The 71,346-nt window shown below is 44.9% G+C and overlaps 5 protein-coding genes and 1 pseudogene across 7 annotated transcripts; 3 read left to right on the forward strand and 3 right to left on the reverse strand.

Moving 5' to 3' along the window:
* The first annotated feature begins 6,107 nt into the window (after positions 1–6,107).
* LOC136536498 (secreted RxLR effector protein 161-like) lies at positions 6,108–6,931 on the forward strand. Its single transcript, XM_066528770.1, has 2 exons — positions 6,108–6,783; positions 6,900–6,931. Exons 1-2 carry the CDS (start codon positions 6,108–6,110, stop codon positions 6,929–6,931), a joined length of 708 nt encoding a protein of 235 aa, XP_066384867.1.
* A 4,942-nt stretch (positions 6,932–11,873) lies between these two features.
* On the reverse strand, positions 11,874–12,936 carry LOC136536499 (TATA-box-binding protein 1-like). The gene is made up of 6 exons (XM_066528771.1): positions 12,910–12,936; positions 12,576–12,626; positions 12,446–12,490; positions 12,272–12,364; positions 12,070–12,171; positions 11,874–11,891 (listed from the first exon to the last, which is right to left on the reverse strand). Exons 1-6 carry the CDS (start codon positions 12,934–12,936, stop codon positions 11,874–11,876), a joined length of 336 nt encoding a protein of 111 aa, XP_066384868.1.
* Positions 12,937–16,292: 3,356 nt separating this feature from the next.
* Positions 16,293–24,908, reverse strand: LOC136538714 (probable protein phosphatase 2C 33). 3 transcript variants are annotated; one of them, XM_066530677.1, is made up of 6 exons: positions 24,405–24,908; positions 24,131–24,299; positions 23,828–24,045; positions 23,093–23,180; positions 21,858–21,997; positions 16,293–16,303 (listed from the first exon to the last, which is right to left on the reverse strand). In XM_066530677.1, the coding sequence occupies exons 1-5, from the start codon at positions 24,612–24,614 to the stop codon at positions 21,873–21,875; spliced, it is 810 nt and encodes a 269-aa protein (XP_066386774.1). In that variant the 5' UTR covers positions 24,615–24,908; the 3' UTR covers positions 16,293–16,303; positions 21,858–21,872. The 3 variants fall into 3 exon arrangements, with proteins under 3 accessions (XP_066386774.1, XP_066386773.1, XP_066386775.1); XM_066530676.1 differs by lacking the exon at positions 16,293–16,303 and having other exon boundaries at positions 21,034–21,997; XM_066530678.1 differs by lacking the exons at positions 16,293–16,303; positions 21,858–21,997 and adding an exon at positions 23,307–23,395 and having other exon boundaries at positions 23,041–23,180; positions 24,405–24,907.
* Positions 24,909–25,051: 143 nt separating this feature from the next.
* Positions 25,052–30,145, forward strand: LOC136523452 (probable dolichyl-diphosphooligosaccharide--protein glycosyltransferase subunit 3). The gene is made up of 2 exons (XM_066517135.1): positions 25,052–26,186; positions 29,787–30,145. The coding sequence occupies exon 1, from the start codon at positions 25,120–25,122 to the stop codon at positions 26,137–26,139; it is 1,020 nt and encodes a 339-aa protein (XP_066373232.1). The 5' UTR covers positions 25,052–25,119; the 3' UTR covers positions 26,140–26,186; positions 29,787–30,145.
* A 12,433-nt stretch (positions 30,146–42,578) lies between these two features.
* On the forward strand, positions 42,579–44,087 carry LOC136536500 (uncharacterized; the record flags this gene model as incomplete). Its single annotated transcript, XM_066528772.1, has 3 exons — positions 42,579–43,052; positions 43,132–43,617; positions 43,697–44,087. Coding segments are annotated over 2 exons (561 nt in total), but the record flags the coding sequence as incomplete, so codon positions are not given.
* A 1,273-nt stretch (positions 44,088–45,360) lies between these two features.
* On the reverse strand, positions 45,361–47,764 carry LOC136536502 (protein FAR1-RELATED SEQUENCE 5-like; annotated as a pseudogene).
* Between the last annotated feature and the right edge of the window lie 23,582 nt (positions 47,765–71,346).

Here is a 71,346-nt window from a genome sequence, read left to right on the forward strand (position 1 = left end):
ATGCTCTGTTCTCCCTTCTTCTTCTAGCTCTAGCCATAGTGCGTGGGGGCAGACAACGCTTGTTCGTGGTCGGCACGGCTAGTGGGTGCTCGACAACACTAGCGGGTGCTCGATAAGACCGGTGAGTGGTTCATTCACCTGAGCCGGTGATCCTGTGGGCCAACAAGTGGTATCGGAACCGTACAAGCGCCGTCGCCAGACTAACCGCTAGCGATGACGGGCGGTTCGGAGATGGAAGACAGCAGCGGCACTGCTGTGGCTGCCCAGCCACGACCGGAGGTCGTTATTCACACGGTGCTGGAGGTCAGCGACACCAATTCGCCGACGCTGACTCGCACCAAACTATGGAGAGTGGTCGGTGACCATAAAGGTCAAGCTCAGAGCCCGATGGCTCTAGAATGCTGTTGACAAGGGCATCGACAATGAGGAAGATGACATGTCAGCGTTGGAGGCTATCCTTGCTGCTGTACCGGCGGAGTACAGGGAGTCGTTGGGGACGAAGAGCTCGGCTAAGGAGGCGTGGGAGGCTATTGCGGCGATGCGCGTCGGTTCCTACCGCGCAAAGAAGGCGACGGCTCAGCTTCTGAAGCAGAAGTACACCAACCTTAAGCTCAAGGATGGTGAAACGGTGGAGGACTGCTCCCTCCGCCTGCAGACGCTAGTACCTCCACTCCGTGCCAGCAAAGTACATCCAGATCGCTCTCTCCATAAAGACGATGCTAGACTTGTCTACCCTCACCATTGAGGATGTGACAGGCCGTCTGCGGGCGGTGGACGAGCGCCTGGAGTAGGCAACAACAACGAAGGACAACGGAAAACTCCTGCTGACGGAAGAGGAGTGGGCTGCTTGGAGGAACTCCGGGAAGGCAGCTTTCTCCAGCCGCGGTGGCGATGGCAAGCGCCTCGGTAGGGCTTCTTTGAAGAAGAAGAAGCAGGTCGACCCTAATGCATGTCAGCGTTGCAGGAAGATGGGCCATTGGGCACGGGAGTGCCCAAATCGCAAGCAGGAGAAGAAGGCTCAGGCTCACCTAGCGCAAGCCGACGATGAGGATGAGGTCACTATCCTGATGGCGATATTCTGTGCACTGCACGACATCGAGGCCGAGGAGAGGGAAGAGGCGACGACGGTGGAAGGACCTAGGAAGGCTCTGAAGACTGTCAACCTCAACGAACCACGCGCCTAAGTCCACCTCGGACGCGTGGGCGCCGACCAGGAGCAGCGGTGGTATCTGGACTCTAGTGCTAGTAACCACATGACAGGCTCCAAGGTATCCTTCTCCGAGCTCGACGATGATGTTACCGGTACGGTGAAGTTTGGTGACGGCTCAAGGGTGGCTATCCAAGGGCGTGGCACCATCATCTTCAGGTGTCAGAACGGGGAGCACCACGCGCTAATGGATGTATACTACATCCTGCAGCTGCATTCCAGCATCATCAACATTGGTCAGCTGGATGAGCACGGTAGCGAGGTACTGATCAAGGATGGAGTCCTTAGGATCAGGGATCGGGAGCAGCGACTTCTCGCCAAGGTGAAGAGGTCCCTGAACTAGTTGTACCTGCTCGACCTAAAGGTAGAGCGGTTGGTGTGCCTAGCGGCAAGGCACTCCGAGGAACCATGGATGTGGCATGCCCGGTTCGGACATCTCAGCTTCAACGCGCTTGGTCGGCTGGAGAAGATGGTCCAAGGACCACCCCACATCAAGCACGGAGGCGAGCTGTGTGATAGCTGCCTTGCCGGGAAGCATAGGAGGCTACCATTCCTAATGGTGGCCAAGTTTCACGTGAAGGACGCTCTCGAGCTCGTCCACGGCAACCTCTACGGGCTGATCACGCCTACTACAAACGGTGGTCGGCGGTACTTCCTCCTGCTCGTGGATGATTGCAGTCGCTACATGTGGCTACAACTCCTGACAAGCAAGGACGAAGTGGCGGCGATGATCAAGAAGTTCAAGATACGCGCGGAAGCTAAGAGCGGCAAGAAGCTCCGCGTGCTGAGGACTGATCGTGGCGACGAATTCACTTCGGTGGAGTTCACTGCGTACTACGTGGATCAGGGTGTGGGGCAACACCACACCGCGTCGTACTCGCCACAACAGAATGGCGTGGTGGAGAGGCAGAACTAGACGGTGGTCGGCATGGCCCGATCCATGATGAAGGCCAAAGGCATACCGGTAAGGTTCTGGGGAGAGGCGATGACCACAGCGGTGTTCATCCTCAACCGCTCTCCGACCAAGGCCCTAACGGGCAAGACGCCATTCGAAGCTTGGTATGGGCACAAGCCGAGCGTGTCCTTCCTCCAGACATTCGGCCGCATCGGCCACGTGAAAGCTCTAGTTTGGTTTTGGTGAATTGATAAAACTCTAAGTGCTAACCTAGTTTATCAAGTGATCATGATATAGGTAGCACACTCTAAGTGGTCAAGCAAATGAAGATCATAACATGATGATGGTGATGCCATGGTGATGATCAAGTGCTCGGACTTGGAAAGAAGAAAGAGAAAAACAAAAGGCTCAAGGCAAAGGTATAAATTGTAGGAGCCATTTTGTTTTGGTGATCAAGACACTTAGTGAGTGTGATCACGTTTAGGATCGATAGTCGTACTATTAAGAGGGGTGAAACTTATATTGGAATGCGGTTATCAAAGTGCCACTAGACGCTCTAACTCATTGCATATGCATTTAGGATCTAGTGGAGTGCTAACACCCTTGAAAATATTTGTGAAAATACGCTAACACGTGTGTACAAGGTGATACACTTGGTGGTTGTCACATTTGATCAAGGGTGGTGAAGTTTAGGTGCAAGGGTAAGTAACTCCATCGGCGCCCTAGACAGAAAAGATGGAGGTCATTGGGAGTGACCGGACGCTGGCCACGGTTGGACCGGCGCGTCTGGTCAGATGTATCAGCGAAGACGCTGGCGTCGGTCAAACAACCGAACGCTGGGTCGCTCTGCGACCGGACGCTGGCAGGGTGCGTCCGGTCAGTGCTGATGTACGCTAACGTGAGGCGCACAGAGGAGACGTTGAATGACCGGACGCTAGGTGAGTCCGTTCGGGCATGACCGGACACGTCCGATCGTGAAAATTCGTGTTTGGAACCTTACTAGAAACAATCGGACACTGAGGTCCAGCGTCTGGTCACTTTCTAACTGACGCGTCTGGTCAACTGATGACCGTTGAAATCTGACGAACAATATTTGAAGCAGGGGACACGTGGCGTGAATCACGTGACCGGACGCTGAGGGCCAGCGTTCGGTCGATCGGACCGGAGCATCCGGTCACCCCGTGTTATGCCCAGTGAAGGAGTATAACGGCTCTATTTCATGGGGCTTCTATTTAAGCCCCATGGCCAGTTGAAGCTCACACCTTTGGCCATTTTCATTGACATAGCAACTTTGTGAGCTTAGCCAAAGCCCTCCCACTCATCTCCATCATTGATTCATCATCTTTGTGAGATTGGGAGAGAATCCAAGTGCATTGCTTGAGTGATTACATCTAGAGGCACTTGGTGTTCGTGTTTCGCTGTGGGATTTGATTGTTACTCTTGGTGGTTGCCGCCACCTAGATGGCTTGGAGCAGCGAGGATTGTCGAGCGGAGGTTGGTGATTGTCTCCGACTCCGATCGTGGTGATTGTGAGGGGTTCTTGACCTTTCCCCGGCGGAGAGCCAAAAAGTACTCTAGTGGAGTGCTCGTGGCTTGTGTGATCCTCATCTTGTGTTGGTTGTGCGGCACCCTATTGAGGGTTTGGCGTGTGAAGCCAATTAGCGCGTGAACCTCCAAGTGAGTGAATCACCACAACTAGGGATGAAAACGGTCAAAAACGGTCGGAAACGGTATTATAATATAGAAAACGAAAGCGGTCGGTTCGGAATATTTCTATATTTTAGCAATTAAAGAGTACAAAAAATGGTTGAAAATGGTTGCGAAGCCAATTGAAAATGACAAATTTTTATGTTTGATAAAATTCGAAAATGATATCATAATATAGAAAATGATATCATAATATAGAAAACGAAAACGGTCGGTTTGAAATATTTCTGTACCGTTTTCATCCCTAACCACAATGAGGACTAGCTTGCCGGCAAGCAAGTGAACCTCGGTAAAAATCATTGTGTTCATCATTGATTCCGAGGTGATTGGTCTTCATTGTTATTCATCCTTGTGATTGATTGGTTCCTTCATCTACACGGCGGTATAACCTTCTTGCTCGCTCTCTTTATATTACCGCAAACTAGTTGTCAAGCTCTTTAGTGTAGCTAGTTGTGAGAGCTTGTTAGTTTGGTTAGTGTGTCTCTTTAGTTAGCCTTTGAGAGCGCACTAACTTAGTGTAGTGACATAGCTATTGTGTGGATAGAAACTATATAAACTAGAATTGTGATAGGTGGCTTGCATTTTTAGTAGGATAGCGCAACACTTGCTTCGCCTCATAATTGTCTAATCGGTTTGCTAAGTGTTGTTGTAGAAAATTTTATTAGGCTATTCACCCCCCCTCTAGCCATTAGGACCTTTCACCACGTCAGGAAGATGAAGCCGAACCTCACCAAGCTAGAGGACAGGAGCACACCGATGGTGTTTCTAGGCTACGTGAAGGGTACCAAGGCGTACCGGCTCTACGACCCATGCGGAGACAAGGTGCTTGTCTCGCGCGACGTTGTGTTCGATGAGGAGGCGACTTGGGACTAGAGCAGTCTAAGCACAGGAGAAGCTGGCGGCCTCACCAGCACCTTTGTCGTCGAACACTTGGTCATCCACGGTGGTGGAGATGCTGGGGAAGAGGCACCGAGCACTCCGGGAGGAGCACCGAGCACTCTAGCGGTAGAGCCGAGCACACCTGGGGCAGTGCCGAGCACTTTGGGAGGGATGTCGAGCATGCCAGGAGTGGTGCTGGGAGGTTCTACAGTGGTGGCGACCACTCCAGGACGAGTGCCGAGCACTCTCGTGGCGGAGCCAAGACGTCTTGTAGTGGTGCCGACCACTCCAAGACTGAGGCTAGGCACTCCTACAGTGTGGCCGAACACTGTAGGTGTTATGACGAGCTATTCAGAAGTAGTGCCGAGCAATGCAACTAGGGTGCCGAGCACTCAAGGTGCTATGTCAAGCACTCTGGCGGAATAGGGAACTCCATCAACACCGATCGAGTTCGCCTAACCTCCAAGTGACATCACTGAGTTCGTTGATGCCTTCCACGAAGGTGAGGAAGTGCGGTTCCATAGGCTAGACAACATCGTCGGCGGCACAGGACCCTCAGGACTGGCTGGTCGGCTGCTCAATGATGCAGAGCTGTTGCTTGTCAGTGTAGAGGAACCACCCATGTTCGTGCTAGCCGAGTGGGACAAAAACTAGCGACGAGCGATGCTGGAGGAGATGAAGGTGATCGAGGAAAACGAGACTTGACAGCTCATCGATCCACCTCTAGGATGTCGTTCGATCAGCCTGAAGTGGGTGTACAAGGTCAAGCAGGACGAGCTCGGCGCTATTGTCAAGCACAAGGCGCGTCTTGTCGCCCGAGGCTTTGTTCAGCGCGAGGGCATAGACTTCGAGGAGGTCTTTGCACCAGTAGCGTGCATGGAGTTGGTTCGTTTGCTACTAGCCTTGGTAGCAGCAAAGGACTGGCGCGTCCATCACTTGGATGTTAAATTGGCCTTCCTCAACGGCGAGCTAGCGGAGACGGTCTTCGTCAGGCAACCTCCAGGTTTTGCCGTCAAGGGAGAGGAGCACAGGGTGCTCCGACTACGCACGACGCTCTATGGGCTGCGGCAGGCCCCTCGAGCATGGAACGCCAAGCTTGACACCACGCTAGGCGAGCTTGGGTTTCAACGGTGCGCAATCGAGCACGTGCTCTACACGTGGTGACGGGGGAAGGAGGAGCTCATCGTCGGCGTGTATGTGGATGACTTAATCATCATCGGCGCGCGCACGGAGGACATCAATAGCTTTAAGCGTGAGATGGCAGCTTGTTTTCGAATGAGCGATCTCGGCGCACTCTCCTACTACCTCGGCATCGAGGTGAGACAAGGGAAGGAGGAACTCACGCTCGGTCAGAGCGCGTATGCCTCCAAGCTGTTGGAGAGGAGCGGCATGGCTGAGTGCTAGCCATGTGTGACTCCGATGAAGGAGCGACTGAATCTGACGAAGGCCAGTACCGCGGTGAAGGTGGATGCGACACTCTACCGGAGCATCGTCGGCGGTCTACGCTACCTAGTCCACACGAGGCCGGACATTGCCTTCGTCGTGGGCTACATCAGTCGCTTCATGGAGGATCCCAGAGAGGATCACTGGGCTGCGGTGAAGCGGCTACTGCGTTACGTCAAGGGGACGGTGGATCAGGGGATCATCTTTCCCAAGATCAGCGGGAGTAGGCTACAACTCACTGTGTTTAGCGATGCAGACATGGCAGGGGACATCGACGGACGACGGAGCACCTCTGGTGTGCTCGTCTTCCTCGGGTCGGCCCCAATTTCATGTCTATCGCTAAAACAAAAGGTGGTGGCGCTATCTATGTACGAGACAGAGTATGTAGCGGCGGCCACAGCGGCGTGCCAAGTTGTGTGGCTACACCGGCTGCTGGGCGAGCTGACCGGCGTGGAAGCTCACCCATCAGCACTGATGGTGGACAACCAGCCCGTCATCGCTCTCGCGAAGAATCCGGTTCTACACGACCAGAGCAAACACATCGACGTGAAGTTCCACTTCCTCAGAGACTGTGTTGATGGAGGACAGATCATCATCGAGTTCGTCGAAACTGGTCGGCAACTCGTGGACGTCCTCACCAAGCCGCTCGGACGTCTTCGACTCACGAAGCTAAAGGAGATGATCGGCATGGAGGGGGTACAAGGGTTAGTAGTAGAATTAGGAGAAGATTGTTAGATAATCTACTGCTACCTTGTGTTAACACAGCAGGGAAGGCGGCATTGAAAGGCCCCCTGTTGTGATATTGTAGCCGCTGCAGGTGCAGGCGCCACACGGCTCACCTGCAGCACTGTAGACACATGCAGAGGCCGGCGTAGAGTCGGCCCTGTATGTTATCTAGTCACTGTTGCAGCAGGATAACTGTACTGGGACTAGATGGATAGAGTTGTATAAATAGACTACCACGGCGACTCAGTAAAGAGAGTTCAGATTTGCCATCTCCCAGACAGGGCTTCGGCCAACGCTGATGTCTTGTACTGTGTGTATACTCTGTTCTCCCTTCTTCTTCTAGCTCTAGCCATAGTGCGTGGGACGGACAACGCTTGTTCGTGGTCGGCACAGCTAGTGGGTGCTCGACAACACTAGCGAGTGCTCGGCAAGACCGGTGAATGATTCATTCACCTGAGCCGGTGATCCTGTGGGCCAACATCATAATGGTAGCTTGCTACTTTAACTCTGGTAACCATGTTTTATATTTAAATGACTTTAATGTGAAAATGTTTGATCTCAAATATTAGAGGTGGGGAGCTGACTCTCTTTACTAGACGTTAATCATTGTTTGAAAATACATTAATTAATTCTAAAAAAAATACATTAATTAATGTATGCCGTCTTCGACTCAGCGGCTCCAGCTCCTCAACGCTTGCAGTGTTTATGGCAATGTTTGTCATAAGTCTTTTTTTTTCTTCTCTAAATACACTGGGGTGGTAAATCCATTTTTTTCTTTCGGAAAGGCTAGCGTCAAGATGCCCCTGTGCACGCCTGCTTCACATGGGTCCCGCGCCGCTCCGTGTCCCGCACTCACACCATGGTCCGCGCCTGCCGCTCGCGCGCCCTCCACACCCATGTCCTTTGATGCGTCGAGGGACGGGGCCCAGCAGCTACAGCAGGCGGATGCTGCAGATGGGGTCCACTGCAACATGTGGAACACCCGATCTATTTTTGTAACATATAGAAGACACATTTGCAACATACATCCGAAACAGTTGAAATACTTGCAACATACGTCTGAAACACATATCGAAAACATATGCAACATCCGGATGAAACACTTGCAATGTAAGTGTAAAACAATATAAGTGTGAAACATATGCAACGCCCAGATAAAACATGTGCAACATCCGTATGAAACAGCTAGCCATTGCAACATATGCAATATCCACATAAAACACTTGCAACATACATATAAAACACTTGAAACATACGCTTGCAACATCAAGGAAGGAAGGGAGTGCGAGGTACCGTCGGAGAAGCTCGCTCCGGATCTTGTGATGTCGCGAGGTGAGGTTGAGCATCGTGGCGGTGCCGAAAGCCCCTACCTGGCGCGTTATCGAGGTCCGTCGAGTTCTCGATCGCGAAGTCGCTGAAAGCCCCTACCTAGCGCGCCAGCTGTTGGTGTTTGATGACCAACAACTTGTCACGGGGTTACCTGGGACAATGTTCGAAGGGCTTTGGCGTACGCAGAACTCGACAATAAACGCAAAGAGACGAACGATTTATACTGATTCGGGCTCTCTTGTTGTGTAATAGCCTTTATGTTCAGTCGGCGTGTAGCCTTTTGCGTTGGATTGATGAGTATGATTATGTGTCATGGCCTATCGATCTAGGGACCCATGCCCTCCTTTATGTAGCCTAGGAGGTAAGTCTCCTAATCGGTTATAATGCAAGAGTCCTAATAGGATTATATGATAGCAATATTACTAGAATTATATGTGGGAAATTTCTAGTCGGACTAGATTCAGAGTGGCCGTCGGGGCTTGGATTGAAACGGCTTGCTTGTAGAAACCATTGCACAGTAGCATCCTGCTAGCTTGCAAGGCTTCTTAGCATATACGTGCTTACTTCTTGATTGCTACTGGCTTGCAGTTCGGATGGCTTGCTGCTCCGCTCGCTCAGGGCAGAGACGGCTCGCCTCCAGCTCGGACAGCTTGCCGGCGGCTTGCTTAACGGCTCGTCTTCGCTGCCGGCCAGAGTACTAGTCGCCGTCGTTTCTTCGCCGAGTTGCTTCGTTCGTGTATGTCTTGTAGGTGCAAGCCGACTAGCTTGCACGTCTCCACGACCGGTGCATGCTCTTTTGATTTGCTTACTTGTGAGCAACAGAAGCACACATAAGCATGTACGTGCATGCTCATATTGGTAATCATCTCGCTGATTGTAATAATAGATCTTTGTCTCCGTGTCACATGCTGGCCTGTAGCTGATGTGCGGAGCGCCGATCGTCGTGTCTCGTCCGCGTGCTGCCTGACTTAGGACGAGTCGAATTTTGGTGACCACGTCCTAATTTATTTAGGACGAGTCGATTATAAGCGTGTTATTGAACGCTCGAGGGGTGGACGTAGTTGACCAGGCGTCTCAACCGACTTCAGAGTCGTGAAGGACGAGTCTGTCTGAGTGCGTGTATCAGCACTGTAGGTCAAGGGACTTGATGACTGCTTTTATGTTGGCGTCCATGAGAGGGGCATTGAAAAGATAGTTCCCACTTTTGCTTATCAGTTAAGCCTGTCGTATGCTAGCATGTAGCCTGTAGACAATATAAGACCGTGTTGAATCGTGAATAGATTATGCTAGTCTGTTAGTAAGCCGAGTGCCCCCGAGGGTTGGCTTGTAATATAACCTTTGTTTAAAAGGTAGACGGTTAGTCTTGATGAAGACTATAGCCTGTACATATCGGATGTGTACTCTATCATCTTGTTAGGCCTAGTAGGCGCATAAGAAAGTGTTATCCGAGTAAAAGTAGTTGACGTAGTCACTATAGTTGCTAGAAACTACGTTGGATCCTTCCATCGATGTTAAGTGTGCAACGTCACTTGTTCAAGGGGCCTTTGTAGCAATTGTTTACTGTTAAGATCCCATCCGTAGTGAACGAATCAGGTACCTTGCTTCCGAGAATCACCCTATCCAGGACGACATGCGATAGCGTTAACTAAATATCGGTTAGTGGCATACACCAGCCGCAGAGATGTGAGCCGACTGAGTAGTCGGCGTATCTCGCAAAGAGGCAACACGGCCAAATATCCAGCGTATGCAGCTAAGACTGCGTGCCGGGTGGCGTCATTATAGTCAGAGAGATGTGTGGCAGCGTGGATAGCCTGCCTATCTCATAGTTAGAAAGTAGCGGCATGGCTACTTGTTGAAGCTGTGAACAACGCTAGGCTGTATATCTTGTAAAATAGATGCAACATTAGTCGTAGAGATGTGAGCCGTCAACGGCATATCTCTGTAGCGGGCGTAAGGTAGCGGCGTGGCCACCCGTCCGTGTAGTGAGAAGGAACGACCAGGGTCGTTGCATGCTGATGGTGACAACCTTTTGTGTAGGCTGACAACGATGGACGGAGCCATTGACGACGAGGGCTGAGGCAGCGGCAGCGGCGAGTTGTTGACGAGAGCCGACGAGAGCCGAGGCGATCAGTAGCGGCGAGTTATCGACGCGAGCCGCGGTGGTGAGAGCGTCGATGAGGGCCAACGAGAGCCGTGGCGGTGAGTTGTCAACGAGGGCCGACGAGAGCCATGGCGGCGAGTTGTCGATGAGAGCCGACTAAAGCCATGGCGGTGAGTTGTCGATGAGAGGCAGTCCACAGAGGCACGTACCTCAACCAATGAAGTAGTGGCCCGATAAGGTAGCCGGGGAAGGCGCGTACCTCACCTAGATTTGGTTCCCGATAAGATAAATATACAGAATTTTGTAGTTATTGATATTCAGGATATCAAGTCGGAAGCAGGCCCCATGCATGTAAAATAATAGGTCGGGAGCGGATCCTAGTATTATGAGATGCTTGTAATTTTTTTGCATCTTGCTCTTGCTAGGCTGTGTAAATTCTCTGAGTAGTTGACCCTGTATTTGTAAGCACTTGTATCTCCGGTGTATGGTAGTGAGGTTCATGACCATAACCATGTGAGCCGTGCGAGTAAATAGTGTGTCACAAATTTGAGTTCGTAGGACTCTAGTATTTGTAGAACCGTTAAGAGTAGATTAGAACAGTCGGCGTTGCACGAAAAAAGATAATGCGTACGGAGCATATGTTATATACCGTTAGGTGTAGTTCCGACTATAAGTTCGGAGCTGTATGAGTAGTTGGAATGTAACTATGGTATGACCGCGGAGGCGCATATATAATATCCAGAGATATATAAAAATTAAAGAATATGTAAAAAAAATAAAGCTTGACTTGATACATGACCGAGTAGAGAAATCGACGTGTCGATGACGCAAACGCGGCGTGCTATCGGGGTGCCACCGTGGGATGACGACGGACAACAAGTGCCGTGGCGGGTATCGTCCGGGTGCCATCGTGGGACGACGACGGTTCGAAACCCACGACATGCATGGGCATTGAGTCGTAGTTGGCCCTAATGTACACTACGTCAGATATGATTTCCAGGGGCGGCTACAGTACATTTGTAGGGGCGGTTCGGCCAGCCGCCCCTACCATACCGTCTCTACAAATCATGTATTTGTAGGGGCGGTTCCTAGACCGCCCCTACAAATCGATTTATAGAGGCGGCTGGTGTTATCAGCCGCCCCTACAAATCAATTTGTAGGGGCGGCTACAGTACCAACCGCCCCTACAGTACATTTTTCCACAAAAAAAAATTCAAATTTACAATTCAAATTCGACCAGAACATATATTTTTCATGCACAACTCCATCGTGACTTATCTTCTGCGATTGTACCGAAACTCAATGAGAGAGGAACATGCTGCTACAACCTAAGAGTTTATATACAGGACATTGCTCTAACCTCAGTGCCCACTTGTACAAAACCTGAGAGGCGAACATGCTGCTACAGGTTGGGATCTAGGAGGCCGGGGGAGATTCTAGGAGGTGGTACATTGTGATCTCTTGCTGCTTGAAGTACCTCCGATCTTCCTCGTCCACAAGGACCAGATTCAGGTAATACTTGACGCTGAACTTGTTGTTTATGTTGCGGTAAGTCGGGGTCAACTCATAAGGTGTCAGGAACAGCCTCACTGGAATAGATTCACCTGCAAAGGAATTTGATTAGGTATGTAGCAAACCGACACCAACATCATTGAAACATGTTAGGATCTAGTTTGGGCAGGCTACAGGCTAGAATTAGACCAAATCCTGGTTCCATCAATGTGTAATTCAAGGACAGATCATAATTTAGTCCAATACTAGCTCAACCAAATGGCTGCTAACCTTAGCTCCAGTCAGAACAATCTTGCCTGAAGCAAAAATCAGCAGCACAATCTTTGGCTGCTTCATTCGATAGATCAAGCCAGGGAAGAGCTCTAGTTCGTATTGGAGAGTGAAAGCCAAGCAAAATATTAGGACACTGGCAGGAAAATTCAAGAAGATAGCTGAGAGAATTATGGCTAACAAGACAAGGAATGCAACTTACACTTGAGAAAGCACCATGAGAGTATGCAAGACCGTCAAGCCTGATCGGGAATTTGACATCACAAGACCCAACAATGTTCTGAATCTTGAAGTCCTGATAACACAGAAATAAGAGAAGTTCAATGACATTTATCCAAGAATTAAAGCACACAAGTTTGAAGAATGGAATACATACCTTGAATTTTGCTGGAAAACCAAGCTTCTGGATGATGCGAGCATACTGCAAATAGCAAAACAGTTATTTGTTCAGACAACCCTTAGCAGACTAAGAATATTTAGATGACAAGAAAAGAACACAAAATTACCTTTCTAGCTGCAAGTTCAGATTGTTGTTCACTTTTTGCTCTAGTACAGACCTGATAATTCACAGCAGGTTAGTGCACAATTAGGGAAATGATGAATTCTCAGACAGAAGCTCATTAGGAATACAATCAAGCAAAAGGATAACTGAGAAGTAACCCTTAAGTGCCTATGAGGTGTTCACACTAATTTTCAACAGCTATAACAACTAAACCATAAATAGCTACCAATAATCTCATCTTCTTATGGTACAAGGTCAGAACCATACCTAATATAAAGTATGAAAATGAAGTTGCATGATGTCAGAACTGAACGTGGCAATAAGATAAAACCCAGTACTTGATTTTCACTATATATGCTAGACATAGTTCGCAGAATAATATGCATATGTATATCAAAACATAGCATATTAGCTACACACATATGAATTATTAAACATATTCGTATAAATTGTAGGAACAAACGGAATTCTTATTTATCATAAGTTCACAAGGCGATAAGCATGATTTTGACGATATAAATCATCGTATAATTAAAACAAGGATCAACAACTATCATATGTGAAATTATATGGTTTTTAGTCCAGACTATTCATCATCCACAGACATGAACCATGAATACAGCATAAGCATAAAGGAAAAGAAAAGCTTTAAATCAATGGTATTATCCAGAGTACATGCTAATCGGACCACACTGGAAATACAGCACTATGATCCATTCATTTATCGAAAATAAAAAACAGACAAGCAAACATGTACAAAATAGTTCTGGAGAAGTAGCACCAACGATTGCTACATACAGACAGAACCTTGGAAGAATAGATATCACTACGTGCAGAATAAAAAATGAAAACAAAAAAAATACATTGAAACAACAATACAGCCTATCACTACTACAAAATGTTACTGTAGGGGCGGCTCTAGAGCCTCTGTAGGGGCGGCTGCGCTAGCCGCCCTTTCCAGGGTATTCCTACAGAGGATGCCTCTATAGGGGCGGTTTCCTGACCGCCCCTGCAGTGCCCTCTGTAAGGGCGGCTGGTGTTTTCAGCCGCCCCTACAATGCCCTCTGTAGGGGCGGCTGGTAATATTAACCGCCCCTATAGTGGACTTCTGTAAGGGCGGCTGTATCACCAGCCGCTCCTGCTGTGTGTATTTGTAAGGGCGGTTCAATCAAGAACCGCCCCTACAGTGGATTTTCCAGCAAAAAAAATAATTCAAATTCAAATCTGACCACATTATTCAGAACATTGACAATATCATTATTCAGGTGTATAGAACAATATCCACCATTAGTTTGAAGAGGAAAAAAATACATTCAGCATAGAAGCCTAGGTATAGTCATTCATGTATTAGTGTATTAGCGAGCCCACTGGTGTCACATTTTATCTAACTACAAATTGGCTAGCCCACAGCCATTTAGTTTGACTATCACAACAACTAAGTTTGAACTTAAAAATTTCATCTCTAGGGAGTCTAAAATAACTAAACATTTGTATCCACGAGCACTTCAATTGGCTTCCAATCCATAAGATGTGCTACCTGGAAATCAAAATGAATATAAGATAAGTTAGTTTTCAGCAAAAACTCTAAAAAGAAATGTCATCTAAGTAGCATTTAGCATTTGGTGTCAAATGAAGCTAAGTTCATATTCATCATAGCAAGAGTAGATTAGATGTTACTAGGAAGCAATAATTCAGTTTCACACCAACTCTCAAATTCTCATTAAACTTCACATAGTGAAGCACAAGCAGTAATAATCCAGTAATGCTCACATGACTGAATGTTCACAAAAATACATGTAAGAATGTTCACGGTTCCAAGAAAATGGAGATATGTACCTGTAGCTTGCCAGCTAAGATTGCAATCAGCGTTAGTAGCTTGTCATGATCTGCACATTTAAACCAAATTCAGAAATCAGGGTTTTGTGGGATTTTGATATGCATATTTAATTTAGTGACTATGAAAATGGATGAACTGGATGAAACATCACAAGTCAATACTACATCAGACTCATTATGAGTAAGCTTAAAAAAAGAATTGTCAAAGATTCAAAAAAAATGTCATCTATTTATCAGTAAGCTTTGAAACTAATTAAATAGTTCAAACAGACTGTGCAATGAAGCAAATAGAAAGATGACTGCATATCTCCATTCAGCTATTCTACAAATCCAACAAGATCTCAATGAAAATATGTAAAGAGCTTACTATCCTCAATAGAAAGATGACTGCATATCTCCATTCAGCTATCACAAAAATAGGAGTATGTATAGTATCTCACCTTCTTCTAAGATTTTTGCTGCCTTTAGGAACCTTCTCACGTGACAATAGAGTCAGCACTGACATTGAAATTGAGTGTTTGCATCAAAGTCAAGACCAACATGTTCAGGCTGGGTCAGAGCACTATCCTCCTCTCCTGCAGAAATTTAAATAGGCGTGAAATTTCAATGTTGCAATGACATTACAAATGCTAACAGATATCTAGACGAGTGTTCTTATAGGCATTTAATCAAACAATTCAGGTATAAATTTCAAAACAATAGTATTCCTGCATTGATTACAATACGTGGCTCAAGCAAGCAAGCGAAAAACTTCAGCATAGTTCTGTTCCATGATTAGTAGCATGCACTGACCTCAATCGACAGGTGCAGAGGTTCAGCATCTGGTCGTCCTTGCTCGACACCAGCATCTGCAGGAGCCTAAGGATCTCGACGCACCCTGTAGGAGAGACGAGATGATGTGGGGAGCCGAGGACCTACACAGCACGAGCGGACAGAGAAGGTGTACCTGATTATGATCGTCGTCCTCGTTGCCCTCGCATCTGGCCATCCTTTCTCGACACCGCCTAGCACGGGGGCTGCGTGCTGTCGCCGGATCTGCCGTGGGAGGCACCTCCTCCATGGTCGGATCCCCCATAGCCTTCGTGCCGCCTGTTACCACCTCCTCCACGGCCAGGTGTGCCAGATCTGCCGCGCGCGAGGAGCCGACGAGGCGCCAGCCACCGGCCGCCGCCGCCCAGTAGATCCGGTAGACGCAAGGAGCCCTAGGCCAGCAGCAGGCCCTGGGCACCCCGTGTTGCCACCGGCCACGTCCCCGGCACCCGTCCCAGCCGTTGCTCGCCGGGAGTGGAGCGCCCCCTGCCGCCGTCAGCACAGCACAGCCGGGGTCGGGGTCGGGGTCGGCCGTCGGGTGGGGCAGGGCGCGGCCGCACGTTGAGCTTGCCCGGCGGACGCGGAGGAGGGCCGTCGCGCGTCGAGCCTAGCGGTCACACGGGCGGCGCCGTGGCGCGGCTAGGGTTTCGGTTCCGCTCTGGGAGACTGGGACGGGGTCGACGCGAGAATGCGAGATGTGGACGCCTGGACGGAGTCACGGGGGTCCTCACTTGGTTGTGCTGGGCTGCGTAGAGTGGCTAGTGGGCTTTACGCGATTGAGATCAGTTAACAGTGGATCCGTGACGTCCAACCACAACGATATTTTAACTAGTCGTCGTACATTTAGCACTTATAAATAAATGGTCACAAATTACAGCATTCTACGATGATTTGTTAGAAGGTCACCTATGAACCGTCATGTATAAGGGTATTTCTCGTAGTGGACTTTGGTGCGAGACTTCCCTCCGGTGCGCGTCCAAACCAGAACCACTCGCACACGGGATCTGCGCGGCTTCGAGTGAGGAAGGCGATTCTGTACAACACTGCTAGAGCCGACGTCTCCGCCTTGGATCCCGTCATGAATATCTGCAACTTTTATTTTGGTCATTTCTTCATTTGACAAATTCTTATCACACATTATTCACTAATCTTACACATGTCTCATATAGTTTATAAAACCTTATGAAAGATGTGTCACATTTGTGAACAATGTCATTACCACTTTGTCATATAAAGAAATGACCAATACAAAAATTGTAGATCTTGATAAGTTATTCAACTTTGGTATTTATCACTTTTTCAGCTGAAATCATTTGGGGTACCAAAATCTTGTCTGAAGTTGAATTTTTTTGAAATTCAAAATTTAAATTGCTCAAACTTTTCATATGTATATATTGACAAAACCAACAAAATAAATTGATAGAGAATGATTTTAGAAAATTTTAGGAAAAAAAATCATCAGATTTGGAGTTAGTACGAGGAAGAAAAACTAGTTACAAAGTTGACCCACAGATTCAAAAAAGAAATCACACTGTTCACTATGATCATGTAAGGATCATCGAACAGTGTGATTTCTCTTTTCAATCTGTAGATAAACTTTGTAACTAGTTGTTCTCCCTCGTACTAACTCTAAATGTGATGGTTTTTTTCCTAAAAATTTCAAAAATCATGCTTCAGCATTTAAGTTTGATCAAACTTGGATGTGACAACGTTTTACACATTTTAAAATTTGAAATTTTATAAGTTCAAACCAAATTTTGAAACCCTAAATGATTTCAGATGTAAAAGTGATGAATACAAAAGTTGTTCAACTCATCAAGATCTATACAACTTTTATTTTGGTCATCTTGTCATTTGATAAAATTTGAACCTTTCAAATTTGAAATTTTAAAAAATAACAAGTTCGAACCAAAATTTGAGACCCAAAATGATTTCAACATAAAAAGTGATGAATACCAAAGTTGTTCAACTCATTAATATCTACAATTTTTATTTTAGTCATCTTATCATTTGACAAAATTTGAACCTTTCAAATTTGAAATTTTGAAAAACGACAAGTTCGAACCAAAATTTGAGACCCAAATTGATTTCAACATAAAAAGTGATGAATACCAAAGTTGTTCAACTCATGAATACCTGCAACTTTTATTTTGGTCATTTCTTCATTTAACAAATTCTTATCATACATTATTCACTAATTTTACACATGTCTCATATAGTTTATAAAACCTTATGAGAGATGTGTCACATTTGTGAACAATGTCATTACCACTTTATCATATGAAGAAATGACCAATACAAAAGTTGTAGATCTTGATAAGTTATTCAACTTTGGTATTTATCACTTTTTCAGCTGAAATCATTTGGGGTACCAAAATCTTGTCTAAAGTTGCATTTTTTTTTAAATTCAAATTTTAAATTGCTCAAACTTTTCATATGTATATATCGACAAAACCAACAAAATAAATTGATAGAGAATGATTTTAGAAAATTTTAGGAAAAAAATCATCAGATTTGAAGTTAGTACGAGGAAGAAAAACTAGTTATAAAGTTGACCCACAGATTAAAAAAAGAAATCACAGTGTTCACTATGATCATGTAAGGATCATCTAGAACAGTGTGATTTCTCTTTTTAATCTATGGGTAAACTTTGTAACTAGTTGTTCTCCCTCATACTAACTCCAAATGTGATGGTTTTTGTTCCTACAAATTTGTAAAATCATGCTTCAGCATTTAAGTTTGATCAAACTTGGATGTGATAATGTTTTACACATTTTAAAATTTGAAATTTAAAATTTGACAAGTTCAAACCAAATTTTCAAACCTTAAATGATTTCAGATGTAAAAGTGATGAATACAAAAGTTGTTCAACTCATCAAGATCTACAACTTTTATTTTGGTTATATTGTCATTTAAGTAAATTTGAACCTTTCAAATTTTAGCTGCTATTTATTCGTGCGCCATCAGTGGGGTGGCTGGTGATTCAGCCGCCCCTATAGTCGAACAGCAGGGGCGGCTGGTGGCAGCCGCCCTTACAAATGGGCACTGTAGGGGCGGTTGGTGATTGAGCCGCCCCTACAGATCAGCCCCAACTGTAGGGGCGGCTCAGGTTACCAGCCGCCCCTACAGTGCCATCTGTAGGGGCGGCTGGGCTGCTGGGGCCCGAGGACGCCCACTGTAGGGGCGCCCCCAATCCCAGCCGCCTCTACAGTAAAAACGCTCCCGTTCCTACTGTGCGAATCTAGCGTAGTGTATACAAGCAGTGGAGATAAAGAGTGCTTAAGGAAGTATTAAGCTAATTACTTCTTCATTTTCATATCAGCCTACCAGAGCCACGCAAATACAGGGAACTTAGCAAGCTTTCCGCTAACAACCTAGTATTCGGTATTTGATGATTTGTTATCATTTCCAAAGCTGGGTAGCAGCAGCACAAATTTAAACAAGGTTTAACATTCAGACATACACATCCACCCTCTCTTCTAGTAACACTGTAAGATTCAGGAGGTCCAGCATACTACAGTAGCATCAATCTCAAATTTGTAACATTAAATCGAGCTCGATATTTCAAATCTAAATCCAGCTCGATACTTCAAATTCATGTGGCTTTAATTATCATGGTTAAATCAATTTCTTTTGCAGGGAACTATGGCAGGTCAAAGCAATAACGTCATGACCTCATGAGCTTTTCACTGCACATGAGGATTGGTTCTTGTGACACCACCCTGGATCTAGCCCCAAATACCCCCAACAAGAGAACCAAACACTCCCCAAGCCCAGTGGATTACGACTAGCTGAACCACAATCAATCACTCGAAATCGCTCGAAAGCAGCCAGATCTCAGCTGGCGTTGTCCAAGCCTCGCATCCCCAACACAACCAGAAATCGAATATTTCAGGGGGAGGGCGCCCAATCCAGCAAGGTCCTCATAACTTACTGGAGCGTGGGGACGATGCTGGAGGGGTGCTTGGACAGATCCACCGGCTGGCTCCCCTCCAACGCCGGCTCCGCCATCCACGGCCCGAATCCCCCACACCACTAGAGGAAATTCCCAATCTCCCTACGACAGCGGGACGAAAAAAGCTCAATCCAAGGTCGATTCGCGCGGGAAAGGAGGGGCCGTTAGAGATCCTGCGGAAAGAATTTCGAAATCCGCGGTCTTTTTTAGAGATCGGGGAGAGGAGGCGGAGGGATCCGGGAGGCTCCGTCAATCCAAGGTCGATGTGTGGGTTAGGGTTTCTGCCTCCGTCGAGGAGAAGGAAGTGGGGAGGTCAGGGGAGGCGGGGGGTGGGTGGATGCGTGCGCGCATATATAGGCCGGAGAGAAGGCCACGGCGTTCGGAGGAGGCGACCTCGCCGGGGGGCGACGATAGTGGTCGGCGCTCCCGAGCGCAGCGGCCGGGGGCGCCGTCGCGCCACCAGCGCCTCTCACGGGGAGCCAGCGGGGGGGGGGGGGCTGGCCAGGACGACGTGAGGGGGGAGGAGGAAGAGGAGGGGGCGGCCGCAGCTGCAGCGCCGCGCGTGCCAGCGGCCATCGCCCTGTCGGCGTCAGGAGAGCGAGGGAGGGAGAAAACGAAGAGAACGGAGGGGTGAGAAGAAGCCTCTGGAACGAAAGCCGAGTATTTATTTGCTGGAGCATTTGTAGGGGCGGCTGGTTATTGAGCCGCCCCTATAAATCTCAACACCGGGGGCGGCTGGTGAGTGAGCCGCCCCTACAAATCCGATCCATTTATAGGGGCGGCTCGTATCACCAGCCACCCCTGCTGTTCCATTTGTAGGGGCGGCTGGTCTCGAGGCTCCCGAGTACGCGCACTGTAGAGGTGGCTCTATCACCAGCCGCTCCTACAAAAAAAATTTATCCCGTTGCTACAAACTGTTTTTCAGGTAGTGGTAGACGAACTCGGAGTATCTGAGTAGGAGTCGAACGTCGAGGTAGAATCAGCAGGAGCTGGTAGTCGGTCGTGGCATGCATGACGTGTTCGTGTATGTATATACACATATCCCTTGGCCTTGTCACGTTTAATCGAGGGTTGGCAGTACGACAACGGATTCCGACTAGCAGTGCAAGCACTCGTGACGTCGAACTCGTGTAGAAGTAGGACTCCCACAGCTCCCGTATTGAGTTGCGGCGTCGTCGAAGGCTTGGAACCGACGACACGCATCCAATTAGCGTGAGGTCGAGATGCACGAAGTGTAGCACGTCTGATACTCTGATTTGAACTTTCGCTTGCACCGTTAGATGGCCCATGTATGCACATCGTTCCGCCGGCTAGTACTCGTGCGGTACACGCGTCGCTAGAGAAGGCAGCAACACCCGACGTTGACAGCCCGTGTGTCGTATCCGGATACGACGTCAGGCTCTCTCGGATGAAATCGTCGCTTGCCGTCTCATGAGTCGTGACCGAGTTGATGTCGACTTATGTAATGGACGAGTTGAAACGACGGGGATCAGCACGGAGAAACCCAGCTGCCGTGGATGGCGTGGAAGATAATGTTGATCTCGTCGGAAAAATCATGTTATCGACGTCCGTTGAGTTCTCGATCGCGAAGTCATCGAAAGCCAGCTGTCGGTGTTTGATGACCGGCAATTTGTCACGGGTTACCTGGAACGATGTTCGAAGGGCTTCGGTGTACGCAGAACTCGACAGTAAACGCAAAGAGACGAATGATTTATACTGTTTCGATCCCTCTTGTCGAGTAATAGCCTTTACGTCCAGTCGGCGTGTAGCCTTTTACGTTGGATTGATAGGTATGATTGTATGTCATGGCCTATCGATCTAGGGAGCTCTGCCCTCCTTTATATAGCCCAGGAGGTAAGTTTCCTAGTCGGTTACAATGTAAGAGTCATAGTAGGATTACAGGGTAACAATGTTACTAGAATTACATGTGGGAAATTCCTAATCGAACTAGATCTTCTCCCTTCCTTGCGAGGTACCCGGGGAGTATATCCCACAGCAGCACATTGACGAGTCGAGGGACGGGGCACGACGTGTAGGGGCGGGGACCGAGCACGGCGCGACGAGGCGGAGTGGGCACGGCGGCAGATGTGGCATGGCTCGACGCGGGATTGGGGCGCTGCCGCGAGGCGGCTTGGGGCGGGCGGACGCACGGTGAGCCGCGACGAGCGAAGGGATGAGTTGGTGATTTCTGTTGGCTACTCTAGTGTAGATAGAGTAGATAGAGGAGAGAGCGTTGATAGCCTGTTGGGCTGGTCGCTGTGCCGGAGCAGAGCATCCGATTTTTTTTAAGATTCGAGACGTATGGTTCTAAGCATTACAATGTTTTCCTTCCTCGTTCTCCTTGGCTACTGTAGCATAGACGGAGTGGTCATGCTCGTCGGCTATTGTAGCAGAGAGCCGAAGTCACGAAGAGCAAGTCCAAACAGGTCCTAAAAATCACCCACATGATTCATGGCATCATGGCTCATTTAGCAGAGGCACACACTGTGAGCTACATATTTTTCTTCTTCTGGAGGCACACCTCATGGCCCATGGCCCACTTGCCAGATGCACGCGAGACTCGAAGTTTTTTTCTTCGTTCTGTTGGTGTACCTTTTTCTCTCTCCCCTTGCTATGTTATGTCGAGAAAATCGAGGCTTTTTAACAAAATTGTGCCATTTTTTCTTGGGAAAAAATGCTTTTTACCTCTTTGAATTATTGTCATAGCTCAGGTTTCCTCCCTAATGAAAGCCAAGTATTGTGGGTCCCTAAATACGTAAAACCATTTGTTGGACCACCTTGACTTGAATCCATACTGTTTTTAGCTGATGTGGCTGCCGTTTTGACTAGTCAACACAAGACATAGCAAATAGTCAGACACGTTAAAAAAAAGTAAAAAATAGCTAGACACCTTAGGAGTTCTAAACGACTTTAGATAAAAATATTATCAAATACAAAGTTGATAACATATTGAGAGCTTCAATTTTAGTGTAGATCAGGTCAACGTCTAAGGTATTTGAAAAATTCAAAAAAAAATGAATTTTAAAATTAGAGAACTTAAAACAAATACTCGTGCCTCTAAATGATCTCAAATAAACAAGTTGTTAACTACAAAGTTGATGATCTTATGAACTACAACTTTGGTATAGATTATTTCAACATTTGAGGTTATTTGAAAAAAATAAAAAAATAGAATTTTAAAATAAATTAACTTAAACAAATATTTGAGCCTCTAAAATAAATTAAATAAAATAAGTAATCAAATACAAAGTTATAGGTCGTGTTGAGCTCTGCAATTTTGATATAAAGTTTGTATTCATATGACTTAATATGAAAAAGTATGTGTATTTTGTACAAGAGAAAAAGAGAAGGATCAGATGATAGGTCAACAAAACCACCTAACAAATCACTTTGAAATAGAAGAGGACTATTTGTCTGATTTTAAAATTTAAGATGTCTATACGATATTAAGTTCGAGGGAGTCTTTCAAATTCAGTAATTAGTTTGGGTGAATCGGACTTCTATTTTAGCCAATGAACTCTTTTCCTTTCATCTTAGTTTTTTTTTTGAGCATTCATTGAATATTGAACCAAGTAAGCGGTCCAGGTACTTGTTTCTTAGCTAGGATTCAACCCATTAGTAGCCCATTAGTGAGTTTTCTGTATTCTCTTCCACCTTTGTCCGTTGCCTCAACGCAAGTCTACGAGCTTTTATCGTGCCATTAAAAAAGTCTGTAATTATACATAAACTATTAAAATAGTTGACCGTATATAGGTACTACTGCTCTAAACTTCTTTGTCTTATAAGTCATTAATTCTTTATGCCGTTTATTTTTCATCCTTTGATAGTTTTTATAGGTGGATCAACCAGTAAAATTATGCATGTTGTCCTTGAGGGTGGAGACCTTCTCTTACGACACGTAGCGCGGCGAGTGGACGTACCATAGCGACTGGCAGCTGCCGTTCCAAGGCCAGGCGCACTACGACCGCGACCTGGCCACATGGATCGGCCTCCACTTCCACTTTCAACCTGGCAGATACAAGACAGGTGGTGTCAGAATGAACTCCCAAAAATCTATCAGCCTCGTATCATGGATTATTTACTGCTGGCTGATTTGGTGTGAGAGAAAAATATTGTTCTCGGCTGGAAATTTACGATCATTTACGAGCAAATGAACAGGCTGCGTGTCCCCCAATGGATCTTGAAAGGCACGAGCCACCGGGCCAGCACCGGAGAGGACGGACCTAAACTCCCCAACATTGATGCAGAAATGTATCAAGCAATTGATTGAGGATAAGCAAGTTACTGATTCACTCGAACTAGGGTGTTTAGTTCCACGGATTAAATTTTAGTCTCTGTCACATCGGATGTTTAACACTAATTTAGAGTATTAAATATAGACTAATTACAAAGCTAACTGCACAGATCGAGACTAATTTGCGAGATGAATCTATTAAGTCTAATTAGTCCATAATTTGACAGCGTGTTGCTACAGTAAATGTATGCTAATGATGTATTAATTAGACTTAATAGATTTATCTCGTAAATTAGGCTCTATATGTGTAATTAGTTTTATAATTAACTTATGTTTAGTTCTCCTAATTAGCCTCCAAACGTTCGATGTGACCGGGACTGAAATTTACTCTATGGACCAAACACGCCCTGAAGAGGTTTACCTCCTGGCCACCGAAGAGATTCAGACGGCCTACTTCCCCACAGCTGGCCGTGACGCGCTCCCGCTCCTCCGCATTCTCCTCCAGGCGGTGGTCCACGGTTAGCAGCTGCAACTCGCCGCCCTGCGTGTCCAGGATGCAGCGCAAGTCCCCCACCGACGCCACTGTGACCGTGAACCCATCGATGACCACCAGTGTCGCCGTGGTTCCAGACACCTCCCCTGAAAGAGGTAGTGGCGTTGAGCTCCAAGCTCGACTGCAAAATGTACTGTACGTGATCGGGGTGGCAGTGGCAGTGGTACTGACCCTTGCGCTGGAAATCGATGTCGGCCTTGACAAAGCCGGCAACGAGCGTGGGGCAGCGCTGAAGCCAGTCGTCGCGGCCGATGTCCGGCGGCAGCGTGCTCATGACGTGCTCGAGCAGATGCTTCTTGCTGTAGACCGCCGTCGACACGCCGTTGTGGCCGTCGAACACCTGGCGCGCAGCGGAGGGGCGTCAGATCAGGGCGCAGCAGCAAGAGAAAGAGAGAGGAAGACAGAGAGCAGCAGCGAGAGGGAGGGGCGGGCGGGCGGTACGTACCACGAAGACGGAGAACGCCGATGCGGGGTCCCCAGGGACGCGGAGGCAGTCGGGCTTGACGAGGAAGTAGTCCTCGCCGCGCTTGGCGAAGCCGACGTGGCCGTAGCGCAAGGCCAGGCGCTCCGAGCCCCCCGCGCAGAGCTCGCGGCCGATGAGTGTGGCCAGGGGCAGCGCCGGCGGCAGGCGCCTCTCCTTCGCGGCGGTCGCCATCGCCGCCCGGTCCTTCAGACTTTAGCTGGCACCTACCGCCTTGGGTTGGGTTAGGTCCTTGGAAGAAGACAATAGGAAGAGGCCACCATTCATGGCGCGGAGGAAGGCCGCGGTGAGGTGCGGACGGCTGGGATCCGAGATTGCGCGGCTGGCGGTGCAAATCAGAGGGGATTGGTGTGCTCTCGGTAGCGGCCAGGGTTCCCTTTCCCGGAGAAGAGGAGAGGAGTAGAAGAGACCGAGAGACCACGAAAACTAAGGTGGCGGTGAATCGTACTCTAACACGATCTCCACCGATAAGGCGACAATTTTATTGACCGGTGTACCGGTTACCAAACGACGACGGAAAAACAAATTAAATAAGGACGGACTTATAAGACAAATTTTTTTTAGAGCGGTCTCTGTGCGGTAAACTTTTTTTTTATGGCAACTTTTTTAACGGCACACCTGCTAAAAGCTCCAAGTCTACACCCGCCGGTCTCCTGCCCCCCAGATCTGCCCATCCGCCATGGCGCCTCCACCGCACCGCCACCTGCTGCTGCTGCTCCTCCTCCCCCTCGTCCTCCTCGCAGGCGCACCCGCCGGAGCCGATGACCTTGTCTCGGAGCTCCAGTCCCTCCGCGCGCGGTCCCCGTCCGGCGTGATCCACCTCACCGATACCGCTGTCACCCGTTTCCTCTCCGCCCCCTCCGCGCGCCGCCCCTACTCCGTGCTCGTCTTCTTCGACGCCGCTTCGCTCCACTCAAAGCCCGACCTCCACCTGCCCCAGCTCCGCACCGAGTTCGCGCTGCTCTCCGCCTCCTTCCTCGCCCACAACCCCAATTCCGGCGACCTCTTCTTCGCCGACATCGAGTTCACCGAGTCGCAGCACTCCTTCCACCAGTTCGGCGTCAACTCGCTGCCCCATGTCCGCCTCATCCGCCCCGAGCACGCCATCCTGTCGGGATCCGAGCAGATGGACCAGTCCCACTTCGCGCGCCTCGCCGACTCCATGGCCGAGTTTATCGAGTCCCGCACGGGCCTCGAGGTTGGGCCCATCGTACGCCCGCCGCTCCTCTCCCACAACCACATCATCCTGCTTGGCATCCTCTTCCTCATCTCCATCCCCTTCATGATCAAGAGGATCATCGATGGGGAGACCCTGCTGCATGACCGCCGTGTCTGGATGGCTGGGGCGCTCTTCGTCTACTTCTTCAGCGTCTCTGGGGGCATGTACGGGATTATCAGGCACACGCCCATGTTCCTCACCGACCGCGCGGATCCCAACAAGCTCGTGTTCTTCTACCAGGGGTCAGGGATGCAGCTGGGGGCTGAGGGGTTTGCTGTCGGGTTCTTGTACACACTAGTCGGTCTCATGATCGCTGGGGTGACACACTTGTTGGTGAAGGTGGAGAGCCTGCAGACGCAGCGCTTTGCGATGCTTGCTGTCATGGCGATCGGGTGGTGGGCTGTTAGGAAGGTGATCTACTTGGATAACTGGAAGACTGGCTATAGCATTCATACTTTCTTCCCAAGCAGCTGGAGGTGAAATTCTTACCTGAGTGGGATGGATGCTTCTTCCCTTTGGTTTCAGAGGTATGGAATAACATCCCACCTTTTTCCAATTCTGTAGTTGGCATATTGGTTGCGATTGTTGTGTTAACATCGGGGTGACCCTGAGTATAAATGATTTTGTCTTAGGTTCATAATTGAGTAATTCATACATGTGTTTTAAGCAAAAGATGTACTGGCTTGAAAATCCAAAGACAACCTTGGGTTGATGATAATCCAGCATTGAGATAAATGGTGTGGAGCATCTCCATATGAAACTGATTTCTGTATCTCCAATTACTTGAAGTAATTTGCTTGGCAGTTAGCATGCATTGTTAAAAAATAATTGTTGTATCCAGTACACTATTGACCAAAAAAAAATTATTTGATGATGCATTGATATCCAGTGAATTTTTTTAGCAGTGTGTTTTCTTGTGTTTCCAGGGTTAGGTTCCTGTCCTAGCAAACTGGACAGAGAACTGATTTTAGAATTGGATTCCGTTCCTTACCCTTGATTTGAGCTCTCCATTTCTTTCTGTTCTCTCATTCCATCTTTAAAAATCATATGCATTAGCATGTGTACATGTTATGCCCTACAATGCTTTGTTTTTGAGAATTCTGTTACTTTGTAGTATCTTTCTTGTGCTTGTGGCTGTATCCTTGTGGAGACATGCGTGCGATCATGCGTATGGGTAGTTGTAGCATCTTTCTTAGATGCTCATAGTTGTATGCCAATTGTGTTTATTTGGGATCAGTACTGTATTCCTTAGAAGAGGCTGTTTGTCCCATGCTCTCCAAGGCTCAGTTCTACTGATATGGCGTGCAATATTTGTTTTGCCTGAACAAACAATGTTATTGTTACATCAAAGTTCTTTTAGGGCTCGTTCGGCAGTGGCCGGACCAGGTTTCGCTCCTGGCCACAATACTCCAGTTTTCAATACAGGCGGCTCCGTTCCACCCGGAACGACGCCCTGGAACGGCCCGTTCCAAAATAAACGAACGGGGCCTTAAAGGTTTGGGATGCGCGATGAGGATGTCAAAACTCAAGGAGTTTGAAAGATTCTTTTATCAAGAGGATGCAGTGTGCATGTAAAGATTCAAATGTGCTACTTTTGGTCACATGCCTCAACTGAAGCCTTTTAACGCCAAGCATACAGTGCTATTTGTCTGTAGCAGGATAGTAATTATGAGATACACTAAAAGGTTATATTTTCATAATTAAAAGATAGTTAAACATTTGTTTTCTTAATATTCAGGGGAAAAAAGATAACATATTTGGATTACGTTAACCAGGATATGAACCCTATTTCTGCACAGTTTCAACTATTATGGCTTGGCAATTTCATTCAGTGTCATAGTGGTGGCATCTGGGTTGGGACTTGGGACACAGTCCAATCTGGTGCCCGATGATTGGCTGTTCCATATTGATACCGCTTGCGGACCCCTTGTGAGGCTTCAGTGACATTTACTTATTATAAAATTGAGCTTATGACAGTGAGTAAATTAAATTTCTTAGAGTGCTTTGTTGCTAACGGTATGGAATAGATGATAGAAATGGTAACGGTGTGAATTCAAATGGTATCAAAGTGACCTGAAAATTCAATGCTATTCTAACTTTCTAATATTAGAAAGATAAAGACTACAGAGCTGTGAGTAACAATCTGTGGTCTCTTGTATATTTCCCCAATCAGCTGTCTCAAAGTTTCTAAGTTGTATTATGTCAATCTGTGGTTCAGCACTTTAAGTAGAACATGTATACCGAGTCCTCTTATATATTATCCGTACTCTTTCTTGTCACACTAGTTTTAACTTTCTGAGGGCAATGAGATACTTCTTCGAAAACTGAATTTATAATCCTACATTCAGAAAAATAATGTTAGGAAACATTTTCTGAATTTTGGATTATAGAATTCAGTGATTCTATGAAACATGTGCCTTTTCAACTGTCATGTGAGGTTAAAAGAAAAACTGTAGCAACTATCAGTATACCGAGTCCTCTTATATATTATCTCATTTGAGTTTTGATAGTATTTTTATCACTATTTAGTATGATCTAGATTCTAGAACTAGAGAAAATGCTACCACTTAAAAACTGAATAACTTGAGTGACAGGCAGTGAAATAGTTAAAATGAGATTGTTGACTTTTCCTATTTGCGGTAGCCATTCTGGATCCGTAGCAGATCTGTATGATTTATAAATGGGGTGTTGAGGAGTAAAAAATATATTTGTTGGGGAGCATGAAGTTCAAAAACTTGGATGATTTGATGTTGCGTGTACTGTGGGTGTCACTTGTTATTACTTATTACCTCATGCAAGCTCAAACCAAATAAATATATCATTGTGTGCAAAAAGCGCATCAGATTTTTAACATATAATATGGACTTGGAGGATTATGGCCATCAGTGTATTCCCTTGAGTTATATACTTTCTAGCTAATATTTTTGCTTAGGTATGCTAAGGTACTTTCCAGTATCGAGTATGAACTTGAAATTTAGCAATAGAATATCATGAAGCTATGACTTCTTTTTGTTATTGATGCTCTGAGCGGTGTTACCTGGACACAGGTACCAGTGCGAGTGAGGGTGTCGGTGTCCAGATTTGGGTGCAGATGCCCAATCCGGCGAACTCTAGAAAATAGGATTTGGGGTTTGTCTAATATAGTAATTATTATTATTGTTAATTAGAAAAGAAAATAAATTCATTTACACAATCTTGTGTGCAATCTTTTATTATCGTGTCATGTTTAACTAATCCATATGGGCAAATGCATCACAAGTTTAAAAAGGAGAGAAAAAAGAACAGGAGAGGGAATGAAGAAAGATATATGCTATTGGGTTTGCCTTTTACAGGCCTACTCAGTCCACCTAAACAAATCTTGCCCTAACCTTCACTAGGCCTACGCAGGGACACGTCTAATAGCTGCCACCACTCCCTCCTCTTATTGCCAAAATGCCAAGACTACATCTCTGATCTCTTGTTCCCATCGCAGAGCTGCTGCCGCCATCCCCTTGCATCTGGGACTAGAAAATTGATTGCCCCTGCCCTTCTCATCTTCAATGGTGCTCTTAATTTCCCTAGGAATCAGATGTTGCTAACTTAGCGGACTGGAAGGGCAAGGCTGAGGACCTGCGGTTCTTATCATCTTTAATGCAGTCTGACTCTTCAGCCCTTCTCCACTTTTCATCCTCTGTGCTCAGTGGTTGGCCATCCTCCAAAGAAACCTTCTTGCCTCCGGTACTGCTCGGGCGTGTCTGATACGTGTTGCCCAGTGTCGAGCATGAGTTGACACTGCAAAATTTCTTTGGGCATGCGTATCCATGTAACATTGTTCTTGATCAAACTTTTTGTGTGAGTTCTTGAAGCTACCACATGCTAAGGTGGCATTAGCATGTATTGAAGCTACCACATACTTTCCAGGAAGTGATTGTTTTGTTCACTTTTTGTGTGATATTATGTGATTTTACTTGTTGATACTTCTTTCTCAAGGAAATGAGTTCTAAGCTAGAGGCAATATTCAAGTGATTGTGAAACTTAAATTGGAGATGCAATTTTGTGAAAATAGTGTGCGGTTATTTCTAGTTTTCCTCTTTTAGTTCTTATACTACTGCTGACAAGTATTTCATGGTGTGCTTATTTAATTTCAGGGTTTGAAGTCGTCCAAATTGACATGCCAAAAGTTTAAGATTGCAGTTTCTCAGCTGCTCTAGTATGAAATAGAGAGAGAACTCAAGTTATTTTAGCTGAACTTGCAATTCTGTTACTCAAAAAGAAAAGTCCCAGTTTTGAACTTCTATATATGATGTGGTTTTTTTACATGGTTGAACAAGACAATGGTAAATCTTAGTTGATCATGCCCTGCTTACATCTTTTGGATGATCGCTGCATTGAATGATCTGGTTCGGAAGTTCTGTATGCACATGTGGACTTGTGTTTGTATCCAGGGAAATGTACTTTTACCTGGTTGAACAAGACAATGGTAAATCTTAGCTGATCATGCCCTGCTTATATCTTTTGGATGATCGCTGCATTGAATGATCTGGTTCGGAAAGTTCTGTATGGACTTGTGGACTTGTGTTTGTATCCAGGGAAATTTTGTCCATATTGTGGTATCTGAATGGCGAGGCTGTCGTACAGATATTTATAAAGACGTTATCTGCCGTTCTTGATGTAATGTGCATCTTAAGTCAGGGCTTTTATTTTTTCTAATACTTGAAGGCTCCTCTTCTTTTGACAGCCATTTTTCTTGGTTCAACGCCATCAAGGATTCTAAATCAGGGTCTCTACTTTCTTATGGCATGTGGAATATGTTCATCATTTACATATCGTTTTCCCTTTTTTCCCCCTTCCACATCTCATTGATTGGGCGTGGGTGTGGCAGTGGCCGGAACTTGTGGATGTTCTAGAGCTAGCCATCTAGGGATGGCATGGTTGAGGCCAACCGAGATCGAGCTCGGGAAAGAACAGAGGTGGAGATCGGCTGGAGAAGGTAGGGTTTTGTCTAGGCACCCAAATCCGGGGAGAAAAAATGGGAGGGGCGTGTGAGAGATTGGGGAGCTGATCCGGCGAATGAGGAGGGCAGAGCCGGTGGCAGTGGCACAGCGCATGGTGAGAAAAACGTTGGAAACTGAAAAGTGAAGGCCTTGGGTTTCATTGTCATGGGTAGTGTTACCAAGGTTGACACATACGCTTTTCTAAGTTAAACCTTTTTAAGTTTAATCAAATTAAGTTTAAAAGAGTATAAATATTTATATAATAAATAAACATATTACTTTTTTATCAACATGTGGCTTCAATAATAGCACAGTTGCTTCAGCAATAGCTTTCCATAGTCTTCTAAAGCATCAATAAGCGAACACCGGTTCACACCCGACATATCTTAAGGGCTTTATAGATCATTCCCATCCAAATATGATGGGACATCGTATGGAAGGAACGAAATCCAAGGTTTTTCTTCTTCTTTTTCTTGTCAGTGCTCACTTTTTAGTTTTGTACATTCTTTTTTGGCCTAGGCCTCTAAATATATCAATACAAAAATGGCTAAACTCCTACAGTACAAGCTTTATGTGAGAATTTTTACAATGGTTGCCAGAAAATAGACGGCTCACGAGGATCGATCCGACAGCTAAAAAGGCAGAGGAACCAAGAAGAACCAATTTGAGAGGCATCGGGAGGAACTAAGTGCGTACTAAATGGGGACCATACGCATCGGGTGCATACTAAAATTGATGGGATAAGCACCCGACAAAAAGTAGAAAATTTTCTATTTTTGAATTTTTGAGGATAGAATTGTAAATCTATAATAGAAAAATAATGTTTTGGGTAGTATAGGGCGTGATTGGTAGGCCGAATCGGACCATCTTCGCACCGTTTTGATGTCTGACCTCATTCATGCGGTGTGTTTGGTTGTCCTCCTCGCACCTTTCGCTGTATTCTTTCATTCATCTGCCCTCCTCCATCCCGTACGACTTTATCTTCTCAATTTCCACTTCCCTCTCCATACAGGATAACTTGATTCAGGCGTAGGGACACATGTGTCATACACTCAAAACTCTCATCCATACATACAACCAAACAAGATCTCATCTTATACTGGACCAACCACAAAAACAACCAAACACGACTTAGTGCACGATTTGAACATGCATATCAACCGGCTCTCGGGTTATTCCTCACCAAAGCAACCAATCACGCCCGTAGAGAACCAATCACGCCCATAGAGATGATTGAAGCTGTATAGTCTGTCACGTATAATTTTCCGTCCGACCACACCGGCCCGGCCCTCTCCCAGTCGCTTTGTTCGTGCTGCGGCGGCGGGCGAGGTTGAGGTCGAGGTTGAGGATGAGGGCGGTGGCGGCGGCTGCGAGGGCGAGGGCGAGGGTAGGGCTGCGGCGGCCAGGGCTCCTCACCAGTCCCCGGCGAGTGGCGGCACCGCGCATATCCGGCGATGGTGGTGGACGAGATGAGATCCAGGTCCGAGGTGGCGAAGCTGGCGGCGGCCTCGCCGTCCCCGGCTCCCGCTCCGCGTGCCGCTTCTCCTCGACTTCGTCCCGCTCGACCCGCTGCGCCACCTCCCCCGCTACCTCCTCGCCAGCCTCCCGACGAGTGCGCTCGCCGACGCCGCGCTCTCCGCCTACGGCCGCCTCCGCCTCCCCCACCTCGCCGCACAACTCCTCCACTCCCTCCGCCGCCGCGGGTGCGTCCGCCCCTCCCTCCAGGCAGCCAACGCCGTGCTCTCCGCACTTGCGCGCAGTCCGTCAACGACACCGTGGGCAAGGTGGAGGAGGACCTGAACGACCTCCCCTACTACACCAACCGCAAGTCACTCCCCTTCCGCATCGGAGATGGCGGAGGCCCGGGTGCCGCTCGCCTACCGCGACCAGTGCGCGCACCTTCTCATCCCGCTCAACAAGTGCCGCGTCGCCGAGTTCTACCTCCCCTGGAAGTGCGAGCCCGAGCGCCACGCCTAGGAGAAGTGCGAGTACGAGCTCGTCATGGAGCGGATGCTCAAGATGCAGAAGATCCGCGAGGCGCAGGAGGCCAAGGTCAAGGGCGGCGCCTCCATTGATCCGGTCCTGCCCCGATCCGTTTGATTTAGGTGAGCTCCGACTCCATCACGCCGTTTCGAATTTCTTTTCTTCGGGATTGAGCTCGGCTGCTATGACTGAGTTCATGATTTGGATGTGGAGGCCACATATTGTCTCGGTTTTTCAGGAGCTGCTGTAGCCGAGTAGCACTTGCAGAGCTAATTTAGGTAGGGTGAACACAGAAATGTGACTCTTGATTCCTGGGAGCATGATGGCAGCTTGCTGCGAAAATTTAGAATTTGCGACGTGAAATTTTTTTTGCTACCCAGTGCTAGCTGCAGTTCCAACCATTATGTTGTTGTATAGTGCATAGGTTTAGAAAGAGCTTCTAGATAGGGAATGAGAGCATTATATATTTTGAGTTGTGATGTTCATGTATCATGAGTACACAACAGTGCTAAAATGTTCAGAGATCAGTCTAGCTGGTAGGAAGCTTAATGGAACTTCATTGCAGTGAAGCATCTCCAAATTTAGTCAAAACCTGTACGGTAAACATGTCATAGCTTACCTATGCCAATAAGCAGAATATTTCTCAACTATATGTACAGGTTGCTGCAAGCAATGCTGAATTCAAAGGAACTTGCATTTCAGATGTCTGCAGGTGGCTGCTGGCCTTTAACCGGAAATATCTTCCATGTTGCTGTACCTCAACTTGCTTTATTTGGTTTTCAACCACTATGTGCCTTGACTGAAATCTGAGTGGTTCGATAGTTGTTTGTCAACACTAGAATGAGGGGTGTTTGCATCTCATTCTATTTTTAGCTGATTCTTGTAATCGATAGTAGATCCAAACACACCCTTTGTTTGATCAAATATGGTGCTCCTCATGCAGGGATACGGAATGAATGAAACTTGTGGGATCATATCTTAGGTCAACTGGAGCACTTGTCTCGAGAGTTGAAGCAAAAATTGATGATGTAGAAGACTATATGGCATTTGCTGATTTAGTACTTCATTTAGAAGACTAGTTTTACTATGAAGCCTAGCTACTGTTATTCCCCTGTTAGTAGTATTGCATGCTTGTATGAGGGACACATTCTAGACTTTCAGTTAGACATGTATCATATGGATGCTTGTATGAGGGACACATTTCATGTTTAGTTTTTTTTTCCAGAAAGAAACATGAGACGATTAGTTTCTTCTTTAATTGTGCACGTTTGGTTTGCATTTTTATGTCGTTAATGTCTCAGTGATTGTTTCCTTAATAATGTCAGTACAATTCATAGAAAATGCTATCTGCTTGATCTGTTAGAGGTGACATCCAAATTGTTTCATGTCCACAAGTCCATCAGATTTGGGAAGCTTCAGGGTATCCAAACTAGCATGCTATTTTATCAGACAACTGATGGAGGAAAAAAATTATCAGACAACTAAACACAATGTAAGTTTGAACTCTTTACTCGCTAGTAATTTCACACATGAATTGCTGAAGGAAATGTTTGACTAAGTATTTGCGCCTGAATACACATGAATTTAGTTCAACACATCGTTTAGGTCTGAACACATATCGTTCTAGTCATCTGGACAAACTAAAGATCAAATATAGCTTACTAAATAGACAGCACATAGTTCTAAAAAGGCCTACAAGGGCTGGTCTGCTGTTTCCCTGGATGCTTGGCCCGTTGAACTCGTTTAGCGATAGATTCGCTACTAAATTCATCTACGACAGTAGGAGGAGTATTGACAACCATTCTCGTTGGGGGTCGTCCTCTTTTCTTATTTTGAGCTCGTGTTCCTTTTTCACATTCTGTTCCTTTCGTTCCTTTCCCTCGTTTAGTTCCTTTTCCTCCTTTCGTTCCTTTCCCTCCTTTCGTGCTGGCCTCTGGGTTTGGAGTTATAGTCTCTATGATCAACATCGCTTGCATTTTCATCTTGTTCGTGCTAGCGTTGTTCGTCCGGATTGTTTGCATAATACTCTTCCTCCTAAGAATCATCAAGAAAAATGTTAGACCCGGCATATTTTGTACAGTCTGGTATAAGTTGTTCCAACTGGAACATTTTTAATATGAATTAAAAGTTCAGACCGTGATAGGATTTTGGTATGATTGTTGGCGTCTCATGTTGCGATCATAAAGGAGCAACCTCATGCATATTCTCCGTTTAAATCCTTGTATTTGTGTCTATACAAGTGAAAATAGTGCACTGTCATATAACAATTATTGAACAAGTCTGTAGATATTTGGAATTAACAAGGATTATAAGACTCACATTTGTGAAATGATTGACTATTTCTTCTCCATCCCATGCCAGCATATAAAATATTATGAACGCCCCGCATGAATGACTGCAAATGGAACATAAGAATTAGTAATTGAAGTAGAACATTAATATGAAAAGGAAAAAGGAGTACCCGTCTTTTTGTTGCGGTATGTTATGATAAGAAATTCTTTTCCAGACGCGCAAGTTAACCAAGCCATCGTTGCCCAAAGAATCAATGCATTCCTGTATGCTTTCCACTTAGTGGATGGTGAGATAGATGTTAAATTTGATCGAACTGTAATTGTAGTTGAATAGGTTGTACGTGTTACGCTGTACTTACCAATGCCTTCTCTTGGTTTTCATCTCGGGTTGAGGCTAAGGAGTTAAGTATCTGTACCTCTTTCTTTATAAAATTTAGCACTAGGAGAGCCAGTGGTTGTTGTTTATATGCATTGGCACAAAAACATGAAAACAATAATTGCAATAGAGATTACCAGAAATATAGTAAACCGTCCTAATTGACAAAACTTTGAAAAATAAATACAGATATTATCCTGAATGCAAATGTCAAGTAAAAGTGTCCAAATAAAATCAGTATTACATACCAAATGCCTCCGAACACATTTGTCGGTAATTAACTTCTTAAATGTCAGGCGTTGGTCACCCAGATTATTTGTAGCCAACTTCTGGGCTTGGAAAGTTGTTATGAATGATGCCTCTTCAGTATCCACGTTGTTGAAATCAACATAGGCATTTATGACCTGCAAAGGGTGGAGTTATTAGTACATAGTAGGTGTTTGTATGTTATTATGGACAAAAAGGATCTGAAATCAGTTTACCTCATCTACTATAAAGCCATCTGTGATATTAGGGCGTAGCTGTTTGGCTGTAAGAACATGGTCACCTATCTGTACAACCTTAGCATGGTCGTAACTCATTACTACGAAGGATCCGACTTCTGTCTCTATTGGACTCATTTTGTAATCGTTGTCGATAATTGGCTTCCTTGGTGTGATGTGTGTAGAGGCGTCACCTTAGTGCTTGTAGAGGGGATGTTCTGCTGTTGCATGTTCTTTTCCATCTTAACTTGTGTTTCAGTGTGTGCTTCAGCATTGATTCTCGCCGGTGCATGGGAGAAATGCAGTGGGCCACCTGGTGCTGACTTCTTGACTAGTATCTGTGGTGATTCCTATAGTTGTTATTTTTTGTTAAATTCCAAAATATCAAATCCAACATTAGACAAAGGAACTGAAGCCACATTTGCATACCCGAACTTATGCGGATGTAGGCATAGATAACTGAACTTGCGAAGATGTAGCCATAGATAGCTGACCTTGTGCAGATGTTGGCGTAGATGGGTCAACAATACTTTGCAGTAACTGTAGGATTTGTTGTTGTACCTGTTGTGTTTTCTTTTTTTTTTTGTTGAGAAATTGTGTTAGACAATGAAGCACGGATGGGAACAAAAAATGAGTACTCACGCTGGTTACCTTGATATCCACTTTCATTTCTGCAGTATCGACTTCTATCTTGCTCACCCTAGCTTCCAGTCTTTTGTCCAGCCTTTTTTCCTTTCTAATCTTAGCTAACTCCTCATTTTGTGATAATATTTTTCTATCATATTTGTGGTCTATATCCATATATTTTTTTCCATTGCTAGTGCAATGTCCGTTGTCGTTCGCCCATCCTTCAAGGAATTGCTTCTACATAAATAGGAAAGAATAAATTAGGCACACAAACGAGGTTGCACACATAAATAGATGTCGTACGTACTTGTTCGTTGCTTAGACCCTCCTCGCGTATGTTTCTTTTTTTATATTTTTTTGGCTGGGTGGTCTGCTGCTGGGTGGTCTGACCAGTAGGGCGCGTCATAAGGTGGAAACAATTAATAAGATAGTTAGGTTGTATGCGTGTGAACAGTAGCATATTGATGGTATGTTTCGAAACTTACAGTTCCTCCATCTAGGCCGGCTTGATTAAAAGCATGCCATCGAAGACCAGTATTGTCTTCAGTCCACCTCGCCATCAGTGGTGGTTGGATTGTATCGTAATTGATCCCGTACTTGGTGTACGCAATGACGCGCTCCCAGTACCAAAACTATGAACACAATGCAAAAAATACATAAGACTAAAAGTAAACATTGTTTATAGGTGGCTGTAGCTTATAGAACTGACCTGCAGCAAAGTCAAATTGCCCTGTATGTTGGCTCGTTTCTTAACTATGTAATTATTACATGAGGTTAATAAATGAGTCAGAGTGAATTGGCCCCAATTGAATTTCGGAATGTCTGATACTTTTCTAACCACGGGTAGATAATTAGCTTTAACATAGGGCTTCACAGTTGGTGCTAGAATGACACCAATTGTGAATAAGACAAATAGTCTTTTGAAGTCATCATCCGGAGTGACTGATTTCATCATCATTTGTTTCAACTTGCTTATCGTGAGAAGGTGATCTACATCTTCATACCTCTTCATCAATTCAATGTCCACTTTTTTGTCTTCATCTTTGACCTCCTCTTGGTTTACATGTTTAAAAACATCTATGCCTTCAATCCAGAGTCTCATTATGTCCCTGACATTCTCTAGATAAATAGGAACATTCTGACCACATATAAAGAAGCATTGGTTGCTGATTTAGTATCTGTTTGTAATTTTTTCATTCATTTGTGTTCTGAGACACGTCCCTGGCATACGAAGCAACCCTCCAAATCCCATAGACTTAATAACATCCTTGTGGTCGCTCGATAAGTCTTTTATAGCGTTTACAAAACTCACAGTTGAGTTTATTAAATGCATATATTTTTGCAGCAACCAGTTGGTCGATGATAAGTTGCTAACAATGTACAGGCTACTTGCACAAAAATAGGAACTGGATATTGGATATGAAAATTACCTGCTTCTTGGTCCCTCCCTGCACTTTTTCAGTATGAACCCTGGTACCACTGTCAACTGCATCAAATGATATGAATAAGAAATGTTAATAATAAATGCTGTAGTTGTAATATGGTTATGTGCAAAAAATAGGTTTTCGCTAATTATAGAGTTTCACTGAGTCTGTTTTTTTTAGGGATAGCAGCAATGCTACAACAGGCGAGGAATAGCAGTTCAACCACAGTGATAGCAGTAGGGCATAGGTAAAATTTCAGACTTTGTTAATCTTTTGACTTTATAGATTTCAGTTTGTAAAGATCAATTCTTTTGGCAATTGCCCTTTGATCTGGAGAATGACCAAGAGGAGCTCGTGAGGGACCAGCTGAACAAAGGAGTTGTACCTGAGGATATTGATGTTCACTGCTTGGCCAGCCTGATTAAGGTAGGACATCTGTCAGCTTGAAACAACCATAAAACTATGTTTAAATTGGACATTTAAATTGGACAGGCATGGTTCAGAGAACTGAATCTTCTGTACATTTGAATTGGACAGGCATGGTTCAGGGAACTTCCAGAAGGAGTCCTCGATGAACTGGAGGCTCATATGAACTCAAACATAGTAATGATTTGTTAACTGTAGGCTTTAACTAGAGAGGAGACTGGAGGCTCATATGAACAGATTGGACGGTTTTACATGCTCAAACACCTCTTTTAAAAAAAAACTAAACTCAATTCTGGTTGTAGCTAATTTCAATGCACTACATCTGTCTGGCATAGTAGCATTGCTGTTTCAAATCAGGAAAATTACTCTTTACTGTCCCTCTCTATATGTTGACACTAATGCTCATTCTCAGTCTGCGGGTGCGTCGTGTTTGTATATATATATGAAAGGTGGTGCAGGTGTGTCCGTAGCTTCTATCCCTTGGCAGCTAGGGCCCGGATCGGATGAAAGGAATCGGCGGTGAACGGTGCGAAAGATGGAACGGCATCGGGCATGCATGCATGATGGGTTCATGTGATGGATCCAGATGTATTAACCTAAGCCTCACAAATCAGAAGCCATGTCTAATAGCAGTAGATCTTAGTACTAATTGCAATGATGTTTATGTGGCACAATAGCAGTACATGGTTTTCGTCCTTTAATCGTGGAGATCGTAGTAGTAGCACAAATGCATACATCAAATGAATATGAAGGAGAGATGTATATCAGTTACCTTCAACCCTGGTGCCGTTTGCAGGCGATGAATTACTGTGCCGTCTTCTTTCTCCTGTGCTATCCATGGTGCCGAGTGGTGTAGCCATTGCCGCCGAGAGAAACTGAGTCACGGTACCCCGTTTTGAAATGGCGAGCACGTTCTCCAAAATAGTCAAATGAGAAGAGACGGTAAGCCCGTCACTAGTATGCTATTGGGCCATATTGGGCCGACGTGGCTCCCTACTGTGGTTAAACTTGGCTTTGGCAAGTTGCCCATTTGGCCTATTTTCCATTTTTTTGGAATTTATTTAAATTTTTTTTATGAACTTAAATTTTAGAATTGTTTGCTTATCTTTTTATAAAAAATGCATTTCCCTGTATTTCCCCCCTTTAGATGCTGCCCCACTAAACGTGCCATGTAATAAGCACTACATGATAGGAACTAAGTCGATATTCTCACTTGTCATCTGAGTGGACTAATAGGTCTAACACGATAAGAAGTCAACCGATAGCTCTCATGTCTCATATTAGTGGACTTGTAGTATTGGCACGACAACAACTGAACCTCCACTCTGACGTCTCGTCTGAGTGGCACTAACATGATAGTAGTTGGACATGATGGGGCACTCGGTGTCATATGACATGGTACTCCATAGGACGAGACTGCATACCAAATTGTTGGTCATGACGTAGCACTATCAGTACGACACCCCGACATGTACAATAGCAACTGAACCGATCACTCTTATGTCTCGCCAGATGAACCAATAGTCCTAACATGATAGGAACTAAACCGATATTCTCACTTGTCGTCTGAGTGGACTAATAGGTCTAACATGATAAGAAGTGAATCGATAACTCTCATGTCTCATCTTAGTGGACTTGTAGTACTGGCACGATAGCAACTGAACCTCCACTCTGACGTCTCGTCTAAGTGGGACTAACATGATAGTAGTTGGACATGATTGGGCACTTGATGGCATATGACATGGCACTCGATAGGACATGATTGGATGACGTGCCACTCAAATTGCTGGATATAAATATTAGAATGAACTAATTTGTCCTTGCAGCAAGTTCATGTATGTTTGAAACAATATAAATAGTTTTTTTCAAGAATTTAAATAGGTTTTCTTATCTTCAATATTCATCATCCATATGACCATGATACAAATAGGTTTTCAAAAATTATAAATGCAGTTCAAATGTTGAATTTAAAAGGTTAAAAAAATTGTAAAAATATGACCATGATACAAATAGGTTTTCAAAATCAAAAATTATAAATGCAGTTGGAATGTTTAATTTAAAAGGTTAAACATAAATTGTGAAAAAACTAAAAAAAGATTTTTATGGGCATGTTAAGGAATATTGGCCTCACCAGCCTCAAACCGCCCAACAAGCCTACACGACCGGCGTGAAATCTCGAACCTCACCACCTCCAGACGGTGTCACAAGGTGTGCGTGCATGGGCCTCGGTGCGGCACCCAGGAACGGGCCCAGTACACAGAATCTTCTCCGGCGATCGCCATTGCATACAGCCCAGCCCAAGAAGTCTACAAATTAGTACTTTCCCTATCCCCGCCCGATTGATTTCAATCATCGCATCCCCAGCAATTCGCATATCATAACCGCCGCCGCATCCGGTCCATCTCTGTGGTCCGATCGAGGTCACCCCCGGCGAGGTCACACAGCCTCGGATCCAGGTCACCCGCGGCGAGGTCACACGGCCCTCCAGAAGGTATGGACGTGCTACTAGATTTCCATGCGAAGAGTTTTTAGAGTGCATTTAGGTTCTAGATTTTGGTTCGGGGTAGATTAGGGTTTAAGTCAGTGCAGGACTGCAGGTCGTATTTTTCAGTCGGGTGCAGGGACGGATCCAAGGATTTTTTTTGTTTTCACCATAGACTGATTTTTTTAGAATAGATTGATGTTTAGGATAGGTTGAAGGCGACTGATTCGCGACCTGGGCCATTTCTCGCTTCTTCCCAGTTCTCAGCTTACCAGCCCAATAAGGCCCAATGTTCCACCGGTCCACTAAGCGAGCAACAGAGCCCATTCTCAATACTCATTCCACGTACGACCCCTTCGGCCCTTCCGGCTTCGCCTCCCGACTCCGCGCTCGCGTCCCGTCCCTGTCTCGAGCGGCCGCCGCGCTCGCGAGTCGCCCCGCGCCCCCGTCCCCGTCCTCGCGTCGCGAGTCGCGACTGTCCCCGGCGCCCCGCCCTCCTCGGCCGGTTTCGCCGCGGCGCCCTCTGCCGGCCAGCTGCCCGCTTGCCGCCCCAGCCTCAGCCCTTCGGAGTCCGGCCTGACGGCCTGCGCGTCTCCTCATTTGGGCGGCGTCCCACTCGCCTGTCTCCTTAGTGAGGTACTGAGGTGTTAGTGATTCAGACATTCAGTGATTTCATTTTGCAATATTTCATATGTAGGGAAACTGTTGTGTGTATACAGAGATGGAACCCTCATAGGGTTGTAGTTTGTTTTGTTATACATTGTGTGTCCCACAAAGAGGACGAGATCTATTTTGATTTCTAGACGAAGATTCTACCTGTTTCATCAAAAATAATGCTTTCACCTGCCTCATAATTTTAGTAACCTTGTATATGCTGCATTCGTTTTGAATCCCTATACAGCCAATATAGTACATGCATTCTTAGTGTTATATTGACTTGCTAACCTGGGCCTCGACCGCTTCGGACGGGCGGACAACTGCATCCACCGCTGCAGCTACTTGGTGGTGGGTGGGATGCAGCAAACAGCTAAACACACAATGCAGTGCACGATATTTGATTAGTAATTGTTGTCTGCCTCTGTCAATAGCATAACAAAATTCTGAATCTGCTCAATATAATGCTGAATATATGTATCCCTAATTTTAATTTCACCACATGGCTAAAGATTATGCTCATCGCAGGAACTTCATAACCAATAATTAGACTGTCCACATTTCAGCCTCTAATAATTAGACTGTCCACATTTTGTTAGATGTTCATACCCTGCTCCAATAATTAGTGAAAGGATGTAACGATGATTTATTGTCTGATACATTTTTTCCAACATGATACTTTTTGTGCAGCTATAGATGCAATTTATTGTCTGATACATTATGTTGAGCAATATATTTTAAATAGTGTATTATTTTTATTCTCTACTACTGTCAATGATTCACAGCTCAAAACTTAAGCCATTTTTATTTGTTTTTGATTTACGAAACTGCTACGTCTAACTTCAGGTATCATGGATCTTACAAACCACCTGAAGGAGTGGGAGGAGATGGCTAGCAAACTAAAGGCGGACTTTGAGGATATGAAATTGAAGTTACAGCATGACCGTTCTGACGCTGACATGCCAAATGGCCTCTAGTCCAACTGGTTAGAGCGTCCCAGCGGCACTCCTCAGGTCCTGGGTTCGACTCCCCGTGGGAGCGAATTTCAGACCGGGGTTAAAAAAATCCCCTCGTCTGTCCCACGCCAAAGCACAGGTCTAAGGAACGGCCCTGTTCTCACAGGGGTACGGTGCTGCTGTGTATGGGTGGGGCAGGGGTTCGGGGGTTTTCTGGACCTGTGTGAGAAGGTTCTTCTTCTTAATGCAATGCCCGGGGGTGGCTTTCCCCCGCAGGTTCAGTTTTTTTTTCTGACGCTGACATCAGAACAAAACAAGTGCAACAACAAAATGAGCGGTACATAATTTCTCAGCGAAAATTGCTGGACGAAGGGTCAACCATTGAGCAGAATGGCGTTGCTGTGAGAATGGAGGTCGCACTGGGTCACCTGCTGAAGCAAGTGTTACATGATCAGCGTGCTGCCTTTGCCAAGAAGATGAAGCAGGAACGCGACGTCTTAAATGAATCCTTATCAAAGGTCCTTGAAGAAAATGATGCCAACATAAAGAAAGAGCGAGCCAACGTTGATTTCATGATTAAGCAGGCAGGGGAACAAATGGATAAGGAGTTTGATAATGAGCGCTCAAAATTGAAGTCACTAATTGAGTCCTTGATCGAACAAGAGGAGGTCCGGTCCTTGATCCAAGAAGAGGAGGTCCGTGCCAACATGAATGTAGAGGTAACTACAGTACGCTAGTATTTCATATTTTGCATTATATAGATAGCCATTTGAACACCTCGAATGTTTGCACTTTCAGGTACAAAATGGGATCTACATACCATGGAAATACATGCATATATTACTGGACAACGAGTGTGGCCCGGTATATGAAATTTTCGTATAGTTTTCGTGTAAGAACTCCGTGTGGCCAAATTGTCCTTATTCGTCTTATCTATACGTGCAACATGTTGTAATGCGATTTATCCTTCACTCAGTGAAGGAACTTTATTCGGATTTGAAGAAGTACTATGACAGTCGAGAAGAATTAGGCCAGTTTACAATTACAAAGCCAGCCACTACTGTTAAGTTTGTCACGATGTTGGGGGCTTTGAAACCTTTTGGATACAGAGGAGACGGACAGTTGTACTACCTCAATCTTGCTCCTGGGAATCAGCCATCAACTGGGTTAGTACAAATTGACGGACAAGAAGAGGTAAATCAATTGGTGCTTGCTCATGAAAAAGAGGGGACTAAAATTTGTCATCTATACCTAGTGAAAGGATGTAACGACGATTTGCACGGTGTGAGTATTGGTTCCTCTTCACAAAAAAAACTACTTCATACAACCATAGATGTTATAACATGAAATGAACTTAATGCAGGACATGTCGGACATGGAAACAGACTACAATGAGGAAGAAGGACAAGGCTACTATGACGAAGAAGAACAAGTTGACAGTCCCATGCCATGAAGAAACATGCTGTCCATACTCCGAGGAAGAAGAACAAGGCGACAGTCCCTCTGCGCTTCGTCTTTTTAGGTTGCATTATGTTTTGGTTCGAAGTTAGACTCAGTGTGTTACATCTTTTTTTAAAGTTAGGTTGGAAGTTTGATTATATATTAATTTAAGATGCGTGTGTTAGAACTCTGCGTGTGTTGCAATCTTGAGGAAGCTAATGAGCTGTGCAATGCTACAGTTTGGTGCTATTCTGTCATGGTTATGTGTTGCTCTGTAGTTGGCAGAATGACGATGAGTGACATTTTCAGATCAAGCACATGCAGTCAGAAAAAATTATTCTCTGAAAGTTTTAGCTGTGTATACCTTCAGTTCTAGTTGATGTCTGCTTGTAATTATCCTTTTCTCGCCCCTTCTCTATGTTTTTTTTTGAAACGAGCTGCTTTGGCATGATGCTGATCCACGGCCAAGTGAAGTGGATTGGAATTTTGCAGAGGCATGTCCATCTTTCACTTCAAATCCAGCGTCACCGTTCCACAAGACATGACAGTACTGTGTCCTATGCCTAATCTTTCACCAGCTTCACATCTATGAGTTGGTTGCAAGTATACAGAATGGTAATACAATGCAGAGCGAAATTAGACTGACAGCAGCTGGTAATCTGCCACTGTCCTTGCGGAGGTACAGTGCTTCATACACTGGGAAATCCAGTGCTACTAGTAGCACACAGACGCACATACAACCAAGTTATGTTGATTTGATTTAAGAAAATGAGAAATACTTAAAAATATCATGTAGCCGGATCCATGTTGCTCCAACCAGCTGTTACATTTGTCCATGCGAATTGTCTTAATTCAAGAAAAATAAAAATAATAAAATGCAAATGTGTACTTTTCTTTCTTTGCAAGACATAAGTGACGGTCTTGTTCGCTTATGCTAAACCTGCACGCGGTTGCACTACTAGCACAGTGAAATGCCTTTAGCACAACCGAGCACCCCCCACAATTTGTTTGGGAAATTACTGCCACACAAATCCACTTGGTCCTCTTCGAAATCCCGGCAACCAAGGAAGTCGTCATAGGTGGGGTGCCCGATCTTCTTTTTGTTGCTCTCACAAGCAAAGCAGCAAGCTGCATGTGTTTCACCAAAAGCAGAATTTCCGAGAAAGGTCAGTCACTGTTGTACTGTTGCACAATTTGTAGTAAACAGTACTAACAAGTTTTGAAACATTGGACTAAGCAGGATGATGCTGGCACGCGTGACATCTAAAGCACACGGCAAGGATAAAGCATAAGATTGGTGCGTCCAAGCCATCAGGCAATAAGAATCAATTTGGAATTCAATATATGCATGATGAATCAAGCTTACAAAGTTCTCTATGTAACAAGTAATTTAAAAAGAAGCATTTATCTCATTTATCATCTATGGTGGTGAGTTAAGCTCTAATCAGGCAGGCACTACGAATAAAACTATCAGTTTTTCGCTGTGCAAAATAGCAACACGTCAATTTGCAAAGATGATGGAAAATCATAAGTTGTTCACCAGCGTACCTATAAACATTAGGCAACAACAAACTCATCATTGGCAAATCATATATCCAACACATCTTCAGGGAGCTTTGATTCCTACAAATGAAGAGGACAAACATCAGTCATAACTACACATGCCTCACAGACGACCTATTTTCAGCTTAGATGAACTACCTCTTTTTGCATGGAGCATGTTCGCCGATTGTGACCCTCATCTTTACACAGGCTACATTTGACCTTAGATTTCTTCGTATTTGAAATTGACTTCAAATTTTTCTTCGGGGCCCCTCTTCCAGGCACATGCAAGTGATCCAGCACATTATTGAACACTACAGAATCAATATCCAGGGCTTGTGGCAGCACCGGACCATACCTCTTGCCTCTGTTATCTCCTCCATTTTGCAGGTTCATAGCAGCTTCATCCTGCAGAACGCGTTTCAGCCGCTCATATGATTCAGGTGAACGAGATGCTGCGAAGGCTGCAGCGTGACTGATATTGCGTACCTCACGGTACCTCTGTAGGCTATCGGAATAGTCATACATGGTGCTCTTCCTTTTCGAAGGAAATGCACTCTTCGCCCCCATTGTCCACCTTTTCAAAACACAATAGTCTGAAAGCTTGTCTTCATCCAGATCGCCCAATACAAAGAAGATGTGTGAGCAGGGGATTCCAATCGATTGTAACTTACCATAAGAACAAGAAATTCCCTTCAGATTGGCTTCATCACAAAATTCACATTTGACAAAGTACATCATGTCTCTTTTATCCTTCCTGCCAACAATATACTCACTCATATTATCGCCATCTTTAATGTCAATCGAAAAACACTTCTTGGCTGCTTTTATGATGAACTGCACCGTGGCGAAAACTGTTGGAGTGAACGATTTCACAGCTTCTATCTCAATAATTAAAGCATCTGGTTCTGTGCATGCCTTAGATTGCAATGCATCAGTGTCTAGCTTTGTCTCATTTGTGCGCAGCCCTAAAAGGCAATGCTCCACGTGCTTTACCATGTCAAGCAATGTCATTTTACGATCTAGATGCATATGAAGCCTAGAGTTTAGGCTCTCACTCCGTTGGTTGCTCCTCAGTCCTAAGTAGCACTTACCAGCATGATACGAAACACACCAGATTTTCCTCATATCATACATCTGATACAACCATGACTCCTTATTTATAACCTTATGCTTATCCAAAAATTCCAACCATTTTCTCTCAGTCTCTTCTATGGACCAACAATCATAAAGAAAACTCCTAAATTCATCCTTAACAACATCATCCATAAGATTACGCACAATGTTCTGCTCAATATGCCATATGCAGAGCCTATGCGATGAATTCGGACACAGCAGCCTGATTGCTCTCTGCATAGCAAGGTCTCCATCAGTGACATGGAGACCGGATGCTTCTGAATCATGGCCTTAGAAAATGCACTCAGCAACCACACATATGACTCAATATTCTCATGAGAAATAACTCCACATCCAAAAATAACTGTGCTTCGATGGTGATTCACCCCAACAAAAGGAACAAGGGGTAGGTTGTACCGATTAGTTTTTTAGGTGCTATCAAATACAACGACATCACCAAATGCTTCATACTCAAGCAGACATTGACTATCACACCAGAATAGTCCCTTCAGGTGTCCTTCCCCATCAACCATGTACTTGAAAAAGAAATCAGGATCTCTGCGCTGAAGTTTCGTCAGGTAACTGATGACTGTTTGAGTGTCACCGGCAGCAATTGTCTCCGCTTTATAGCGATGGTAGAAATTATACAAGTCCCTTGTTGTACACTCAACCTGGTGCAAGCGGTAGAGTCTTACCGCCTATGACCGAAAGATCCCGGGTTCGAGTCGCGGTCTCCTCACATTGCACATGTGAGGGTAAGGCTTGCCATTGACACCCTTCCCTAGACCCCGCACAGAGCGGGAGCTCTCTGCACTGGGTACGCCCTTGTTGTACACCCAACCTTATCATACCCACCATACTGCATTTCCAAAATATCCATTATCTTGTGTTTGTGAATCCCAGAACTGTCCATCTCCACAATCTCAGCTTTCTGCTCATCGCTGATTCTTCTATGTGAACGCAGCAGACAAGTAAGCTCTGCTGGTGCCATCGGATGGTTGTGTTCATCGATGAAATCCTTCACATACCACTGCCCTGTGATCTGATCTCGTGCAATCATAAATTTAGCAAGGCATCCAACACGGGTAATATTCCACGGCTTCCGCTTCTTAATCGCCCTCTTCAGCTGCTTCTCTTCACGGAAACCTTGACGACTGCAAGCGAACTTCCGAAGGGTCATCTCATTGTGGCCATTGTCCCACTCACAATAGCTTCTCCTCACACTAAATCCTTTCTCAAAACCGTAGTTGTTATAGAACTGAAATCCTTCTTTATTAGCAAACATCTTCCTAACAATTTCACTGTACTCCAGCAAAGGCTCAAGATCCGGCATTTCCTCCTGTATTCATCAACAAATTAAACAAAATAAAATTCCAGGGAACAAATTAGACTAATTTAAGAAAGACATGGCTCCTATCAAGCATATGGACTAATGTTGTACAATAAGTACAAGTTTAAAGACTGCCCTTGTATTTTACTAAAAAATATAAAAATATATCAGCTTAAAGAATAATATCAATTCTTTGTAAAACTGCATAGATGAAGTTGTTGATTCATATAAGTCAGGGCATAAATAAGCTACCTAATGTGTTACCAGTACAGGTTTAGTAATCTCAAATATATTCAATTAGTACAGAATTATAATTGATGAGGCTGTGGTCTTAGGAAGAGTATCACATGATCACCAACCAGGCAACCACCCTAAAGCAGTGCTTTCACTAAAAGGTGCATGCAATTATTCAGAGTCCAAACTCAAATCGCAGTTGGCTATTACTCTAATGACCAGTCACTGTCAGCTGCTAGTGGCCCATTAGGTGAGATTTTCAGAGTTAATACCCAAAAGCATTGCTTTAGCTATGAAGATGTATGCATTTATTCGGAGTACTACATGGGCGAGATTTTCAGAGTTACTAGTATTTACGGAAAGATAGAGCAAGTTGCCAACAAATAGTGAGCTGAGTGGAGCAAGTTTTGTGCAGGAAAGTTTTCAGATTTCTGGCAGCAACTAGGGACGGTGCTAACCATTCTCCACATACTTTCCCTCTTATCTTGAGAAAAGGATCTTCCACTCTTCCCTTGGTAAATAAAAAAATACAGCTGGCTGTGCTACAGGAGTCTGCAGTTTTGAAGCTGCGGTGGCAGCCGAAAGTAGCTGAAGCAATGATCTTACACAAGAACAAACTTATCGGACAACCATTCCGCTGCTAGTAACGGTAAGAAAATGCAAACGCAAACTCAAACAAGACTAACAACAATGATCTTACATGGCGAACAAATTTATTGGACACAAACGTATGCTTATAATTGATTTGTCTCAACAAAATACTAGTTCTGCAGAAGTTGGGGCTCACTAAAATCATGATCCAGTGGCACAAGTGTTGGAAAGTATTATAATCAGGATTGCGCATCCAAAGTTGCATCACAGGAGAGAAGGAATCCACCAAAGAAATGATGCATTAGAATCTAGCTATCCTGTAAGCTTCCTGAATAAAGTTTGAACCTTATTTACGAAAAGGCATGCATTCACTAAAAAGATATATGCAATATTGAGAACTATCAAGAGATTTTCAGCAGCAAGTCACATTTTTTGCATCATGATTCAGGATCACTCTAAGGCACGCAACGTTCAAATGGTAAAATAAGAAAATTGCAATGTGTACTGTCAAGAGAGAACTATTATATTGGACTGTAGTAACCACCAAAACAACAAGTCAATCAGAAAATTCTCAATGCCAAGCAGAAATTGGTCAGTTGAATCTTAACAAAGAAAACCTATCTTGCCATTAACTATACATAATCTTAGTGCAGCTCCAAGCAGATAAGACCTATATCTTCTTCATTAGCAAACATCCATGTTCGAAACATAGCTACTTATCAATCATCACTTTGGGGAATTCACAATGGGCAACAGCATGACAACTGACAGGAACACAGCAGGAAGCACTAGTAGTAGCCGTGACAATCACGGAGAGGAAGTATCTCACACCTAGTGCGATAGCTGCTGTGACACCGGTGCATACCAGCGATCAACCTCGACGCCGGCGTTGTCCTCAGCCTTGTGCAGTGCATGCAGGACAAAGAGGACGGGGCCGAAGAGTAGCGAGGAGAGGATGTTGGCAGTGGGAACTCTCTGCAGGGGCCGCTCGCATTAGGCGGGGGCGGTGGGGAGGAGGGAGGAGCAACGGGTGCGGGCAAGGATAGGCCGGCGGCGGCTAGGGCTTGTGCGCAGCCTCGCGTCCTTTGGCGTCGCCGCGATGGGGTTTGGGTGTGCGTGGGCAAGGAGTGCCAGGGGGAGGAGGGAGGAGCGACGGGTGGTGGCGAGGGCAGGCCGCCGGCGGTGGCGCCGCGCGATGGCGATGGCGAGGCAGCCGTAGCTAGGGTCGAGGGCAGGGAAGCCTCGTGTCCATGGACCTGCTCGCGTCCTTCGGGTGCGCGTGGGCGAGGCGTGTGGGTGGGGGAGGGGTGGCGGGGGGAGGGGGAGCCACAATAACCATATTAACCTTGCACTCATAAAATTAATCAGCGCTAATTAACTACTTAGGAACCAAGATGAACCAAGAAGTACCCCAACCACTGTAAAAAAGCTCTAAAAAATACACTAGACCGAAAATAGAAATGCACATATTTCTTGGTCAACGTTGCGAAGATGAACATGTGTCGACATAGAATTTTGTTCCCATGCCGAGGACACACGCAGCAAGCCGGAAGGGTCTGCTCGATGGAGCTGTAGATCCGCCTAGCTTCAGCGCAGGGATAGTCGATCCTGCGCACTCCTCCCGAGACATGCCAGTCAATTTGACCCTATAATTGACAAGGAGAGAAAACTTATCAGTAATTAAGGGTGGAACTTGCTGGTGTTGCCAGACAGTCCCGAATGTGCGGCTCTGAGAGCTGATATGAAAGGAGATCGACTAAACAGTCGATTCCAGCATATTCATGAGAATAAATCGGTTAAAGCTCATCGGGTTGTATAAGAAGAATTGGTTATCATTCAAGATAAATGTCGTTATTTAAGCAGATATTAATCAATGGCAATAAAATGTCAACAATGATTGGTTTATGCTGAGCCAATGATTACAAGCAACCGAACCCCTTTTATATAAAGAAACAATTCAACACCATTTAACCGTTTAATAAAGATAAATCTAATGAACATGTTAGATCTCATCCATCGCTATGACCAGTGGGGCATGAGGCAGAATCATGCAGGCCATAGAAATAACAATAGACTCGATGACCCTAACTCATTACTAATATCAGTGGGGCATGAGGCAGAATCATGCAGGCCGTAATACAATAATACGATCATGGGGCTAACACATCTTTCAACCTATATTTACTTCAACGGTCTCGTGATGCGAATATTCGTGAAAGCACTCGATATCGGCTAAAACAGCCGATTCAGGCATAGCGCACAGTTAAAGTCACACCTTATCAGGAATAGATCTACCGAATAACGATCCCCACTCTACGGTGCTAATAGTGGGGTGTGAGGCAGAATCACACAGGCCGTGATAACGGGCCATGGAACAGTTTTCGCTAGCCAATAAATCTACTCAAGATGCAACATGCTTTAACCGCACGCTATGCACGATCAAGATTGATGTAAAACAGCCGATAAAACATAACCCATCGTTTAATGTACATATTAGATCAGTTTTAGATTAACAAACGATGGGCTAAACAAGATATAAGGCCGATCTAGATCAATCCCAATCGGGCAGAGTGATATTGCTGTAATTTAGATAAATAATGAAAGCAATAAGCAACATCGGTAACTTAATGAATCTACCAAAGACTATCATTCTAAAGTAGTACCGATAACTTGACCTTGATCTAGTTCATGTAGTGGGGGTCGACCGGATTGATGCAGCCATACTTGAACTAGGCAAGAATCGATAACTAACTTATACCAGAGTCGCAGTGGAGGTCGACCGGATCGATGCAGCCGTACGAACAGAGGTATAAGTCATGACGGTACTTACAACAAGTAGTGGAGGTCGACCGGATCGATGCAGCCGTACTTGTTGAAGAACTCGCCGAAATCTACTCTACTCCTACTCCTAAGGGTGGCCAGAGCCGAAAAAGTAAATGACTTGTATATTGGATTGATTGTTCTCTTTTACAATAGCCGGGGTCTGATATTTATACCCGGAGTCTAAACATGAATCCTACTCGAGCACGATTCGTTATAATCCTTGGCATAAACGAAAACATTCCTAATTTAAGACAACTTGGATTCTAATCTTTCCCTTTTTGCTGACATCGATCCTCATTTAATCGATTCCTTGATTGACACAATCTTGAAAGCCTGTGAGTTCCCACCTTTTTTGTTCCAAATTTTGGTGTAAACAACGTGACGTTGCATGGTGTGTCCCAATAATCAGATTGGAGACAGCTTTGCAAAGTTTTTTTTTATCAAAACAGCTTTGCAAAGTCACCACGGTTATCGTAGGATTTATTTAAAAGAAAGGACAAGGACACCTGATTGTCGTAGGATTATTTATTTGAAAGAAAGGACAAGGACAATGTACTTACAGTGGCATTTGTTTTTTCCGTTTCCATGGTGTTCCGATTGACTCTAGAAGCATGGAATGAAAAGATTATTTAAATGCTTTAAATATTTGGAGTTCCATTCCATGTCGTGGAATGCGCATACATTCCCAGATTACCCGCCTCCTGCCTAAGGTTGAAAACGGACCAAAACGGGCGGGAAAACCCTCTTCCTGTTTCCGTTTCTATATTTCATCATCAGAAATGGGATCAGGATCGGAAAGGCCGGGATCGGGTGCGGGAGCGGAAAACACGGGTGTTCGGAAACGGACAAATATGGGTGGAAAGATGACGAAAACGGGCGGAAACCAAGATCTTAAGCCGGAATGACGATCACATATCAATATCATAACACCAGCCGCTGCACATGTCAATATCATAATTCATATCACATACTTAATCACATATCAATATGCTGTACAGTACACCACCAGTGCTGCAAGTGGCAACCAGTCAAGCACCAGCGCAATGCAGTGCACTACTGCCACTGCTGGAAAAGGCAATATGCCACGGCTGGTTGACTGCTGCCAGCATGCCACTACTAACACTAACAGCACTAGACCACCAGGCACCAGTGCAGTGCACCACGCCACCACTGCTAGCAATCACAAAGTATTGTCAAGAATTCAAGAGCAACTTAACCAGGCAGCCAGCCAACCACAAAATATTAGAAATGACCAAGCAACATTTAATAAGTTCACAAATCATATAGTCACAACCACAAGGAAACATCCAATACAATAGTCTGCAACATTTAATAGGTCCACACATCACAAAGTTTCTACCACAAGGAAACAAAGCTCTGCAGTCACAGCTCACCACCATTTTCAATCATGGCATCTGGATCACTTATCACATCTTTCTCCTACAATTTTCAGCACATATGTATTCATGATTAATTGCAAACATGTAGCTATGTTATTTTTCTCTTGCAATAATGGTTACTGAAACAACAACCAAGACAAATAAACAAATACCTCATCATCTGTTGGGTGACTAGAGCTCACAGGAATAGTTTCTGGAGGTTTGAAATCAGCCACAATTGAAGGAATAGATTTAGAATATGAAAAATGACAAGTCAAGGCACATATGCATCAATATCGTACATCACATATATTTGGAAAATTCTAATTGAACAAATGAGCCAACTAATACCTTTTCTTGCAGCATGTACCCAGTCTTTGGTGCAGATCAGTGCTTGTACTATCTCAGGGTCAAGACGATTACGATATGGATCAATTATCCGGCCAGCTCCGCTAAATGCAGATTCGGATGCAACCGTGGACACTTGAATGGCCATCATATCATGAGCTATTTGTGAAAGGATAGGGTATTTGTCTATATTGTTCTTCCAATATGATAAAATATCAAACGGATTTTGCTTCAATAGTGGCTCTGCCATGTATTTGTCTAGCTCATTTGTGTCACTGCTATCAGGCCCATGATCATCATATAAGAAGCTCTCAAGTTCATCATCTCTATTTTCAGCTAGAGGATCCGTTGAACTAAGATGTTCATTTTGATTCACATCACTCTTATTCTTTGAACTAGAGCTAGCATAAAATTGGTACAAGTTCTTCACATCAGTAAGAAACTTATCAAGATGAATCTGATAGTAGTCACCATAGAACTTTCTCATGTAGTACTCTAAAAGCTTCTTTTTGTACCTAGGATCAAGAAAGCAAGCTACTGCAAGACTCATGCTAGAATAGGTCCAATACTTTTCAAACTTTTTACTCATAGCAATGGCCATTTTCTTAATAGTGAAGTCTGCACCGAGACACCAATTATCAAGCAACTCCTTTATCTCACAAAAACCTCTATAGAATAGATTTGCAGTAGGATATGATGTACCAGAAAACAATACAGTAAGGTCATAGAACTTTTTCAAGCACTGAAATATAGTTGTAGCCATTTTCCATTCATCATCATTAGGAGTAATTTTCGTATACTTACTTCGATTTGATGTCTTGAGTCGAATGAAAGCATCTTTGTAGTACAAGGCATCCTTAAGCATCAAGTAGGTTGAATTCCACCTAGTTGTAACATCTAGTTGAATTCCCTTTGTTGTATCCAACCGACACTCAGTATCACACTTCATAAGCTCTTCCCATTGTAAGGGAGAACCCTTCACAGTTAGTACCAAGGCTTTAATCTTCTTAAGTGCTTTAGAAATAACAGCCAGCCCATCTCTTGCAACCAAATTAAGTATGTGACAACCACATCTAATGTGAAAAAATATCCCATCACACACTAAAGAAGCTTTTTCGTTCACTTGGAGATCAGTAACAATATTAGTGACTGCCACAAAATTATTCGATGCATTATCTAAAGTCAAGGCAAACAACCTCTGATCAACAAACCACTTCACCATGGTTTCAGTAAATGACTCTGACAACTTATGACCAGTATGTCTACCTTCCACATGAAACAAACCCACAATTCTCTTCTGAATACGCCACTCATCATCTATCCAGTGCAACATGACACACATATACCCTTTGTTTTGACATGATGTCCACATGTCCATGGTTGCACTAAAGTGACATTTAACTATCTTCAAATAAGCATATAACTTATCCTTTTCTGTTTCATATATGTCCATTATATCCTTTCTACCAGTGACTCTAGACTTGAATGTAAAGCTAGGACGCAAGGAGTTGATGAAATCAACAAAGTAGTCATGCTCAACAATGTTGAATGGGTACTCATGCATGATTACTGCCAAATAGAACTTCTTGAGACTTGTCTCATAATCATACCTGTAAGGAACAACAGTGCTAACATCTTTCCCAAGGCCTTTTTCAGCCTTGAGTTGCATCTGTCCTTTGACAATACTATGACATGACTTCAAATGATTACTAAATGCATTTGTTCCATTGTTGGACTCAGCCCTGTACTTATTGTAACACCCCGGGTGTTTAAATATTAAAAACATGACATGTCATCATATGCATTGCAAGGCATTGGTCATATTGTAAACTTTGATATGCATTCACTAAAACAAGTTTACATTTATGTTATAAGTATTGCTTGGTATTGTTTGAATCAAGTTTGAAATCTTTGTATTGATTTGAAATTCCGAAAACCCTGATTTTCAATATTTAAACCCTACCCTGAAAATCCATTTTTAAAATCTAAGCATATTTTGGGGTTGAGCCCAAAAGCAAAAATGTAGAGCTTGATAAGTTATACAAAGTTTGTTTTTGGAGTTTTTCTAGTTGTTTAGTAAAAATTGGAGAAATTCAAAAAGGCGTAATTCGTTAAATTTTCCCCATTCAAATTCAAAAGTTCATTTCAAAATCTAGACTGAATTAGGGGTTGGTTATAAAAGCAAAGTTGTAGAACTTTTGATTTTGAACAACTTTTATTCTTGGAGATTTTTGAGTTGTTATGAAAATTTGAGAGTAAATTGAGAATTTTGGCGAATGGCAATCTTGTAATTTCTGTGAACAGTATTCACCGTTTAAGCTACATTGCCGGCGGGCCTTCTTCGGCGTTCCAGGCGCGTCGTGGCCGTCTTTGGCGTCGCGCTAGCACGGGAACGGCTCCGTCGTGGCTTCCTTGAGCTTCTAAGCCGTGCTATAAGTACCGAGACGCCGTCGTCGTCGTTTTTCTTCTTCCTTTGTTTTCACCACCGCCGTTGTCATTGCTCCAACAAGCTTGCATCGTCTCCCCAGCGCCGTTGCCATCTCAGTAAAGGCCATCCCAGTTCCATCTTTTCCTTGCGAATCTAGCCAGCTAACATTGGTCGCCTGAAATTACCGTGAATCCGCTGTCCACGTCTTTCTTCCTCGTGGCCGGCAACTTCACCACCGCGGGCGTGTCATCGTGGCCAGAGCCCTCCGTCGCCGGTTCTCCCTCACCGATGATCTTTGCTCCGCCGTGATCATCGTAGTCGTCATCATGCCTCTCTGTTGCTCCTCCGACCCTGCTCGTTGCTCAGTCGTGTTCGGGGTGAGTGCTGAACCCTTCTGTGCTTAGTGTTTAACCTCTATCGTGCTTGTGTCGCTGGTGTAGTGCGGTCGTGCTGTCGTGCCACCATGGTCGTCGATGTGCTCGGTCCTGTATGGAATTGGAGTGGTGTATCAGCTGGCGTAGTGGTCGAAAAGTTCACCGTAGTGGTCGGAAAGTTCACCGTAGTGGTCGGAAAGTTCACCGTAGTGGTCGGAGAGTTCACCGAAGTGGTCGGAGAGCTCGCCAAAGTGGTCGGTGTTGGCGTGGTCACATCAGTTATGAATATGGTTTGGTTAGTTTGGCTTGTAACTGTACCGCGAAGGAAAATTGTATCCAAATTATTAATTTTTGCATCCATCATCGAGCATCATGTTTCATATTCCGCATCATGTTAAACATGGCATTGTTACTACGTGTAGTGAACGAAAGTGAACACGTGGTAGTTAATCAAGTTGCGGAGGAGGTTGATCCATCTGTTGAGGTCGGATCGAATACTTGTGGAACGTCGCAGGAACTGGACTTTTCCGTCAACGAAGGCAAGCCCCGGATGCATACAACCCTACCTTGTGTTTTACAAATTAATTTCGCTTTTGCTTTTATATACTGCATTAAGTGATTAGGAGTCAAGTGGAAACCTAATTGGTGCATTACCAGCCTTGCTTTTCCATATCTACCTTGATTACCTGTTTTATTCGTAAATGACTAGTTATGCTTAGTCATGATGAGTCGGGTGGTTATCTATCACCTGCGAGTTTTAAATGGATCTTTGGTTACTTATGTTATCATGAAGTATGAGAATGTGAAGTAATAAATCTAGACCGAACGGACTTGGTGTGTGAGAGCCACAAGACATGGAGGTCTTGTGAGCGGGTTCTTTCCGCCTGTGTCGATTAAGGTCCGTACCGTTATTGAATTGCATGAGGTGAGACTTTGTAGTACTAACCACATACTCCGGTAAGCCTTAACTTGGCTATTCTATTATGAGAATGGCTACTCGCGCACTGGGAGTGGAGAGATGGCGGGAATAGCGTGTACCCACGTGGCAATGGGCTGGATTGGTGGAGTACTGTATTCTCGGGTGGCCCGGACCCGTTCTTGTTTAGAGGATCCAAGGGTAGGTTGATATATGTAGGTCGGGGACCTACATATGTCGTGTGGTCTGGAATTCCTAGCTGGGTTTAATCGGTTCGAATCGTCGTTGCTCCTTGGTTATGGAGACTCAACTCACTGTTCATCATCGTAGATTAATAACTGGAACTCGAATAAGGCTTATGAAGGTGCTGGATATGAAGTTTCATGATCTCAACACGGATCGTGTCAGCTTTATATATGATTTTATGAAGTTTTCTATATAAAGAATTTTGTTAAAGAGCTTTTATGCAAAAGAACTTTGATTATTGTTAAAGCCATACCTTGAATCCCTGAGCCTGCATTCCTGAGTTTATCAATTCTTATTTCGGTTAAGTCTTGTTGAGTACTTTTGTACTCAGGGTTCGTTGACCCTTGTTGCAGGTGAGCCTCATGAGCAGATCTGTTTTGGATCATGCTGCATGACGGTTGTTCCTTGTGATGACGATGAGAAGTAAATGTGTGGCCCTTGGGCAGGGCAGTTCCATTGTGTGTTTTGTATTATATTATAATGCCACTCCACTATTTTGTTTTGTATTAATCATCGAACTTAGTTGTGAGGTTTGAAACTACTGTTTTGTAAAATATGTTATTGTAAGACTTTTGCTGTTTTTACTCTGGTAATGATATTTGAATAAATGTTGTAATACTGCAATGACTCTGTAATGTGATCCTGCTCGGAAATCGTGGATGATTCGGGGTTCCCCGAGGACACCCGACAGTCTTCTTAAGTTACTGGAAATATATGCACAGATGTCAAAGGTCGTCGGACAGTGGCAGGTGCATGTGGGCCCTATAATTTAGGAGGTTCTGCCACAGAATGGTATCGGAGCGATCGTTACAAAGTCTTTGTCGTATTGTTTTACAAAAACTTCGAAATGATTTGGATGACTAAATTTAACTTGATAATTTGGTCCAAATTGCTTCTGACTTATCTTATTTCTTTCTCACCATTCCTTATTTGATTAAAAAGGTTTTGTGTGGTGGAGTAGTAATCTTACTATGCCCTATATAAAAATAAATGTTGTTTATGTGTATTATAAACTTTGATGTTTTGTTCGTAAGAACGATTCATGCATCATGATTAATTCACTCGTTACTTCCTTCACCTCTTAGTCTGGAGTTGAGTAGTGAGTCTGGTTTGAGTAATGTAATCCATCACAGTTGCCCTTTGGACTTTGATCAAATGGTCTTACTTGGATTAAATTGACTTCCTACAGTATGGCTCGTGCCAAGATGACACCCCGTAAGTCCACTGGACCCAAAGGAGTTCCTCGTCACCAACTTGCCCCTAGGAATGACGGTGCTAGCAGTAGCAGCTCTAGGCCTGATCCTCAGGAAGAGATACAAAGGATTTCTGCAGAGTTAGCACAAGCTACTAGAGATAGGGCTTTGGATGCTATACAGGTAGGAGAATTATAGGATCAATTGAGGCATCTTACCACTGCGCACAGGAACTGTGAAAGCATGTTAGTTCGTACGGTGGAGGGAAGGAATGAAGCTTGGCATAGAGAAAATGTAGCTAGAGCTAGAACTCATGAGCTAGAATTCTATGTAGAAGATTTAGAAGAACATAATACCTATCTACATGAGGAAGTTCATAGGCTTAGTAATCTACTAAATCCCAATTATGAGCCCCAAGCTGATGCAATGGACCCTGGTGTCATCCTTGCCGATGATAATGAATCGGAAGAAGAAGAAGATCCTGAAGAATTAGTAATGATCAATGAAAGTGATGAGGAAGGCGGTAATAATTCCGGAATGGATACCGAGCCTGAAGTTTGAAGTAATCACGGAAAGGAGTAGAGTTGTAAAATAGTTAGTTATAGTTAAGTTATGTAGTTTTGTTTTGGTACTTACAGGTTCTGGTATTTATATTAGTAAACCCTATGTAAGGTGTCTGGAGTAAGCTTTTGTGCAATTCAATAAAGGCTTGGGAATAAAGTTTGGTTTGTTATGAGCAGATGCGTCGTACACGGGGTTCGTATATTCCTGGAACTTCACAAGATGAGGATGGTATTCCAGATCCACCACCAGTTCCAACAAATCTGGCTGATGCTATAACCGCACTTGTCAATGTGATGGCCAAAAATTCTCGGTTGCTTCATGAGATAGCTCAGAGTAATCAGAATCAGATGCACGGAAACCGTGGTCGCCACCACAACAGACAGGAGGCTACATATGTTGATTTTACAGACACTAGACCACCGGTGTTCACCAAGGCAGATGAACCATTGGAGGCTGATGACTGGCTTCGAACCATGGAACAGAAATTTGATCTTATTCCATGCACGGAGTATCAGAAACCTACGTTTGCCGCCCAGCAACTTAGAGGAGCAGCAAGTGCTTGGTGGGAAAACTTAGTGGCTATACAACCAGCTGGCATTCCAATAACTTGGGCTAAGTTCCGTACTGCCTTCAGAGCCCATTATATCCCTGAAGGAGTGATGGCTATGAAGCTAGATGAATTCCTTGCTTTGAAGCAAGGAGATCAAACAGTGATGCAGTATGTGGGAAGATTCAATCACCTGTCACAATATGCATCTGAACATGTCAATACTGATGTCAAGAAAAAGAGGTGGTTTATGAGAGGTTTGAATACCAAGCTGCAGACTATGATGACCACTTGTACCAATGTCACTTACCATGAGGCAGTAAATATTACAATTGCTTCAGAGTCAAAGTATCGGCAGCATAAGGAATTAAAAAAGAAAAAGAGTATGCCGTCTGGATCTTTTGGGGGAAATCAGAAGAGGCAGAGGGTGATTTATCATCCAGTACATCATAATCATCCACCTTACCGTCCGCCATAGTCCCAAGCCGGACAATAGTCAAATGTCCATCCTGCTATAACCTACCCGAGTTCACAGTCGACCAATGCTCCTGGTGGCAATGCTCTAACATCCTAGGGTCACAACTATCCATGTTACAATTGTGGAAGGACTGGTCATTTCTCCAGGGAATGTCCATATCCTAGGCAGGCTAATCAGAATTATCAGAAGGCCCCTGCCAATCAACAATAGGGTCAGGCACCAAACAAGAACCCCAATCAGAGTGCTCAGAAGGGCAAAGATGAGAGAAAGACAGGACGGGTGTTCTATATTCAAGATGGAGAAATTCTGGAAGGGGAGCCAGTGATGATGGGTATGTTTCCAGTTGCCAATCACCCTATAGTTATACTTTTTGATTCTGGCGCATCGCATTCATTCATCAATAGAACATTTGTTGTGAAGTATGAAATTTCAATTGGGGCAACAAAGGAAAGTTTCTTTATATAGTCGCCCGGGGGACGTCTGTGTACTAAAGAAATGGTATACCAGGTACCCGTAAACCTGGGTGGGCATATTTTTCCCACTACCATGATTATCCTTAAGGATCAGGATATAGATGTAATCTTGGGAATGAATTGGATGTATCAGCATAAGGCTGTTATAGATGCTTTGAATAGGACATTAAGGGTGAGTTTACTTGATAGTAATTCTCAACTTCTCATCCAACTTCCAACTTTAAGAAGATCAGTGGGCAAGATTTGTGCAACTGCTGTCAAAGAAATTAGAGATATCCCGGTAGTGTGTGAATTTCCGGATGTGTTTCCTGAAGATTTACCCGGTCTACCACCTGATAGGGATGTACAGTTTAACATAGAGTTACAACCTGGAACAGCTCCGATTTCTCGGAGAGCTTATAGGATGCCACCTAAGGAATTGGCCGAGTTGAAGACTCAGTTACAAGAATTGATTGAGAAGGGGTTTATCCAACCTAGTTCATCACCTTGGGGATGTCCGGCAATTTTTGTGAAAAAGAAAGATGAGACCCTGAGGTTATGTGTTGACTATCGTCCGTTGAATGAAGTGACCATCAAGAATAAGTATCCATTACCTCTGATAGATTTGCTTTTTGATCAATTGGCCGGAGCCAAAGTTTTCTCCAAGATAGATTTGAGATCAGGATATCACCAAATCAAGATAAAGCCTGAAGATATTCCCAAAATGGCATTTACCACAAGATATGGATTATATGAATACTTGGTAATGTCTTTTGGTTTGACAAATGCTCCAGCTCATTTCATGTATCTGATGAACTCAGTATTCATGCCTGAGCTAGACAAGTTTGTAGTGGTGTTTATTGATGACATTTTAGTATATTCCAAGAATAAGAAAGAACATGCGGAACATCTCAGAATTGTTCTGACCCGCTTGAGAGAACATCAACTATATGCCAAGTTTAGCAAGTGTGATTTTTGGCTTAAGAAAGTACAATTTCTTGGACATGTCTTGTCAGCTGAAGGAGTTGCAGTTGATCCAAGCAAAGTGAAGGATGTGCTTGATTGGAAACCGCCAACCACAGTTCATCAAGTTCGGAGTTTTCTGGATTTGGCGGGGTATTACCGTCGGTTTATTCCAGATTTCTCTAAAATATCTAAATCCATAACTGAGTTGTTGAAGAACCAAGTCAAGTTTGTCTGGTCATCTGAATGTGAAAAGGCTTTTCTAGACTTTGAAAAGACTATTGACTACTGCACCCATGCTAGCCCAACCTGATATCGAAAAGCCGTTTGATGTTTATTGTGATGCTTCAGGTATTGGTATTGGATGTGTGTTGATGCAAGAAGGCCAAGTCATTGCCTATGCATCCAGGCAACTTAAGCAGCATGAAGAACACTATCCAACTCATGATCTGGAGTTAGCAGCTGTGGTTCATGCTCTGAAAATTTGGCGGCATTACCTGCTTGGTAATACGTGCCATATGTATACAGACCACAAGAGCTTAAAGTATATCTTTACTCAGTCAGAGTTGAACATGCGACAAAGAAGATGGTTAGAACTGATTAAAGATTATGATTTGAAAGTACATTATCACCCCGGTAAAGCAAATGTAGTTGCAGATGCCCTTAGTCACAAAAGTTATTGTAATTGTCTGGCAGTGAGAACATTGGGTTTGAATTTATGTCAAGAAATGGAGAAATTGAATGTAGAAATAATTCAACAAGGTAGTTTGACCAACATAATTGTTGAAGCCACTATTCGAGATCAAGTTATTGCTGCTCAGAAGAAAAACAAGGGTATAGCCCATATCAAGGAAAGAGTCAAGAATGGAAAAGTGGAATGCTTTAGCATAGATGATGAAGGTGTGCTATGGTTCAAGGATCGCCTAGTGGTACCAAAAGTTCCTGAGTTGCGGCAGTCAATTTTAGATGAGGCACATGCTACTAGGTTATCTATCCATCCAGGAAGCAACAAGATGTACCATGACTTGAAGCAAAGATTCTGGTGGACTAAAATGAAAATAGAGATTGCTAGATATATAGCAAAGTGTGATACTTGTCAAAAGGTGAAAGCTATACATTTGAGGTCTGCTGGTGAATTACAACCATTACCTATTCCATCTTGGAAGTGGGAGGACATAAGTATGGACTTTATTGTTGGTCTACCCAAGACATCAAAGGGATTTGACTCAGTATGGGTTATTGTAGATCGACTCACTAAGTCAGCACATTTTCTTCCAGTCAAAACAATATATCCTACGCTCCAATATGCCAAGATGTATTTAGCGAGAATCATGAGTCTCCATGGAGTACCCAAGACTATTGTGTCAGATAGGGGTACACAGTTTGTCTCTAACTTTTGGAAACAATTGCATTCTTCATTAGGTACCAAACTTCTATACAGTACAGCTTATCATCCGCAGACTGATGGACAGACTGAAAGAGTCAATCAAGTACTTGAAGATATGTTAAGGTGTTGTGTCCTTAACTATTCCAATAAGTGGGATGAATGCTTACCTTTGGCTGAGTTCTCATACAACAATAGTTATCAGGAAAGCATTAGAATGGCTCCATTTGAAGCACTCTATGGTCGTAGATGTAGAACATCGTTGAGTTGGTCTGAGCCTGGAGAAAGAAGATTCTTTGGAGTTGACCTTGTGAAAGAAACAGAAGACAAGGTTAGGCAAATATAGAGTAATTTGAAGATAGCTCAGTCCCACCAAAAGAGTTATGCGGATAGAAGAAGGAGGCCATTGGTATTTAACAAAGGAGATTTTGTATATCTGAAAATATCACCAATGAAGGGAGTTACCCGTTTTGGTGTTAAAGGAAAGTTGGCACCTCGATATATTGGACCATATCAAATTTTGGAAAGGTATGGAAAAGTGGCATATCGCTTGAAATTACCTAAACATCTCGCAGCTGTGCATGATGTGTTCCATGTTTCTCAATTGAAGAAGTGTCTCCGAGTGCCTGAACAGAATGTTGAAGTTGAAGGAGTGGAACTTGAACCGGATTTAACTTATTTTGAATATCCTATCCGAGTGTTGGATCAGAAAGATCGTGTTACTCGAAGACGGACAATCAAGTTCTATAAAATACAATGGAATCAACATTCAGAATAGGAAGCTACTTGGAAATCAGAAGATTATTTGTTAGAAAAGTTTCCAGAGTTTCTAGCATCATTATAGAATAGAGTAATGTTAGTGAGCTCGGTTGCTACAAATTGTGTTTTGTATAGGAACCTCAGCTGTTTTATGAACAAGAATAGGATGTTTTTGGATTGACACACTTCCTTTTCCATTACTTACCCTATGACTTTAAATCTCGGGACGAGATTTCTTTTACGGGGAAGGATTGTAACACCCCGGGTGTTTAAATATTAAAAACATGACATGTCATCATATGCATTACAAGGCATTGGTCATATTGTAAACTTTGATATGCATTCACTAAAACAAGTTTACATTTATGTTATAAGTATTGCTTGGTATTGTTTGAATCAAGTTTGAAATCTTTGTATTGATTTGAAATTCCGAAAACCCTGATTTTCAATATTTAAACCCTACCCTGAAAATCCATTTTTAAAATCTAAGCATATTTTGGGGTTGAGCCCAAAAGCAAAAATGTAGAGCTTGATAAGTTATACAAAGTTTGTTTTTGGAGTTTTTCTAGTTGTTTAGTAAAAATTGGAGAAATTCAAAAAGGCGTAATTCGTTAAATTTTCCCCATTCAAATTCAAAAGGTCATTTCAAAATCTAGATTTAATTAGGGGTTGGTTATAAAAGCAAAGTTGTAGAACTTTTGATTTTGAACAACTTTTATTCTTGGAGATTTTTGAGTTGTTATGAAAATTTGAGAGTAAATTATGAATTTTGGCGAATGGCAATCTTGTAATTTCTGTGAACAATATTCACCGTTTAAGCTACATTGCCGGCGGGCCTTCTTCGGCGTTCCAGGCGCGTCGTGGCCGTCTTTGGCGTCACGCTGGCACGGGAACGGCTCCGTCGTGGCTTCCTTGAGCTTCTAAGCCGTGCTATAAGTACCGAGATGCCGTCGTCATCGTTTTTCTTCTTCCTTTGTTTTCACCACCGCCGTTGTCATTGCTCCAACAAGCTTGCATCGTCTCCCTAGCGCCGTTGCCATCTCAGTAAAGGCCATCCCAGTTCCATCTTTTCCTTGCGAATCTAGCCAGCTAACATTGGTCGCCTGAAATTGCCGTGAATCCGCTGTCCACGTCTTTCTTCCTCGCGGCCGGCAACTTCACCACCGTGGGCGTGTCATCGTGGCCAGAGCCCTCCATCACCGGTTCTCCCTCACCAACGATCTTTGCTCCGCCGTGATCACCGTAGTCATCGTCACGCCTCTCTATTGCTCCTCTGACCCTGCTCGTTGCTCAGTCGTGTTCGGGGTGAGTGCTGAACCCTTCTGTGCTTAGTGTTTAACCTCTATCGTGCTTGTGTCGCTGGTGTAGTGCGGTCGTGCTGTCGTGCCACCATGGTCGTCGATGTGCTCGGTCCTGTATGGAATTGGAGTGGTGTATCAGCTGGCGTAGTGGTCGAAAAGTTCACCGTAGTGGTCGGAAAGTTCACCGTAGTGGTCGGAAAGTTCACCGTAGTGGTCGGAGAGTTCACCGAAGTGGTTGGAGAGCTCGCCAAAGTGGTCGGTGTTGGCGTGGTCACATCAGTTATGAATATGGTTTGGTTAGTTTGGCTTGTAACTGTACCGCGAAGGAAAATTGTATCCAAATTATTAATTTTTGCATCCATCATCGAGCATCATGTTTCATATTCCGCATCATGTTAAACATGGCATTGTTACTACGTGTAGTGAACGAAAGTGAACACGTGGTAGTTAATCAAGTTGCGGAGGAGGTTGATCCATCTGTTGAGGTCGGATCGAATACTTGTGGAACGTCGCAGGAACTGGACTTTTCCGTCAACGAAGGCAAGCCCCGGATGCATACAACCCTACCTTGTGTTTTACAAATTAATTTCGCTTTTGCTTTTATATACTGCATTAAGTGATTAGGAGTCAAGTGGAAACCTAATTGGTGCATTACCAACCTTGCTTTTCCATATCTACCTTGATTACCTGTTTTATTCGTAAATGACTAGTTATGCTTAGTCATGATGAGTCGGGTGGTTATCTATCACCTGCGAGTTTTAAATGGATCTTTGGTTACTTATGTTATCATGAAGTATGAGAATGTGAAGTAATAAATCTAGACCGGACGGACTCGGTGTGTGAGAGCCACAAGACATGGAGGTCTTGTGAGCGGGTTCTTTCCGCCTATGTCGATTAAGGTCCGTACCGTTGTTGAATTGCATGAGGTGAGACTTTGTAGTACTAACCACATACTCCGGTAAGCCTTAACTTGTCTATTCTATTATGAGAATGGCTACTCGTGCACTGGGAGTGGAGAGATGGCGGGAATAGCGTGTACTGTGGGGGTATTAACCCCTATACCCTTACGGCTAAGCTTGGGCTGGCCCGGATCGATGGGTTCAGTCCACCCGAAAGATGACGTGCGGCCCAGTTAACCTGATCGGAGTCCCGCACAAGGAATCAAGACGGATTTGGTGACCAAGCAGGATCCTGGTCGGTTAGAATAGGAATCCTTATCCGGCCACATATGGCAATTGTAACTGACTAGGATTAGTTTCTAGATCTGTAACCCTGCCCCCCGGACTATATAAGGCGGGCAGGGGACCCCTCTAAAAAATATCTCTCATTGACATACAGCAATACAAATCAGACGCAGGACGTAGGTATTACGCCTTCTTGGCGGTCGAACCTGGATAAAACCTCGTGTCTGTCTTGCGTCACCGTCTTGTTTGGGGCTTGCGCATCTGTCTGCCGATAATCTACTACCTTGGGCATACCCCTAGGTAGACTGCCGACCATATTTCGTCGACAGTGGCGCGCCAGGTAGGGGGTGTGCGTACTGCTCTCCAAGCAAACAAGATGGTCATCATCTCCGGCTCCATGGCTATGCCCAACGGCCTCACGTTCACCGTCGGCCAGATCACCTGGACCACCAGCTCCGACGGCTCCATCGCCATGACCACGGAGGAGGCATGGATTCAGCCTGCGCCGACGACTACTTCACCTGCATCGGCTACGGCTCCGACCACGGTGAACATGGCTCCGACCACGGTGAACATGGCTCCGACCACGGTGAACACGGCTCCGACCACGATGGACCTGGCTCCGACCACGGGACATCTGGCTCCGACCACGCCTACAGCCACGCCAACAACCCGTCGTCCGCTTCCCCGCTACAGAGGGAAGCAGATCGACAACACCGACCTGCTCGACTCTGTTGATCGGGTCGGCATCCAACTCGCTGAAACCCTGGCTCTGGTAAGTACGATTCAAATCCAACCTAACGAGCAGGTAACAGCTCTCCACGACAGATCTATCCGACCAGCTCGGACCAGTCGTCCTGTGCGACTTGGAACAGATCTTGTGGTCGTATCAACTCCTGAGGGGCGTTTCGCTCATCGCCGGCCAGACATCGCGACGGGTCTCCGACTCTGCGAGTACGAAGCCCCGACGGAGAACCACTAGGTCCAGCCCTATGGCCTGCAAAACGCTGCCTCTAGCTACGCGTACAACCTGCGACGCCGCTCGGATCTGTGTCCTGTACACCGATCTCGGCCGAAGCCATGCAACATCGTCAACATGGTCCGGATTGAAGATTATCAGGAAGGATCCGTCCACACAGTCCGAGAGGGTGACTCCAGCTCCTCATCCGGCATCGCGTCCAACGCATCTGTCCACACCGAGCTTCAGCGTCACGAAGATGAAGGCGTCAAATACGATCTGGATCTACCAGACCACGCCCCGGGTTTCCCCCAATTTCCGTCTTTCCCGCCAAGACGAGGGGATTTGATCCATGTTGTCAGCAACGACGAGCCGCCAACAGTTGGCGAAACAGAACAAGAAAAGACTGCACGCGAAGCACGCAATATTGATCGGTTTAATCGCCGGCAAACCGAAGCTGAAGCAGACCAGGAGGCACGACGCATAAGGGTCCAACCGTGTGACCTCAACAATGCTTTCGACAGGGTGGGGGATAAACAAGTCTTCAAGACCCCAAGAGCCAACGTAGCCGTCGCCATGGCGACAATGCAGCGGCTGCCCAACACTCCCGAGACTCAAGTAATCCGTGATGACATACAAGCTTATCTGACGGCTGCTATGGCTCAGACCGCAGAGATGAACCAAGCCCGGGCTCCATCCGTTTCTGTCGAATCAAGCCACAGCCGCCAATACTCAAGTCGCTCACAGCCACTCATCCAACGTGGCTCGCGCAATAACGACCCATCAGACAACCGTCAAGGCGGAAATGGTGGTCATGATGGTGGTCGGGACGACAACCGCCGCCGGGAGGATAACCGCCACGACGTTCGAGGCGACAACCGCCGAGATAACCGCGACAATCGCCGTGATAACCACGGTCGCAGGGCTAATCCAGATGGCAATCGAGATCACCGCGATGGCAATAACGATCTCCGCCATTACCTCGGGGGACGTGATCTGCGTGCTCGCATCAACCAGAGAGCCGACGATCGTGCATCCCATGAAAGCTATCGCCGTATGGAGTACGACACCGCCCACGGTCCGCCGAGTCTGAAGCAGTTCACTCCACACCTGCGCCAAGTCATATGGCCCAAGAATTTCAAGCTTGAGAAGCTTCAGAAGTACGACGGCAAGGAAAACCCCGAATTATGGGTCATGCTCTACGAAACCGCGTGTCGCTCAGCCATGGCTGACGAGCACGTCATGTCTAACTACTTCCCAGTCGCTGTTGGTCATGCAGGTCACCAATGGCTGGTTAGCTTGCCAGCGAACTATTTTGACTCTTGGCAGGAGCTCAGGCAGGCCTTCATCGACAACTTCATCGCTACTTGTGAACTGAAAGCATCTAGGCCCCTAGTTGGATTTTGGTGATTAATGTCAATACAAGTTTACTATGACTGATGTGTGTTTTGCAGAGGCAATTAAGTTAGGTCATGGTAATGGAGATCGATTGGGCAATCGAGGTTGTCATGCCCCTACGATGGAAATCGTTTCGGTTTTCAAAGGATGGACGACAAGGTTAAGGATGACTAGTTCTAAGTGTCGATTGGAGTTGGAGAGACACTTAGAGTAGTTTAGGACTTTGTTTTTCCTTTGGCCGTACTATGAAGGGGGGTATGAACGGGTAGCTTGACCTAGTTGAGTCTAGTGAGTTAGGTGTGGTGCACACTTGTTAAAACTAGCTCTAGGTAGCTCCTATGAATGCCTAAGATCCTTTGGAGCAAACTTCATTCACATATGTTCGAAAGATGGAAGTGAATGGAGCGTCAAACACTGACCGGACGCTGGCTCCGGTGCGACCGGACGCTGGCCGCAGGGTCCGGTCAGTTCGTTTGACTGAGGTGGTTAAGTCTGTTGTGACCGGACGCTGGAAGGCCTTGTGACCGGACGCTGAGGGCTAGCGTCCGGTCGACTCCAGTAAGGGTCCAGACTTGGAAAAGAGTGACCGGACGCGTCCGGTCAGTGCTGACCGGACCCTGAGGGTTCAGTGTCCGGTCGAGTCCAGTAAGGTTCCAGTAAGGGTTTTATGCGACCGGACGCGTCCGGTCAGTGCTGACCGGACCCTGCCAGCGTCCGGTCGACTCGTTAATACTGGTTCACGGGTTGAACTGACCGGAGCGTCCGGTCATCACGACCGGAGCGTCCGGTCATCCCGCAGAAGCTCATAACGGTTCGTTTTTCAGGCTGGCTTATAAATAGAAGCTCCACTCGTGAGTGGAGAATCCTTTGCTCATTCCAACAGCTGAGAAACACGTTTGTGAGTGCCAAGAAGAGCAAGATCCTAGTGAGGTGTTTATGATTTGAGAATCCAAGAGAGTAGCCTCACTAGCAAATCAAGAGTAGCAAAGTGTGCATCCATCTTCTCATTAGGCTTCGCGTGGTCAAGTGAGAGTTCGTGCTTGTTACTCTTGGTGATCGCCATCACCTAGACGGCTTGGTGGTGATTGGGAGTTTGGTGTTCACCCGGCGGAGCTTGTGGGTGACCCAACTCAAGTTGTGAGCGGCTTTGGGTGATTCGCCGCGACGGAGTGTCGAAGAATCAACCCGTAGAGAGCACTTGATCCTTGCGCGGATCAAGGGGGAGCTACACCCTTGCGCGGGTGCTCCAATGAGGACTAGTGGGGAGTGGCGACTCTTCGATACCTCGGCAAAACATCGCCGCGTTCCTTTCCCTCTCTATTTACTTTGAGCACTTACTTTGAGTATTTACTTTGAGCAATTCAATACTTGTTTTACATCCATAGAATTGCTTGCTAAGAGTAAGGTTGGTACATAGGTTGTGAGTTCGTTGTGCATTAGTTTGATAGAAACACTTTTCTAGGCACAAGGGGTTAATTGGGCTATCCGTAGGATTTGTTTATTGCAAGAGAATTTCGAATTAGCCCAATTCACCCCCCCTCTTGGGCATCTTGATCCTTTCAATTGGTATCAGAGCCTCGTGCTCACGTTTTTAAGCTTAATCGCTTAGAGCAAGATGTCTCACGGGGATGGACCTCCTCCTATCTTTGAGGGAGATGATTTTCCATATTGGAAAATCCGCATGGAGGCATACTTAGAAGCTCTAGATGTTGGAATTCTTAGAGCCGCCTCTCAAGGGTTCCCCGCACCTAGGAATGCCGCACAACTTCAAGGCGATGAAGTGAATTATGAGAAATGGAATGCAAAGGCTCGCAACACCATTTTTAGAGGCCTTTGCAAAGAGGTGTTCAATCGTGTAAGGAACCATAAAGACGCCCATGCTCTATGGTCGGACGTTTGTGTGCTCCATGAGGGAACCAAGAGTGAGCGTGAGGAGCGCTATCATCTTGTGATTAAAAAGCTAAATTCTTTTGAGATGTTTCCCAAAGAAAGTGCTAATGAGATGTATTCTCGTTTAAATGTTCTTGTAGAGGAAGTCAATGGGCTTGGACGTACTCAAATGTCACCATCCGATGTTGTGAGAAAAATCTTGAGTGTCCTCCCCATTGATAAATATGGGCATATTGTGACCGTGCTACATCAAGGTGATCTTTCCACCGCTACACCGACACAAATCTTGGGAAAGATCAATGCTCATGAGATGTACATGCACATCACACCACAAGATGACTCATCCTCTACAAAGAAGAAAGAGAAGGACCTAGCATTCAAAGCTAGCTAAGACAAGGGCAAAGCAAGACTTGAGTATGAGAGCTCAAGTGATGAAGATGATGAAGAAAGCCTTGCCCTCATGGTGAAGAAGACCACCAAGATGCTAAAAAGGCTAAACAAGAGTGGCATCAAGTTTGATGGCAAGAAGAAGAAGTTCTTCACTAGCTCAAGAAGAAAGCCAATCTCCGAGATGGATTGCTACAATTGTGGCGAACTTGGTCATCTAGCTCATCAATGCACAAAGCCCAAGAAAGACAAGTTCAAGAACAAGGGCAAGAAAGATGATTCAAGTGATGAAGATGAAAAGAAGAAGAACAAGCCATACAAGAAGAGAGATGGCAAAAAGAGGGAGTTCTACAAGAAGAAGAAGAGTGGCAAGGCCTATATTGTCGGTGATTGGCTCACGGACATTGATTCATCAAGTGAATCATCCGATGATGATAGTGACAATGAAAAGGTGGCCGCCATTGCTATTGATCTTGCATCTTCACCACCACCATCGCCATCATCCTCTACACACCTATGTCTTATGGCCAAAGGTGAACGCAAGGTAACTAAGAGTGATGATAGTAGTGATGATGAACATGCTAGTAATGATGATAGTGATAGCGATGATGATGACTCACCTACTTATGATGATCTTGTCAAAATACTAAGAAAATATACTAAGATCATTAGAAAAAGTAGAGCCACAAATGAAAAACTTGATGCTAAAAATGACTCACTCTTAGCTAAATGTGACACATTAGAAAAGGCTAATGATGAGCTCAAAGAAACAAATGATTCTATATCAT

The sequence above is a fragment of the Miscanthus floridulus genome, chromosome 2 (genome assembly GCF_019320115.1).
Source record: "Miscanthus floridulus cultivar M001 chromosome 2, ASM1932011v1, whole genome shotgun sequence".
NCBI classification, from domain to species: Eukaryota; Viridiplantae; Streptophyta; class Magnoliopsida; order Poales; family Poaceae; genus Miscanthus; species Miscanthus floridulus.

Excerpts from the sequence above, each read along its gene's own strand:
- LOC136536498 (XM_066528770.1), top strand. The coding sequence starts at position 6,108 with ATGAAGGAGCGACTGAATCTGACGAAGGCCAGTACCGCGGTGAAGGTG. Across the intron at positions 6,784-6,899 it reads CCTCACCAAGCCGCTCGGAC|GGAAGGCGGCATTGAAAGGC; the intron begins GTCTTCGACTCA and ends TTAACACAGCAG.
- LOC136523452 (XM_066517135.1), top strand. The coding sequence starts at position 25,120 with ATGGCGCCTCCACCGCACCGCCACCTGCTGCTGCTGCTCCTCCTCCCC.
- LOC136536499 (XM_066528771.1), bottom strand. The coding sequence starts at position 12,936 with ATGTCTAGCATATATAGTGAAAATCAA. Across the intron at positions 12,491-12,575 it reads CTGAACTTGCAGCTAGAAAG|TATGCTCGCATCATCCAGAA; the intron begins GTAATTTTGTGT and ends TGCTATTTGCAG. Across the intron at positions 12,365-12,445 it reads GTTTTCCAGCAAAATTCAAG|GACTTCAAGATTCAGAACAT; the intron begins GTATGTATTCCA and ends CTGTGTTATCAG.
- LOC136538714 (XM_066530677.1), bottom strand. The coding sequence starts at position 24,614 with ATGGCGACCGCCGCGAAGGAGAGGCGCCTGCCGCCGGCGCTGCCCCTG. Across the intron at positions 24,300-24,404 it reads CGGCGTTCTCCGTCTTCGTG|GTGTTCGACGGCCACAACGG; the intron begins GTACGTACCGCC and ends GCTGCGCGCCAG. Across the intron at positions 24,046-24,130 it reads CATCGATTTCCAGCGCAAGG|GGGAGGTGTCTGGAACCACG; the intron begins GTCAGTACCACT and ends TACCTCTTTCAG.